This window comes from Vespa velutina, chromosome 16, assembly GCF_912470025.1.
Source record: "Vespa velutina chromosome 16, iVesVel2.1, whole genome shotgun sequence".
Taxonomy (NCBI): Eukaryota; Metazoa; Arthropoda; class Insecta; order Hymenoptera; family Vespidae; genus Vespa; species Vespa velutina.
In genome coordinates this window covers 5,295-77,383 of record NC_062203.1, presented here as the reverse complement: position 1 = coordinate 77,383, position 72,089 = coordinate 5,295, and the positions used below count along the sequence as shown (strand labels likewise).

The window sequence follows — 72,089 nt, the reverse complement described above, 5'->3', positions numbered from 1 at the left end:
TATATATATATATACGTGAGTCACGATTAATTTTCCCTTCGCATATAACATTATTATTAAAATTATTTCTGTCGTTAATATTTCCCTCCACCCTCTCCCTGCCTCCGCCCACGGAGCACGATTATAATTAAAAATTTTCATAATGAAGGTGGATAAAATATGTAGTATGTAGTAGTAAAATACGTAGATCCTGGGGATATAGATCTCGTTAAAGAAAGCTAATCGTAGAGACACGAGGACCGGGCGTGTCATCTTGGTCGATGGATGCAAAAGCGCGAAACGCAGAAGAAGAGCTCTCTCTCTCTCTCTCTCTCTTTCTCTCTCTCTCTCTCTCTCTCTCTCTCTCTCTGTCTCTTTCTCTGTCTCTTTCTCTCTCTCTCTTTCTCTCTCTCTCTCTCTCTCTCTCTCTCTCTCTCTCTCTCTCTCTCTCTCTAGCCGCTCCGGGTAGCTTGTAAATAATTTTCGCATCGTCGTCCGCGCGAAATTCAATCTGAAAATGGACGAGGTGCCACCCAAGAGGCCGTTTTACGATCTTGATGACTGATACCGTTGTACCTTCCTTGTAGGGAATTTCTTCGGGCTTGAACAGCCGACAGTAATCTGAGCGCAGTGCGGGCGATGAGAAATGTATACTGACGTCACGCCGACACCATCCTTGATCATTATCATTTTTTTTTCTCCTACTATTCGCGCGAACGCACGCCAGGTCGTGCACTTACTTATGTATATAAAGTAGATCCCTTTCAACCCTCCCACCCCTTCTTCTTCTTCTTCTCCTTCTTCTTTTTCTTCTTCTGCTTCATCTTCTTCGTTCTTACACGTTAAGATTTCAAATACGAGATCGCCCTTGAATCTGAGAAAAAAATTTCCAACGTACTATGACGATCGCGTGCATTAAGTTCACTGCAAAATGAGCCAACTTATGTTTCACGACGGTAATGCGAGACCTATTCGATCTATTTAATATAATAAAACTCGGCCGGTCGAATCGATGAGTGGCCAAGAAAATAAAGGATTCAAATTTACCGTCCGATTTTTCATTTTCTTTCTAAGGCCGATCCAAGGAAAAATTATATAGCATTTCAAGTGCCTTAAAATATGTTGTTCGACCGGTCGAGAGACCCTTTTCGAGATTCCATTCGCTAAGAATTCACTTTTCGTTGCTGATTATCATGAGAGATTATCGTCGATGATTCGATTATTGAAAAAATAATCGAATTAATATTAATACAAAAACGAAACAAAAAATGTTAGATATAATCGTTCGATTTCCTCTTTGGAAATAAATCTCGCTAACGGTTCCTAGATTCGTCCTAAAATTCGTTATATTTTATTGTTCGTGTTAACTTCGTTATTAAAAATTTCATTGTTAATATATTAACTATTTACTTTTGTTCGTGCATTAAAAAGATGCATCGAATTATAATATTGCAGGGTAGAAAGAGTTTCATATACGAATAATCTATATAATCTTATTATATCTAAGGAATGCAACAATAATAATTTTACTAACCTTTGCATCGCTATGACACCAAAATAATTATTGCATCATTTTCCCCATTAACATATATATATATATATATATATATATATATATATATATATATATATATTAATTTTTTTCCCATTAATTATATCTATATATTAGTGCATATATATAAATGCACAATTCTCTATTTCTCTCGTAGCTTATTTGTGATAAAAGAAAGAAAAAAAAGGGCAAAAAAAATGCAAGGAAAAAGAAAAACATACAAAAGATATCAACGTTAATCTATTACAACAGCATTATCATAAAAATGATCAATTACACAAAAACGAATTTCGAAAATGATAAAGTATAAAAAAAAAATAAACATAGCGATGCAAGCTTAGTTATAACATCTAATAACTTATTTAAAATGAAAGAACGAGAATCGTAGGTTAAATTAAATGATCGTGGAAAGATAAAACGTAGTATATCTTGTAAAATGAAACAAACAAAAAGACGACTTATTTATTTACAGGGTGGTTCGAAAGTTCCTATAGGTGATCTTAAAAATTAATTATTTTTTTTCGAAACTTATCAGGCTATATATATATTTTTGTTTGAATTGTAAAAAAATACTACAAGCTAAGCACGTTTTGAGAGTAATTGATTTTTAAAATCAGCCACCCTGTATCTCTCTCTCTCTCTCTCTCTCTCTCTCTCTCTCTCTCATTCTCTCTCACACACACACATTCACTCACTCTCCTTAACATACTTTTTCTATTTTCATTTATTCTACAACGCTCTATCTATTTCTTTACCTTTCGTTTACATCCCCTTCTTACCCATTCAACTTCCTATCCTTGAATATCACCGTTCGATCGACGTAGCTGAATTCGTTATAGAATTCATTCATTTCTTAATCCTCTTGTCGAGATATGATCGATTAATGATCTCCTTCGAAAGTCACAAATTATCGAAAGAAACAAAAAAAATAAATAAATAACGTTAAACTGCGTTTATTATGAAGTATTATTATGATGTGAAAAAATGTCTATATGCTCCTCTATGCTTTCACTCCCTTCAATTCTTTGTCCTGATTAAGATTCTCTATTACGACAATTTAATTCTAATGCAAAATCGTTATTACACGTGTATCAGCTCGATCGACGAACGACATTAACCTAATCGATGTTATGGGCAAAACTATATGGCCTATGGCATTGTGTACTGCATGACGAATAATAAATAAAACTATTAGAATATAAGAATAGCCAATATAGAGGAGCAATAATTGTAAATAAATATGTAAAATTTATCCGTTGAATATATCTCGTTGATGGACAATTAGAGAAAGAAAAAAACTATAATCTAGAATAATCTTTCTCGATATAACTACATATATATATATATATATATATATTAAATATAATCAATTGGGGCCAGTTAATCCTTCCTCTATTTCTCTTTCTCTCTCTTTCTCTCTCTTTCTCTCTCTCTCTCTCTCTCTCTCTCTCTCTCTCTCTCTCTCTCTCTCTCTTTCTTTCTCACTTTATCACTTTATCACTCTCTTTATCTCTTTTTCTCTATCTCTTATCTGCGCTCTTAGATCTCGCACGGACTTACACACAAATTATGAGCTGCGTCGAATAAAACTAATTCCAAATTTTCCTTCTATATTTTTGCCTTTTCGAAAATTTGACGTGATGAGTACTTTACTTTCTTATTACGATGCTTACTTTAACACGTCTAAACGTGTACTGTCACTCGAATTATGTAAGTACGTACGTACGTATGTATACCCGGGCGAACGACCTACCTTAAGGACAAACAAATAAACAACGTTAGTATATGTTCGTATCAATTCTGACTTTCACGAAAGAAATGTTATCTTGCGAAGATGTATTTATCTTTTAACACGTTTAAACACGTAAATACTACGACTTCAATCTACGTATTGACATCCGAACGAACGCAACCCATGACGTTAAGGAAACAAACAAATGTATACATTCGTATCAATGAATGAGAACACTCTGAGGCTGTAACAAAGTAAGAACTCATTGTTAAAATATTATGGAGAAGAGAAAATTTGGAAGATAAAAAAGAAAAAAAGATAAGATATCACGACTGCGAGCCACTAACTATTTTACTCTACGTATTGAATATGTTACATATGAACGTAGATACAGACAACAATAGTTAATAATAATAATAATAATAATAATAATAATAATAATAATAATAATAATAATAATAATAATAATAATAATAACAATAATAATAAAAATAATAATATTAATATTAATAAGAATATTAATATTAATAATAATAATAATAATAATAATAATAATAATAATAATAATAATAAGATTAAAAACAAGAAAAATAATAATAACAATAACAATAATAATAATAACAATAATAATAATAATAATAATATATTACGCGCGAGCTCTCACACTGTATAAAGGATTGCATTGAAATTAACTTTATACTTTCTACCGTTCTAACGCTACTCTCGTTCACCGACGTCTCTGTCGCGTCGTCAGGGAAGATTATCCCGTTAGTGCATTAAAATGAAAACGCTTGTATACATACATATGTATGTTATGTATTATGCATATGTATTTATACAACCAAAAAAATATATATATATATAAACGTATAAGTATAGACAAATATAGATTTATTGTAAATGTGGTTGTAATAATCTTATTACTGTTATATCGATATCGATGTCCTTGATTTGGATAATTTATTTATTGCAACGAAAGAAAGAGGATGAAAGAAAGATAGAAAGAAAGAAAGATACGAAATATTGTATAATTTACACACACACATACACACTCTCTCTCTCTCTCTCTCTCTCTCTCTCTCTCTCTCTTCTCTCTATCTATCTATCTATCTATCTCTATCTCTTAATCTTTCTCTCTCTCTCTCTCTCTCTCTCTCTCTCTCTCTATCCCTCTCTTAGCGAGAGAAAGGAGATCATAGCAAAAATACTAATGCATTACGCACGAAATTATATAAATATATACATACATACATCTATATATTTATATACATTATATCGTAACGCGTTTTCTGGAGGCGGTTCTTTTTTTACGAAAAAAAAGTCCTAAAGATATTTCGACGATGTAAGATTATCAAGCGCATATTCAATAATATAAAACATTATGCGTTTCCTAGTTAACGGAAATATAATTCATCCTGGCAAAAAGCGAATCCATTGGTAGGCATGATCTATATGGATCGTGTTGATCTAGATGGAACGCGCCGCTCGATAATTATTATTATTATCGAAATGATGGTTACATATTTTAGATAATGTTATTATCATTATCATTATTATGATTTTTATTATTAATTGCTACTATTACTATTATTATTGTATTTGGCAGGGTTACGACATTAAAAATTGAAAAAAAAAAGTCTACATGATTTGTCCTCCTTTATTTTCCTCATAACACTTTTATCCATGATAATAAATTGTAAACGTAACATATACTAATGATAATATGATAATCTAATTTTTACCTTCTACCTTTGTCTATCTATACAATATCTATCATACATATTACTATGATCGTTTGATAATGAAAAGAAAAAAGGAAAAAGAAAAGGAAAAAAGGAAAACAGTATAAATAGTAAAAATCATTTTTACTATAATTTGTACTATATGTAGCAAAGTTTATTGAGAAAAGAAAGTCGAAGATCGATAAGTCGAAGAATCGAAATTAATTTGTCCCTCGTGAATAGCTCATTAAAAAGTGAAGAAAGAGCAAGTGCCTACGTTACGGTGGCACGAGTTTGTCTCTCAAGTGGCGGCTGTCGTCGGTCAATCTGCCGTATAAATGCATCCGCGTGTCCTCGTTAACGTCGTCTCCTCCGCGTTTTACGAATCGAACGGCCGACCGGAGGCGTGTACGGTGTGCGTGTGTTGCAGGTAAATAAATGTGAAACAACAAACGGTGTTAGTACTTGCGAGAGACGGTTCGCGGCGATTCTGCACGGTCACAATACGATCATTAGGCTATTTTCCAGAGTATAGCACCGGCTAGTCGCGATATCTTTCTCCTTCTCTCTCTCTCTCCCTCTCTCTCTCTCTCTCTCTCTCTCTCTCTCTCTCTCTCTCTCTCTCTATCTCTATCTCCTCCTTCTTCTTCTATCTACCTTTGCTACCTCTTTTCCTCTCTTTGCTCGGCAACGTATTTGTCCCGTCTAGCAAAGGGGCTTTCTGCGCGCTGGTATTCACACAACTTGTAAGCTATTCTCCGTAGTCGGTAAGTACAAATCCTTTCTGTATAGCTGCATGAGAATTTGTAGTTACGAACAACGACTATAAGCTAGCTAGTCATCTAGTCGGGTAGTAACTTAAATGATACTATAATGAAATTCTCATCTCTCTCTCTCTCCCTCCCTCCCTCTCTCTCTCTCTCTCTCTCTCTCTCTCTCTCTCCCTCTTTCCTTCTTCAATCTATTTCCATTTCTTATTTCAATGTCAACCCCGATTTGACACAACGAATTTATACGAAAAATAGCCAGATATTTTTGTTCGAGTAATCCAATAAAAATCTTATATGGAATGTACGTTACACACAGTATCTCATGGGTAGTTCAAGTTATAAGTATGGAGTAAGCATACCCGTAAAGAGAGTCCTGTCGTATTCCAAAAGCAAAGTGCGATGTCTGACGGTGATCTTGTTACCGCAAAAGTGTGCGCAATAAACAGAAGAGACTCCGTCGTTCGCGGGTGCCATCCTGAGCTTCGTAAACTCATGCCAAGTTCTCGGACAATGTTAGCAAAAAGGGTACACAACAAAGCCGCATATGGTAGGTAGTATAAGAAACTCGTACTTACTACCATCCCATTCGTATCGCGTCCACGCGTCTTCCGCGTCACCGTACGATCGATGGTACCCATTTCTATCAGAAAATGGAGTACTTACTATAAATCCTCCGTACCGAAGGTAAGCAAAAAATTCTTCGCTTATAGAATCCCTCCTCTGTGACTCGACAGTGAAAACTATATTTACGTTAAGGTATGTGACGTTACGTCTGGGTGTATCTCGGACCAGCTGTTAAATCGTATTAAAGATCGTATTAACGATAACAAACGAGCCAACGCGAAGCACGTCGGATTCACTGTCATTTTTATCGGATTCCATGCAATCGAAAAACAAAACAAATAAAAAAAAAAAAAGAAGAAGAAAAGAAAAAGAATGAAAAGAGCAAGAAAAAAGGAAGAAAAAAGAAATCTATCTATGCATCTAAAGATATGAACGTTAAACGTAAGCAAGCTAAAAATAAGATAAACGTCAGACGAATGAATTAATACGATCTAAGATCACGTAGATCGATACGTCTATCAATATCCAATAATTACATATCTCTCATCCCGCTATATGCCCTATCATATTAAATAGCTATTTAATATCATCACTGGCAATGAATCCGTAGAACGAAGACGATCTTTGAAAAAGGAAAACGAAGGAGAAAGAGGGAGAACACGAAGAAGAAAAAAATTACAAGTCAACGATATTCCATAGATACATATATATATATATATATATATATATATATATATGTGTGTACGGCCGATTGAAAATAGTGAAAGGGAATTTTGCAGGAATACAATAATGACGCTCTGAAACGCTAACGCGGAATACATTAGCGGCATAGACGTGTTTCGAAAGAAGCGATATCTGCATACGTTCGACGAAGGTATCGAGAGCGCATAGAACGCGATGCAAGCAAGAGTAAAGGCGCGGACAAGGCTGCAGTGACTGAGAAGGGGAGGGGAGGGCGGTCTTAGCGAGCAAAGGAGGCGATCGTCGGAGGCTCCGGAGCCACGCCGCGTAGAGTAGGTACTACCTCCGGACGTTTTTACTGCTACCCAGCTCCTAATGGGATCGAGTCTCCATAATTGAATTTACGAACGAGCCGTATACCCGAGCGAGCGAGCGCGCGCGCACGCACGCACGCTCGTACATTTTCTATGGTCCGTCCTCAAGGCAGAACACGTGACATTCCCATCGCCTCCAATGTGAAGCCTCGAACTCTACTTGTGATTTTTCCTTCATCCTATTTCTTTCGATGATTTGAAACTGGCTCTGACCAGTCGGGTGGAGTTAGCACGATAAAATCCTTTTTCTTTGCTGAATCAAGAAAAGTAATTGACTAGTGACAAAAATAAGTAGAAATAGTGCGATTAGAGGGAAGTATCGAGTATCATTAGGAAGGGAGAATGAACGATAATACTTATACAAATTGGCAACTGGACGAGTTTCTGTGAAAAAAGCAGAGAGAGAGAGAGAGAGAGAGAAAAGACAGGATAGATAGAGTGAATCGTGCGAACAAATCTAAGAGGGACTACGAGAGAAGTCGAATAAGAAAAACGTCGATATTCTCAACTTTTTTATATTCTAGTATATATAGACCTTACTAACTAATTAGATTAATCAAACGCATATAGATGCTACCGAGTTTGGCCAATGATGAAAAGAAACGTTCGATCAAAGGTACACTTATTACGAGAATCGCCGATGATAAATATGAAAAGAATGACGGTAATAAGACGAATCACCATGGCCGTTTGTTCGCCGAAAACGTAGACCTCGCGGCAACATAAATTCCCTTGGCGCTCGGCTCTTACGATGAAATATTCGTTTGCGTACGGCGTTCCGCATATATTCGAGCGTAACGAATCGTTCGAAGCGTAAGCGAATATTATTAATCGCGGGTACTAGTTCGCACGGATATATATTTGTCATCATTAGCCGTTCGCAAGAGTGTACATACATACATACATATATGTTTATATATATATATATATATATATATATATATATCTTTATATATATATATATATATATATATATATATATATATACTGAGTGTTTGTACATGCTATAATCCGAAGCTTACAAAGCGATGGATGTTTTAAAGGCGTCGGCGGTCCAGCTGGAGGCAATGCTGCTGCTGCTGCTGCTTCTTCCAGATAAATCTTAAGGGTGGGTGGAGGAGGTGGAGGGGGAGGGGAAGGAAGAAGAGGGATTTGAGAGGAAGAGGAAGATAGATAAATAGAAACTTTCATTAACTTTCGAGCTCTCGATCGTTGTTGTCATCATACCTTCTCCTCCTTTATAAAGACGATGGTACTTACCATGTTTCGTTATTCCAATACCGCGAAATGATTCGAATACCCGAAAATGGCCGATGAGAAGAGTCGTTTATTTCTTTCTATCTCCTCCTCCTCCTTGTCATCGTCATCGTCGTTGTCGTCGTCTAACCCCTCATCTCACCCTAACTCGAGCTATATCTCAGCAGAGAAATTCAGCATTCGTTTGTGATGCATCAGATCGAAGATAGCGGGACACGACCTAACTACGATGAGATTGCCAAGAGCATTTCACCGGAAGCATTTATATTTACGATGATTTCTTCCACGTCGTAAAGAGCCACGTGTACCGAGGGAACTCTCTTTGATATTTTTCAACTCTAGCAGAATAATTATACGCTCGATTAACGTTTAGACTCATCTACTTTTATCTTGATTACATTTGATGCATTCCAAGAGAAAAGGAAGAAGAAGGATAAAAAGAAGGATAAAAAAGAGGATAAATACGAATACTTGAACTAATTCTCTCCTTTTTCTATATACCCATCTATCTTTCTTCTTTCTATTAAATCGGAAATTCGGATTTAATGATGCCGACCAGTTTATACGCGATCGTTGCTTCATTAACTTTTGATATCTATTAAGAAAAACACGGTTATCACACATTTAGTGCTATTTCTTTAGGAAAGTGCGTTCTTTTCTTTTCTTTTTTCTTTTTTCTTTTTTTTTTCTTCTTGTTTCTCTTTCTTCTTTTTTTCCCTCCCTATTTCTTCCAAGTTTTTTACATGTCACCATGTAAACGCATGAACCATGCCAAGAATCTTTTTTACGAGTTCGTAATTATCCATACGCGCGATTATTCAAAGATCGAAGTCTCGTTTTAGATCTGCAAGAAAATAATCGTATCGTATTGAGGGTAATAGAATAATATCGTATTTCATAGTTCAACGTACGAACTCGTAAGTTTTACATTATAACAACGTTTATAAATTATAACTCTCTCGTATATTATCGTAGGCATAGAGACTATCACATAGAGATACACAACCCTTTCTCATAACTCGGCAACGAATGCGAAGCGTCTTTTTGCATGACCAGAAAGACGTCGTAGTTAGTCATACTACGAATATGCTACGAGCCCATTTGAATTGCGAACGTTATAAGATATCCGTAGGACGGTAGAAGATATAGTTATGTATTACATGTATAATACATATACACGTGCGGCAAGAGAAGGTTAGTAAGTATCTATGTACGTACGAGAGAGTGACGATATAATTTTAGCTAGGCGTTAGAAAGTGAATTACGAAAACGTCCACGGCTCGTAAATGCGTGCCACCGTTGCCCATTAACTTTGCTTGCTTTTAATTTGCACGAGCTTTGGAAGAGAGCATTGAAATAATCAAAGGAACAATCGAAGGACACTTTTAACGATCGCATCATAAAACATTGACCGGTCGATATTATTTCTTTAAAAAAAAGAAAAAGAAAACAAAAAGAAAACGAAAAAAGAAGGAAAACAAAAAAATAAATAGAATTATGGCTAACGAAGTAAGAAAGTTTATCAATCCTTGCATTGCGTTGCATTGCATTGCGATACTAATCAAAGGCATGGACCCGAGCAATTACAAGAGTAATTACCTCGATATTATACAACGTTCGATCTCGGCGAATAGGCTTTCTAAAAGCGGCGAACGAAAGCACGTAGAGATAGGTACACCTATATAGTAGACAGACATTTTTCAAAGAAAGTACCGGAGAGCCAAGCTAATAATTCACGCGGCCGGTAATTACTCTTCGATATAATACAGCTCTAATCGGCTAATGAGCCGCGAAACTATCCTCGATGTGAGCTCGATCGAAAATCCGATCTTGGTTCGTCTCTCTCCCTTCTATCGAACTTGTTTTCTTGCTTTTACTCTTCTCTACGCGTTCACAAAGCGTTCGTTACGTATATATTGCATGATAAAGAAATAAATAAATAATCTTTCATTTTGCATCTTATCGAAGGCACATTGCCGTGAAGATACTTCCTGGATACACGGACGTATAACTAAACGAGGGAAAAGAGAGAGAGAGAGAGAGAGAGAGAGAGAGAGAGAGAGAGAGAGAGGAAGAGGGAGAGGGAGAGGGAGAGAGAGGAGACATTTATGCGACTTTCGTATCACGACGAAGAAGAAGATACGTAACGCATGTCATATCACAAGATCTTTACGACGCCGATGATCGTTCGAACGACGGCTGAGGGGCTAACAATGTCGAAATCTTTCCTTGAGCTCACGAGAATGGATCTAACGTCAAAAGCAAGAGTGCAAGATGACAACGACGAAGACGACGAGGACGACGACATGACGTCCTGGACGAGCGATTATCGGTCACGTCGAATCGCGTCGAGTCTCTCACAAACACTAACGATTTTACGATAGAAATCCTTCGATCATGATGATGATGATGATGATGATGATGATGATGATGATGATGATGACGATGACGACGACGACGACGACGACGACGACGACGACGACGACGACGACGATTATCTTATGGTTGTTGCAAATGTTCCTGATAAAAAATTACGATTAATATCTTGTAAATCATTCCTCTCCTAATATATAAATATCTTATCATTAAAATGATAAGATAAATATCCAAGGAAAAAAGAAACGTCGGAACAGATTTAAAGAAAATTAATGATTTATTGCATATTCACTTTCTGCAAATAATATTCTTTGCCTTTACTGTATATGGCTATCGAACGCAACTGACGATCTTCTTCTATTTACGACGTGTCTCGAAATTGTTTTCTTAAACGAGCTCCTGTCGTATTTCCCACGGCACGATGATATTCATTCGCATACATGTATATGCAAAAGAAGCATACATTTCTTTAAATAAAAATGTCTTGTATTCTTTTACTATACATTAATATCGGATAATCATTAATAAAGAAATATATTTCGTTTGGCAAATACCATAATAGATGTTCAAATCGAATAATCAACTTTATACGAAATATGATTTTGAAATTGTAAGCATTGCTCTTAGTAATTTCATCTAATTCAATCTATTATCGTTCAAAGGTATTATACGTGAGGTGTTATTAATTAGTATGTTTCTTTGCATATTAGTGTGGATAACGAAGGAGAAAGCATAGATCATATTTTACTGGCCGTTTACGACCACCGACGATGCTGCTTAACTCGACTAATTACAATCTAACTACTCGTCTAATTCAGTAATTAGCCTTATCCTCAAACAATACCTATACGATTTACCTACATACGTGATATTAATTATTAATTTAATGCCACATTAATCGCACTATTGAAATAATATAATGATATTTTGTTTGAAATATTCGAAATTAAAATGTTAAAAAGTTATAGACAAATAGAAACAAATTATTAATTTCTCATTGTAAATACTCGAAAGCTCGTTAAATAAATATGACGGTTTCCTAAATATAATGTTAAAAATTCAATAATTATTTACCAAAGATCCAAAAGTATATTATCACGATACATTGGTAGAGACGTACGATATATCGTAGCAGTTTATCGTCGCAGTAAACATAATAGCAGTAGTTATTTACCTATTTGATGATTCCATCGAGTGAAAGTTCCATCCGTTCTGCGATTCGTGGTGCAGTACTAAATCCTTCCCCTTCCTCTTTTCCACCGTCGCTCACAGTCGAAGAAGGTCTTGTTCAAACGAGGACGTTTAATATAATATAACTTCATAAAATAATTAACTCCTTAATACACGTTTCTCGTGTATTAAATAAAAAAAAATAAGAAAGTCCCTTTAATAGTTTTACTCTTCGTTCTGTCTAACAGATTAAAAGGGAAAAAAGGAAAAAGAAGAAAAAGAAAAAAGAAAGAAAGAGACAAAAAGGAAAAAGATCAAATGAAAAGAAAAGAAAAAAAATAAAATATAATAAAAAAAGAATAATAAGAATACAAATAAGAATTCGGATATATTCTATATAGTATCCGGTTATAGTATAACATACATATATGTATCTGGTATGATGCGATGTGAGGTTTTAAATGACGTGACGCGTTCTCGCTTACGAACGAGCTAACCCATTTTTAACGAGATATTTCCGCATAGTCGCGTTAGCACGGCCACGCACGCGAAGATATTTCGACGCCGCCCCTGTCGACCATGTCGGTGCTAAATGAACCATCAGGGCCACCATAAATCCTTGGATTATCAGATGTGCAGCCACGGAGTTGGCCGTCCCACGGATATAACGAGGGACCACCGCCCAGCGTAATGGAAGCACACTCGCTGTCGACTCTCGAAAGATACCTTCGAGATTGGACCAAGCCACAGAACATGGTCGTCGTCGTCGTCGTCGTCGTCGTCGTCGTCTTCGTCTCGACGATTCGAATCCAGACGCCACCTGACACACCGTTGTTCGTTCTCAGTAAATTCCCTTTCCTTTATCTCCCTCCCTCCCTCTCTCTCTCTCTCTTTCTCTCTCTCTCTCTCTCTCTCTCTCTCTCTTCCCCCCCTCTTTCTATCACCTTTCTTTTCTCCTTTTTTTTTCATTCAAACCTTAACGTTTCGTTTTATATCTGTTCAGAGATACGAAAAGAAATTTTCTAATTATTCGACTTAACAATATAAATTAATACACTTTGTGTGAAATATTTTAAAAGAGATGATAAATTAATAAAACTATTAATAAAACTATATAAATATATATACATTAATTGTATTCATCGAAACTCTACGCTTACGATAAGATAGAAACACGATCGGATATCGTCGAAGAAATGTTTGCTAATCCCAATATATGTTCAAAATAATTTTCACATTCGTTTATGAATAATAAGGGAAATATTCAATGGATCGATATGTTACATCTTCGTCGATATCTGTCGAGGATCTTGTTCAAACTGACCTGGATAAAGACGAGAAACATTGTTAATTACACGCTCTTGGTCGCTATCGATGTTGGCTACCATAGGGAGTAACTCGGCCTCAGGGTCCTCTGTGCTCGTTGTAAAGATGGCATCGTGCACACTAACGAGTAACAAGTGGCGTGACGTTTCAGTTAAGCTTTACTCTCCTCTTCTTCTTCTTCTTCTTCTTCTCCTTCTTCTCTTTCTTCTCTTTCCTTCCTTCTTTCCTTCAGTTTGCTCACGGCACTGCTAAAGAGATATCGGTATGCCACGACGAACTACCTATCGCCTCACCTCTGCTGGACTAATTAACGCTGAGATTCATTATCGACACCTTGGTTACTATTACATTGTGGTCTCTATCTTAATTTCAGGTTAAACATATTTAGTAACCCGCGAGATTGATTTTCTATCGTAATTCTTTTTTTTTATTTTCTTGCCAACAAATTGAAATTAATTAATAAAATTTGATCGCCATAATGTCTCATATTTTATTTTTTCAGTCTTGAGAACTATATCTTTATCATGTAAACCTATTTCTCTCTCTCTCTCTCTCTCTCTCTCTCTCTCTCTCTCACTCACTTCGTCTCTAAAAGCAAAGAAAATTATATTAGTAAAATATTCACGATGTGTTTCGTAATGAAAATAATCTTTCTTCGATGATAGGTTCACTATGTTAACTAGAAATTTGTTCGAGGCGCAAATAAGCAAATGGTTAATGGAAGATGCCATTTGTAAGCCGCAGATACACTTACTTTGCATATATATGCATTTGCACGCAGAATTAAGTTAGTTACGCTTAAATGCAAATTGATGTGTTAATCGATCTTTTTAAAGCCAGTGACCGTGTGTATAACGTACCTGTCTAATCCATTTCATTATCATCTTTGAATATCTAAAAGTATGATATTTCGTCAGTCGACCAATTCCCACGTATTTCGTACTAGGCTTGCGCAAATGTAGAAAAAGTTGCATACATTCAGGCGACCAGTTATATTATATGAATAACAAATAATAAAGATGTAATTGGATGTATGGCATGTTTTCCTAAAAAATAAAAATCACACCTATATTATCATTTATTATATAAAAAATTAACTGTTTGTTGAAACTAGATTTTTATCTTTTCCAGACTAAAAAGAAATCATTTCCCAAGAGCCTCCGTGGCGCAATCGGCTAGCGCGTTCGGCTGTTAACCGAAAGGTTGGTGGTTCGAGCCCACCCGGGGGCGAATTTTTTTTTTTTTCCTTTTATATTATATACAACTTGAAATTTATTGAAATTCATTCATGCTCTCACATTGTAAAAAAATATATATATATATATATATATATATATATATATATAATCAATCCCCTTTAATTTACTTAACAAAATATTATATATGATAAACGAATATGATTTATAGAAACAAATAAAATTTATCTAATGCATGTCACAGATCATGTCATGTGGAGAAACGATGACGTTTATTTTAATGTTTCATAGAATCCGAACGCATCACAATTGTAATACAAGACTCGATGTTTTGAATTTTTAATTTTCCATATTAAAATGCGAACAATAAGATCGAATTGCTTAGCAGTTAAAATTTACATTACCAATTTAGTTTATCGTCGGTAAAACATGTATTTATTATTACACGCTTACCGAAGTGCACTCTGTTACGTGATGTGAGTAAATATGATATTCTGTATTATCGACTGATGCACTGGAAACTGATTGCAGCGCTAACGAGTATATACGATGAAATTTAATTGTTTAGAATCATATAACTCTTTATCCTCTGATATTGAACGATGTTATCAATTAGTTTATTCATTTTTTATAATCTTAATACTCGATAAATTGTAATTCTTTACTATTAAGAAATCAGTCGTATTCGCCAAGTATTTATTTGGCCTTGAAATCAATTACTTTTTTCTCTGCTGCTTCTGGATTAACAATTTCTAAGCCCTGCGATAAATAATATAATATTATAAACAATTATGATAAATTAATGTTGGACATTATTAAATACAAAAATGTGTATATTATTCCGAATGGTTGAGAAATTTTAAAAATCGTTTTTCTTTGTTGTAATTCGGTTTTGCACATTACTACATTACTGCATTTACATTATATTATTTTGACGTCTACTTTTGGTATGCGAAAGGACTGCCCATCAGCTCGAAGTTTCTCATTCAGAACAACAGTTATAATCAAGAATAATATTTAAATTCTAATTTTTACATAATTTTGTAATAAGAAACAACAACTGTTATAATTCTTTAATTAATATTACAAGTGATTAAAGAGAATGTATTATTTTTCATTCAATAATAATAAAAGCTTGTCCCTCTCTCTTTTTTGCTTAATTACAAAGAAATATACGATAATATTATATTCTTTACAATTCTATAAAATATATATGATACTTAATAAGCTTTAATAAATAGTAATTATATTATTTTACAATTGAGCAAATCTCTTGTCATTAATAGTTCAGCTTGCCTACAGTTTCTGATGTCGGAATAATGAATGCAATTCGTTATACGTATAATCATATCGTTTCAAAATAATTAAATATCACTTTTAAATGCAGGAATAATGTTAATCATTAAATTGGTTTATATAGTAGAGTGGTCACATATTTTTTTCGATAGCGATGCGTGGCTGATAAAACCATAACACTATCTTTAATACTTAAAGCGTATAAGTGATTCAGCATCACATGATTTGGTTCTGGTAGAAGAGTTGGTTCACACTGAAAAAATACATTATTATCAATACATATTTTATTATAAACCAATACAAAATAATTCTTTCATAATTACTCACAGATAATGGCGTATCTTTATTAAGAATAACTTGTAATAAATGTGGTGGTAAGATTGGCGGTCCAACCACCTTATCCCATGGTTTATGAGGTAAAATTTCTTGTCCATATTCAGTTTGAACGCTATTAGAAACACCTTCGCTGTCTTTAGCAAGAGCTTGGAAAACTTCAAAGTCTGATTTTCTTACGGACACTAAATTATTCTTAGAACCTGTACCATTATCAACTATTTTCTAGATAGACAATTTAATCATTATTTTGATCATTGTTTTTAAGGTACTAATAAATTTAAATTAATTAATAGATCTATTTCTTACCAAACCAGGGTCATGCCTCCATTCTCCATCAACATAGAATTTATATTGATGTTCTCCTTCTGGTAGATCAATAATAGTAACAAAATCACCATGACTCTTTACCATAGGCAATGTTTTCCATCCTGTGAATGTTCCACTGATATATACTTGCTTTCCACCGCCTTCCCATTTGAAAACCGTAGGCAATACTTTGCTATCTGTAACTTTTGTTCCCTCAGACACTGTATTTGATCTTGGACGTGGCCCACTAAAATTGTCTCCATCCTGTTGACTTGTCTGCATAAAGAAGCACATATGTGTGTATATATATATATATATATATATGTGTGTGTGTGTGTGTGTGTGTGTATTGTCAAAAAAATTTCTTTTGATTGTTAAATACTTTTGTATAATAAGGTTCTCCTTCATCATGGGACGATTGGAAAACTAACTTCTGATTAGGCTTTTTGTCAAAGACAAATGCCTGGCCTTCTTTTCCCGGGGAAGGTGGTGCATGTTCTTTACTGTGACGATCTCTACTTGAAGTATGGCCATGACCGACTGCTTGATTACTACCAGCATTTCCCATTATTATGCATCAAAATCTCTAAATACAGTAATTTATTTTGAATACGTTATTTTGCTATATAAAAAAAAAAGATCATTTAAGAATTAAACTTTTCTTCCTTTTAAGTGAAATTAATTAATTAAATTAAATTATTAAGTTGCTTACTTAATAAACGAAGTAACGCCGATGGATTTCAATAATTTATTTTTCGTATGACTCTGTGATATACAACGTAAAATTACTGGAAAAGAATATAAGTGCGACTTATAATAGTATATAAGTGCGATTGCGTGCGATAAAACAGTGTTGTTAGTGCTAGTGAGTATATCTGACGTTTTTGATACAGAGAATAGGCGGGAAATATGAATTGAATTTATTCCTATTCTATCTAGTTTTGTATATAGCTTACTATTAAGTTAATATTAAATGACATTGTAAACATTTGATATCCTTAATATTTCATATTTTCTATGTATTGTGTCCATGATTTATATGTAAATATATATATATATATATATATATATATATATATATATAAAATATCTTGTCGATAATTAACGTTCCTGCTGTAAGATAAACATAATGAATATTCATGCATTTCATTTTTAAGTATTAATCAAAAACTTACAAATATTTGAATACCAACAAAATGATTAATATTTAACAATAATTATATGATATTAGCATAACAGAATATTGAGAGTATATACCGATCGGCAAAGTAGAAAACGGAATAAAATTACCAAGAATAATTTCTTTATCAATTGCGTAAATTAATAACAAGAGGAAATAAAAATTCCGAGAGATGTCATCACCGAAATGTAATCGATCGAACATACCTGAAGATTGCTGAGCTTTCCCGAAGATGGTCGAACCGAGCCAATCCGATTAGAAATTTATATTCATTTTCTTGATCTCTTTTATTAGATTATCGTTACTGTTACGAGGATCATCCTATATATTTATTAGGTTATAACATTAATAAGTTCATTTGCCAGTATAAAAAAAGCACATATTCAATTTTAAGAATAAAAATGGAATATAATTAGACTTATTAATATTATAGCGTAGTATATATACATGTACGTGATTATGATGTTTGATTAATTTAGTTATTCTTTCTTTTTTTTTTTCTTTTTTTTTTTTTTTTTTTTTTTTTTTCCTTATCTATTCTAACGAACTTATCATTATGCGATAAATTATAAAATTTTGTACATGATATTTTTAACATTTAAATATTAAGTAATGATATTCCTAAATTTAACAGCATATAAAAGACATTTACATTATGATTTTTTCACTTTTAAGAAACCAGCCGTATTTGAAAAATATTTGGCATTAGCTTCATTTACTTTTTTCTCTGCGGCTTGCGGATTAACTATTTCCAAGCCCTACAATAAATAATATAATATAATATATGATAATTATAAAGAATTAATATTAGAGGTAATATTTAGAAAATTTTACCTGCAACGGTGTAAATGCTACGCTTGAAGCCGTTCCAGAGACTTGTTTTTTAACAGTAGTACTTCCACCCCATTGTTGTTGTTTTTGTAAATTCTTCTGTAAAGTCTTTGAAATTCGTACTTTGGTTTTTTCATCGATTTGCGGTAATCTAATGCGTCCTGTTCCTGCCTTTCCAATTGTACCTCTCGAATATCCAAGATCTTCTTGGTAAGCGTCGTTCTCTATATCCGCAAAATTCATTCTATTTGCGTGTTTTCTGAATTCTGTTATCGCATAGCGTTCCTTCATTTTCCGAACACGCTTGCCACCACGCTTCTTTCTACTTGGATCAATTGGTTTTGGTAAAGGTTTTACAAATTTGACAGGAGGTGGTTCTTGTAATTTATCTAATTTCTTTTCAATTTCATCGCGGAATAATTGCCCAATATGGCCATCTGTACTTTCGTGAAAAGCATCCACACGAGCAGCCAATGTACCTTTTGCTGCAACAAGCCTGGCTGCTTTCCTACGTAAATCCTGAAATAGTTTTATCGTTTATATGTGTATATATATATATATATATATATACACATATATATATAGACTTATAATAATATTCTATAGACTCACAGGTGGTGCTTCTTGAACAATTTCAGAATAATATATAAATCCTGTATGAGGTAGACTTGCCATTTGTGAAAAGCCAGATAGTGTTGTTCTCTGAGATCCTAAAACTAATACATTGCAAGCCGGCATTTTGGACAACTTCGTCAAACCTCCAGCAACACCTAATAAGCCATGTAGATATGTTAAATTTTCAAAAGTTAATGTATCATTTAAAATTTTGAGATACACTTGTATAAATATACCCATAATTTTGGCAGCAGTAGATGCTCCAACTATTACAGAAAGATTTGGTGCTATAAAAGCCATTCTACTTTCTACATATTCCAATATTTTAGATTTACAATTATTTAACTCTACTGCCATATCACAGGCTTCGCATATAGCTTCCCTTTCTTCTTCGCTTAATAATTGCCTGTAATAAAATATAATAACAGAAATGTGTTTAGATGTATAAAAATTCAAACATAATGAACAATTGTTTACCTAAGATAGATAAATTATTTACCCTTGTGTCGTAGAAGCTGTGACAGATACAACCATAATAGTAGCTTGTGTAAGAAATTGTTGTAGAGTTTCATTATTTTTTGCTTTATCTAAATCATTTCCAAGTTCTTGTACAGTCATAACATATTCTAATGGTCCTACTACCAAAGACTCCAGTTCTGGAAATCTTTTCGAGTATTTATCTCTTGTAAATCGATGTATCGTAGCTATATAAAACATAAAAATAAAAGTATGAATGAAAAAATATGTGAAAAAAATTGATTAGAGATAAGATCATACGCCATTCATTTAAAGAAATTAATTACCTATTTCATTATCTATATCGACTGCCATATTATTTGCTTCAACAATCAATTGATATTCTGGATCAGATTCAACAGGGCCTATGATATCTGCCGACTTTCTAGGTACTTTACTGTATTTTTCTATTTCAAACATTATCTTCTTCAATTCCTCAGAATCACGAAGTTTTGCTAATTCTCTTACCGAAGCAACTTTTACTTCTATAATAAAAACAAATTAATTAAAAGTTATAGACATAATATAAAATAAAAACTAACCTTCTTCAATAGATTTAGAAATATTTGGTGGAATAAAATCTGGCTCTGGTTCTTCTACCATTCGAATGGAATCATCATTTTCTTCTAAATCTGCTAATAACTCATCGGCAAGAGACATTTTTATTATTTAATTCTTTATCTTTAAATTATTTACCTCGATACAAATGCACTGCCAGCACTAATAAACTAATACTAGATGTCGCCAAAGTCGAAAGTAATATGGAGACATCCTCCAATCAGAATTAAGCATCGTATAATGATATAACATTATATGATGTTAAAATGTATAAAAATTATTTAATTAACTCTCGTCTTATAATTTTATTAATTATCGATTTGTCTAAGTTTAATAAGCCTGATCCAAAATATCAATTGTTCGTTGAAGTCAACAATATGCCAGCCGATATAGATAATAAAATAAATAACTTGTATGCCATAAACGAATGGCATTTGCAAATTAATCGTATTAATCAGTTATCCGATATTATTCATTCTACTATTTTTATATTTTATTTACATACAGCTACGATACATAGGTTCACAAGAGGCAAATACTCGAAAAGATTTTCGTAACTCGAGTCACTGATTCATGTAACAACCATTCATATCGTGATCTCGGTAAATTGATTTTTTAGAATGAAGGGATCTTTCGATCGATTAAATAATACAACACATTGCTCCGAGTTTCATCCGATATAATCGATCGTCGTTTTTTCGTATTTACACTTTTACAAAAGTTTTTCTCTACGCTGTACACTGTGTTATCGGCGAACGATCAAAGCCACGTTTAAATTATATTCCTAGTACGCATGCGCGATTTTTCGAGATTTATTAAAGCGATTCTCGATCTCATTTTCGATATCTTTCAATTTTCGATCACCGCTAAATATATGCTTTCTATACTTTTATGATTAGATCGTATTGCATAGGGTGTCATAAAAATTATATATATATATATATATATATATATATATATATATATATATATATATATATATATATATATTAAATTATGTACATTTATATATACACGCACACACACACACATATATATATATATATATATACATATATACATATATATATGCATGCACTAGGGTTGAATTAATCCTTTTCCTCTGCTTCTCTTAGCTTCGTCAAAAATATAGAGTAAATATATAAAATATAAGAGAGAATATGCTATACATAAAATAAATTTAAATTATTATTATTACAAAAATATTTAAAGATACAAACCCTTAAAAATAATCCACAATCTAGTAATAATACTATTGGAATCTGTAATTATTGAAATCATTACCTTATGTACTTATAATATGTAATCAATATATAAAAATAGTCATTTTCAATAATACTTTCATATGTACATAATGCTTTGCAATAGTAATAACGTTAATTATTCATATAGTATTTAAAATATAATGTTTCCTCAAGATGCAGATACAATTTTACATCGTAAGAAGATGACACTTTAGAAAATTTTTGTTCGTTAAATTCAATTAAAATCTCGGTGTGTTACAGGATATATCGTTTGGAGCAATGTTTGTTTCTTTTGATAAACTTTCAGCATTTTCAAATTCCATTATTTTCTTTTCAAGCTCTTTTATTCGTCGACACCGAGAGCGACACAATTGTTTCATGAAAGATTTTTCCTTTTCTAATTTCTGTATTTGTATGTGTTCCTGTTTGAAGGATAATTAAACATATTTATTTATTTATTTCACTTAATGTTATAAAAGGTATTACAAAAAAAAAAGAAAAATAAGTACAGAATAGATAGAGATTCATTGTTATCATGAAAAATTAATACTTACATCAACGATTCCACTACTAGTTCCACAAAACTGTATCTTATTAGTTGGTATAGTTTGAACATATTGATTTTTTGTATTGATATATCGATTTTTACACATGTAACATTCTTTCATATTGATGTCACTCATAACATGTCTAAGTTTCTTTATTTCGCCTTCAAGATGAATATTCTGGAGGGGGGAGAAAAAGAAAAAGGAAATTGTATAAAAATTTTTAATCCATTTTATAGATTTGCCACATTTATCACTTATAAGAAGATATTCATATACCTTATTTTTAAAAGCCAAGACATTTTCTTCCAAGTCTTTACATTTTTTCTGATATGGAAAACTTTCTCTTTGTATTTGTAATTGTAACGATGCGATCCTTCCATTTTTGGATACCAATTCGTGTTCCAGCTCTTGTATTTGTTTCTTTAAATTCGGAAGTTTATCATTATTGATCTCTTCATTTATATTACTTTCAACATTACATTTTAATTGGCCTTTTTCTTGAACCATTCCATGTGTAATACATTCTTCTCCATTAACTTCACCATTGAAATTAGATATCTTTGATGTGTCAGTTATTTTAGTTTGCAATTTTATATGTGACTTTTTTACATCATCGAACTTCGTAAGTTCGTCTTGTAACCTTTTGTTTTCTTCCTTTAAAATACTTATTTCAACCTTCAACTTATCACCAGAATTATCATCATCAAAATATGAATATATCTTTTCTGTCAATTTCTCGTTCTCTCGTATCAATTCTTCTGCCTCCTCGTCTAATTCTTGATTCTTTCTTCTCAATTCTTCAAACTGATTTACATAATATTTCAAGTCTTTTTCCTTTTGACATAATAATATTTTATTTTCCTCCAATTCAAGTGTAATTTTACTTTTTTCATTTAAAAGGATATCATACTGTTCCTGTAATGTTGTATGTACATTAGAAACGTTTTGTTTCATTTTATTTGATAATAATTCTTTCATTTTTGTATTCTCTTCGAGTAAAGATTCATGTCGTTCATTTGCACTTAACAATTCCTCTAATAAATGATTTTTCTTATCCTTTAATTCTGTTATACAATTATAAGCACCATCCAAATTACTCTGTAATACTTTATTCTGTTCCAATAAATCTTGCATGCTAGTTTCCAGTTTGATTTTACTGTTACTGTTTCTAAGCTTTTGTTCCAATTTCACATTTTTCTCCTCTAACTGACTATAATGTTCTTTTAATGTATCTAATTCTGTAAGTAAAATAATATTTTCGTTATTTACATTTGCCAATTGTTTATTCAATTCTGCATATTTAACGTTTTCTAAATTTAACGTCTCCTTCATATTTGTCAGATGCATTTCATTGTCTACTTTCAAACTTTCCAATTCTGACGTATGCTTATGTATGATTAATATTTTTTCATTAAGCTGTTCTTGTAAAAGCTCATACTCTGGTGTAATGCTTTCCAGTTTTGTTTTATATTCAGATAATACGTCAGTTTTGTTTTCTAAAAGAGCACTAACTTCTGCAATGCGTGCATTTTTATTTTCAATTTCGTGTTTCAATCCATTACAAATCGTTTTGAGATGTTCTATTTCAATTTTCATTATTTCTACATTTTTATTGTTCTCTACCAATTCATCCATTTTCTTATTAAGCATAACATTTAGATTTTTTTCATTTATTTCAAATTCTTCTAATCTTTTTATTAATCCTACATTTTCTATTTTATTTGATTCTACCAATTTAACCAGATCTCTTATCTCGGCATTAAGTTTAGCAATAGATGCACTTCTATTTTCCATCTCACGATTTAATTCATTATTGGCATTTGTAAAGTATACAATATCAGATTTTATTTTCTCTAAACTTTCATTACATTTAGCTAATTCATCTGTTCTTACAGCGAGCATATTTTTTAAGTCTCTTTCATTCGTTTCAAGATTTTCTAATTGTTCCATGAGCTCTATATTTTTTATTTTATATGTTTCTAAAGTAATACATAAACCGTCTAGTTTTCCTTCATATTCTTCTCTAGTCCGTTTCATTTCTATTTCCAATTCAATCTCTTTATTTTTCATACCTTCTTCCATTAACACTTCTTCTTCTTCTTCTTTCTTATTTATAATATTTTCATCTTGTTGGGACTTTATTTCAGAATCTTTATTAAAATATTTCTCTGCATTATCATAATCCATTTCGAAAGACTGAACTTTTTCCCTAAGTATTTCTCTTTCATCATTACTTTCTCTTAATAACTGTTCCAGATATGAAATTTTATCTAGTAATTCACGATGTTCTTCTTCTCGTTTTCTTATATCAGTTTTTAATTTTTCCATTTCTATTTTTAGTTCTTCTGCACATAATCTAACATATCTCTCCGCATTTATACTTAGTTGTCTTTCGCTTTCAAGTTTTTCTCTTTCAGAAAAGAATTGTTCTTGTATAATATCTATTATTTCCTTTTCCTTTAAAGTAATCCTTTCTAAGAACATAAAGAAAAGACTGTTTATAGATTTATCGAGAAAGTCGTTGGTTTCATCATCTTCTGTCGGTTTAAGAGATTTCATTTCATTAATGATACAGGTCCTTGCAGAATTTAAATCATCTTTAAGTTTTTGATTCTCATCATTTAATATAGATCCACTTTTATGCTCATTTTCATAGATAGTTCTTGTCATGTCAATGCCTTCTTCTTCTTTTCCTATGTTTCCCAAGTAGAATATTTTTTCTTTTAAATCGTCATTTTCCTTCCTACACTCATTGATCATTTGTTGCAGATCATTTATAGTAACTTCCTTTTGTTCTATATTTGCTTTTATATTTCCCATTTCCTGTTTCAAATTATATTTTTCATTTTCCATTTGTTCTTGTACCATTTTGTAATTCTCAATTTCAGCATTTAAATTCATAACTTCATTCTCAAATCTCTTTATATCCTTGTCAGTAGTTTCCAACAATTGATTATTATGCGATACGATTTTGGATAATTCATCGTTGGCAGATTTTAACGTTTTGATTTCATTTAAAGCCTTCTTAAGATCGCAAATAACATTATCTTTCAGATCTTCTAAGTCGGCTTTCACATGATCAATACCTTCCTTTAATTTATTAACTTTAGATCTGTTCTTTTTTGTATCCTTTTTTAATGGAGATACGACATTTGTTTCATTCATATTAGCACTGTGAAGCCTTTCAATTTCGTTACATTTCTCTTTATATAAAAATGATAATTTAACATGATCATCCTGTAATATTTGTATTTCTTTATTTAAAAGAGAAACCTCTTCCTCTACAGAAGTTACATTTATCCCATCTAACGAAGAACCATCTAAAGACATTTCGGAGATGTGTAAAAATGATTCTTCATTAGCTTTGTTTTTGAGTACCTCTATGTCTGCGCACTTGCGATTGAATTTCTCTTGCAAATTCTCTAATTTATCGGTTAACAGTTTTGTCTTTAATTTTACATCTTTATTATTTTCATTTAATTCTTTCATTTGAACGCACTTAGTGCAAGAAATTATTTTCAGATCTGCCAACTTTTTGTTTAATTGTAAAAGATAATCTATTGTCCCTTTCGAATTTATACATTTTTGAAATAAAATATTCGACTTGTCATCTTCCGTTCCTTCATCACCTGCAGCATTAAATGTACCATTAAATAAAAATTAAAGCGGCGCAATCTTTATAATATTTGTGCATTATTATTATTATTATTATTATTATTATTATCATCATCATCATCATCATCATCATCATCATCATTATTATCATTATTATTATTATTATTATTATTATTATTATTATTATTATTATTATTATTATTATTATTATAATATATCTGATCCTGAATATTACCTTCTGAAATATCCAAAGATTTTTTAAGGAGCTTTGCATTTTCCTCCGTTAATAACGTTACTTTCTCTTTTAATGTAATAAGTTCAGATTTTAACACGCTACCATCCAATAGTAATTCTTCTATGTTATTTTCATCCCTTTCGGTGTTATTTTTTGAAGATGTTTTTAATTCAGTTTCTGGTAATGAACAATCTAAAAATAAAGCATTATCATCTTCCGTACTTCTTCCTTTATCTTTCATGGACTCATTGATATTTGTGAGTAAATCAATTTCTTCAATATTCTTGAAGTCTAGATTTATACGTTTCTCCATGTTCGCACATGACGATTCAATATTCGACGATATCGATCTATTTATTCCATCCTGATGACTAACACAAAATTGGCCCCCCTCCATGTCTATTTTCTCTGATTTTAAACATTTAATTTGTTTATCAAGAATTTGGATTTCATTTAACAATACCGTTTTTTCATTTTTCATCTCAGAGATTTCCTCATGTAATTCATTTGTTGTTTTCTAAAGAAACGTAGAAAATCGTTAATTGTACAATTTAATAAGCACATTAAACATAGTAATACAAGAAAGAAGTATAAAATTTTTTAATAATTTTTACATTTCCTTTAGACTATAATTAAAAAATAAATTTATTATTCTCTATCAATAAGAGAAAAATAAATTTATATCAAAATGTCTTACCAAACAATCAGCTTTACTTTCCCTTTCTGCAGTCAATTTAGCAGATAATTCTTCATTTTCTGCAGTCAACAAAAATATAGTTCTTTGTAACTTTTTCATATCTAACTTAAGCCCTACCACATCACCTTTGATATCATGTAATTCTTGAGTTTTTAAATCGAGATCCGCTGAAAGTTCCTCATTATCAATATTGTCATTAAAACTTTCGGTCAAAACGTACAACTGCTTTTGCAATTGTTCCTTCATTCTTTTATTTTTTCCTGTAATAGATTTAATAAATACGTCCAAATCTGATAGGAGACTTTTCAAATTAATACTTCCATCAATGAAATTTGTTATATGATCGTAATCTGTTTCTATTTTTTTTTTATTTAATTCACTTAAAACATATTGCAATTCTTGATTCTTTGACGTAAATATTTCATTCAATTGATGCAATTTCAATATTTCACATTGTTCAATATTATTCAAATGCTTATGTAATTTAGTCAGAACATCTTCAAAATCAAAATTATCAATTTTTTCATTAACAGAAAGGTCCTTGTATTCATTCATCTCGGCTATTATATTTTCTCTTTCTTCTAAGATTGATTTTTTTCGTTGTGCATGGACAGACAATTCTGCATCCTCTGCTTTTACGGAATTGCAATCAATTAAATTTTCTTTAATCACGAAAGGTAGTACTTCACATGTTTTATTATTTGTATACTTTAATTCTTCTAACGATCTTCGAGGTTTTATAGGTGAGAATTCTATTAACTGCTTTCCCTGTTCTAATATATTTTCTATCTCTTTTGATTTTACTGTACTCACATCAAATTCAAAGTTTTCTTTCATGTCGATTAGCAAGGAATTCCTTCTTTCTTGTATAGGCTCTGTAGTGTCAGTTATTAAACTTACCGCATTCATTAATTTTTCTTTCAATTCTATATTCTCAGATTTGAGATGTAACATCTGATTGCCTAATTCAGAGATTTTTTCTAAATTTTCCATTTCATGCTCTTTTATACTTTTCATAATTTTATTTTGCAATTTCGATAATATATATTTTACTTCAATTTCCTTAAAGGGCAAATCTAAAATTGTTTCATTAACAGTTTCTGACGTATCATTTAACAACACATCCATTTCTGCATTTATATCGCCAGTATTATTGGCATATTTTAATACTTTCAATATTACATTTTTCAATAAACTATTTTCTGATGTAACACTCATTATTGTTTGTTGTTGCAGGCCTAATTCCTGTTCCGTCTTCACTTCTTTTCCTTTCAATTTTTCTTGCGACTTATCTACTCCCATTATATTATATTGCTGTTTTTCATCCTAAAACGCATAGATAAATGCATCTACTTACTATAAGAACAAGGAAATAAATTTTTTGGAGACAATTATACTTACGGTAATGTAACATTGATGATTCTCAATGTACATTTGCTTTTCCAATGTAGTAAATTCACGAAGCTCATCGAATTCCTGTTTTAAATATTTAATTCTTTCTCGTAAAACTTTTTCCGGCGTATTAGACGAATATTGATTATCACTAAAATAATAGAATATTATTAATTCTTTATTGGTATAATATTTCAATTATTAATTATAATTTTTGTTATTACTTTGTCTGACATGGTGTACCTTTCTTCTCGGGTGTACTCTCATAAATATCATAATTAGATTTATAAATAAGTACATCATCCACGAATGTAACACGATTTTGATGTCTATTTTTTGTAATATACATATCTCTATCACTGTCTATAGAATCTTCATTTTCTCTATCTTTTTCGTCATTAATTAATTCTAATTCGAAATCTGTGAAAGCTGTTTGAAATGCTGCAATTTACATAAATAAAATTAATATTAATAAAAGTATAATAGAAATACACAAATATGTAAAATTAGAAAATTATTTACATTGATCCATTAAATCAACAGATTGAATAATACTTTTTCTACAAGACTTTTCTGGTGACATTTCTTTTATTGTGGGCAGACCATAGCTTGGTTGAAAAATTGATAAATTTTGTTTGAATGTAACAGCTCCTGCCCAAGTTCGTCTTCTTTTGGATCTATATCCAAATGAGTCTTCAATATTTGTATTATTTCCAGAAACAATCTTGGTCTTTAACAATTCTATTCTTTCTTCCAAAAGTTGATTAACGCGATCTTTTTCATGCAATCTGTTTTCCATTTCTTCAGCTGTTCGATTTTCCTGCTTCATTTTCTATCAACAAAAGAAGGTATATGTATATATACATGCAAATTTACTTCATATAATACTTTTATACTTGGAGCAATTTTTATTACTCCTACTATATTGACTGTATTACTATTAGTATTAATCTCTATTGTTCTAAAGCATTTTTAATCTTTTCAGTTGATACATACGTCTAGTTCCGTGTTGAGTTTAGCTATTTGTTTTGCGTAACGCTTCAAAAGAGCGGCATCAGACATAACTTCATTGATCTGTGGTTTATTTTTTACACTCTTAGCTCGTGATGCAAATCTATACATAACAAACAAAATTATTGATAATAATTGAGATTCAATTTGTTTGATTTCAATTGTTTTATTTTTTTTTTTTTTTCTTTCTTTTGGTAGTTTGAAATTATTCCTTATGATAAACAATAGAAAATGTTTTAAATGTATAATATACTAACGACAATGTACACTGAGATTCTTCTAATGCGGCTGGTGTTACAGTGCATATTATTGCTGTCATAGCATTTCCACCTAAAGAAGCTTGTAACAACCTCGTTAATTTGCTATCTCGGAAGTTTACATATTTTTGTATATCTTGTGATTCACTTAATTGCTTTATTACTAATCCCAATGTAGAAAGAGACATATTGATATGTCGTCCCTCTTTAAAACGTTCTCCAGTAGCACCCGTTTGACCTGCTCTTTCAGAACCAGCAAGATCAACTAAGTTTAATTGAGAAACTTGAATTGCCCCATCTGAACCAGCGTCAGTTTCACGACTTTCTATAGTCTACAACGAATACACACACACATATATATATATATATATATATATATATATATATAAAATAATGATTTAATACTTTAATGATTCTTTTTAAATGATAAAAGAATCCAATATTTGTGTACAAGGTACATAAGTTTCAAAAAGAATGTAAATAGATTGATAAAAGTTATGAACGTTTTTATATTCTTACAATGCGAAATATAGTATGGCTTCTGCTACTACGTTCATTCATATCAGTTTCTTCTATTCTCCTACTCTTGTTACCTTTTTTCATTATAGATAAAACATGTTCAGGACTATTTGTCACTTCTTCTTTACATTTCAAAACTATTTGGCCATTATCCTCATGCATTCTTAAGTCTGTTCCGCTTTTATTTAAGAGATCATTAACTTTTTCATTATATATTTCAAGATATGACACTCTATAAACAAAAAATATATACTTTTAAACATGCCTTGCTATCTTCAGATTTTTTCTTATCTTCATTATTTTATTAACTTTATAAATAATATATTTTATATTCAACAGAAACAACATAAACCTTAATAAAAATTCTCTTCTCAATGTATTAGCAATAGCATCAAACATGTGTTCAATAGCTAGTGTTATTATTCCAGCTTCATTTAAATCTCCCATCATAGTAAATGTCTTTCCAGAACTTGTTTGGCCATAAGCAAATACTGTTCCATTAAAACCATTTACTGCAGCATCGACAATAGGTTTTACCACAGTATCGAACACATCTTTATTTTTAGTTACCTCATCAAAAATGTGATCTAAAAGTGTAATATTACAATTGACATAAAAACAATCGTAAAACATATTGGTTATGTATTATTAAATTAGAAATGAATGTCAACAATCAATAAAGAAAAAAAAATTTATATATATATATATGTATATAGACGTGTTTATACCAAAATGAAATCCACCATCCCCGCGTTTTTTCATCTCTGCATCTGTAGACACTATGTAATTTCCATGTACTATCCACTGTTTCGGCAGATTTTCATCTTTCTCTCTTTTTATTAAAGGCCTAACCTTGATAGCAACTTTTATGCTATCTGACATTTTATCAATTTTTCTTTATATATTTCTTTAAACTTTGAATAATTTTTCACGTTCGTTTTTTTATTCTTTTGTATTTGTTTTTCGTTAATAATTCATATTTTACACTACATTTAAAATAAACTGATGAACACCTTCAGATTGACTCATCATTTATCCACGCTCTAAGAAACGGTTTGAAATTTATTCAAATTCAAATAGTTGTGGTTTGCGACCTCAAACGGTATATACGAGAACGTTTATAGCATAAATTTACACTGGGGATGGGGATTATGTCGATAAGACTATTTTTGCGAGCTTAAAACCAACATAATATTTTAATTCTTTTTATTCGTTATGTTTTATATTATAACTTTGCAAATTATATCACGTATAATAGCAAAATATTTCAGTCTAAATTTGACAAATACTATCTATTTTTATACATATTCTGTCGAATACACATGTACCAATCATCGAGTCTATCTACTTTTCCGCTAGATGTTGCACAAAATCGACAAAAAAAAAAAAAAAAAAAAAAAAAAAAAAAAAAAAAAAAAAAAATAAATGTCTAGCGGTAAAATTTAAAAGTGATATTAAAGCATTTTTACTTTAACAGAATGTAAATCGAAATATCCGAAGTAGTCCCACATTGGGACGTAAATAGATACAATTATCGATTGAAGAAATGCAAAATAAAGAAGAATACTATCTATAGTACCTATTCGTCATAAAAAATAGTTCAATGCTTTAAAAGTTTACGCTACTTTAGTACGATAAACGATAAAATATTTCCCTTTAGATAAGGAAACTTCAGTTTAACACGTTAACTGTCACATCACAGTTTTTATGTTTCCAATGTAAAACATTAAAAATTATTTATAATAGATAAAGTTATTATACTTAAATTGCATATAATAATAAAACTATACATATATGTAAAATTCAACAAATTCAATAATTTTCCTCTATATGATATAACTCGAAAAATTTAATAATGTACAAGATTATGTTGTAATATGGTCAGGCAAGAATTGCATTACAGCGTATCAAAATATGATACGAAGATACACCAATGGACTGATATTTTTTGTTTCTTTATTTCATTCAATGATTTTTTATCATCACTTTAAAGGATTCTTTCAGAAGAAAATGACGTTCGCAATGATGCAAACACGTTTCCTATTAGTCAGCTTAAGGATGTCGCTATAATCGCATATATGCTGCACACTGCAAAAGTCAATCTCACTTTTGTTTGAAACTTGTTTCAATATCGAACAATCTAATTTCTTATTTTTGTAAAATGTTATATCATAATTAAAGTTATTAACTGTTAGAGTACTTTTTATGTTACGATGTCATTTACTCATTTATGGTTTTCAATATTTTTCAACAACGAGATTATTTTAATCATTCTAAAAAATGTAGTAATGTTGGTCGATTGATCAAACTTATTTTTCAATCCGTAGTATTTTTTAGCTTAATATGTAATAATCTTGTCTGAATATTTTTAACTAAATAATAAATGTATATATATATATATATATATATATATATATATAGAGAGAGAGAGAGAGAGAGAGAGAGAGAGAGGAAAAATTAAATGTCGAATATAATAAGTTGCTCAGAGAATATAATATGATTATATTACTACTGGATACACCATTAATAAGAAATTCTTTTATTTCATGTGTTATTTCCTATTATAAGTTTTAAAAACGATACAAGCAAAAGATACCTAAAATTCAAGATTTATACTGAGCTAAGCGACTAACGTAGTTTTAATATTTCCGAAGCGTTTGTTTCCGGTTAGAAGTGCCGTCCTTTTTATCAAAATGGCTCCCAAACCGAAACCCACGGAGAAAACAGGTAAATTTAAAGATTAATTATGTACTGTAATTTTTTTTATAAAATACATTCAATAATGGTAAATAAAATTTTAATTAATATAAGAAAATAAAAACGGCTATATCGTCGAGTGAAAGAATTTTTAGTACAGTGTAAACATTCGTTATTGTAGGCAACATAACCATGTGGTTTGTCGAACACATGTTTTTTAATGTGGTTATATATATTAAATCTTTTTTATTTCATAAAATTTTAGTTTTCTCATTGAACATAATAAATCAGTTTTTAAAAGCAAGTTTTGAAAGCATTTTATTTTACATGATGTATTAGAAAGATTATTAATCTAACCTGTAAATGAGACAGCAGTAAACGAAATGTTCGTGCCTAACAAAAATATTTACTTTTTCTTATTATTGTATTTATCCTGCTTATTTTCTTTTAGCAAGTAAGAATGCGGAAAAAAAGCCAGAAAAGAAATCTGAGAAGAAGCCAGCAACTGTTGCTAGTACTTCAAAAGTAACAAAGCCAGCATCAAAACCAGCACCTACTACTGCAAAAAAAGCAGCTAGTACAAAAACAGCAAGTTCTACAAAACCAGCAGTGAAACCAGCAGCTAAGCCTGCACCAAAAGTGGCATCTAAGCCATTAATTTCAAAACCTAAGAAAAATGTGCAAGCATCGAAAAAAACACCCAAGGGAGGCAAGCCAGCAATAGCTATTCAAAAAGCATTAAAAGCTCAGAAAAAGGTATTTACATAATCTGAGTTTTTCATTTTCCTGGTTGTATCATATGGCATTGACATGATGAATTAAATAGAAGGGAATCTCATTGAATTATTGTGATAAAAATAATAAACATAAACTGAATATTTAAAGATATATATATATATATATAATAGGTAAATTATTATTTCATAAATGGATTAAAAGTATATTTATCTTTTTCCATAGATCTTGAAAGGTGTACATGGATCTAGAGTAAGAAAGATTAGGACTTCTGTACATTTCCATCGTCCAAAAACATTCAGACCTCCAAGAAATCCGAAATATGCACGAAAATCAGTGCCGAATAGAAGTCGGTGAGTACTTAAAAATTTTTCCTATCTGTATATATAATAACGTGTAATAACATAGTGATATATTTACTCTCTCTTTTTTAGTATGGATGCTTTCAATATCATCAAATTCCCTTTGACTACCGAAGCAGCCATGAAAAAGATTGAAGATAATAATACATTAGTTTTTATTGTCCATACACGAGCGAATAAATACCACATTAAAGCTTCTATTAAAAAGCTTTATGATGTTGATGTGGCCAAAGTAAATACACTTATAAGGCCAGATGGAAAGAAGAAGGCGTACGTGCGATTAACTCGTGATTATGACGCTCTTGATGTTGCTAACAAGATTGGCATTATATAAATACGTGTATCGAATTATTAAAATATATTAAAAATTGTCTGTATTGATAATAAAATCAGTACAGTTCATGACAATGTTCCAAGTTTTTTTTTCTACTTCTGATAATTTATAAAAAATCATTCACAAGTATTTTGTAAAATATATCTTTCTATATTTCTTTTTACAAAAGAAAAAGTAATCGTTAAAGTATTTACCATAAAAATGTATAATGCGTACTTGCATTGATGCAGAATTAATTTCTTCTTTGTACATTCTGAGCAGATCATATGAGATTTCTCAAAATTATTGTTACAATATTGTAAAAAAGTTCTCTTTCGGTTTTAATTAATTACATTTTCAATTTGCAAGAATGATATGTATCGTATATGAAATTTTGGAGCAAATTTAAAAAAAAGAAAATGCTATAAAAGAAATTTATATCGGATATATACAATAAGCAGAGTATATGTTTATGCAAATTCATATTTTTATGAAAGAAATATAATGATGTAAAGTATGAACTTATTGACATTGATAGTAGCGTTCCTTTTTTCAATCTGCCATTTATAGAAAAAATCGAAACTCTCTCGATGACATTAAAAGTAGAATAATTTCTGTCTTCTTAGATATTTTGCAGATTATTTTCAAATTCTGTCCTGTGCATCTTCTTGTGACATTAATTAAATTATTCGCTCATTATTCCAATTTAAATACATTTACAATAGAATCATTATGCTATCTTTGTTACTTTTTAATTTAGTTCTACTTTGAAGTTTTATATTTTACGATAAACGACGTCACGATTGATTCATATAGCACATATTTTATATAGTTTAATAATGAAAAGATGTATGCTATAGGAAGAATTAATATATACTTTTATTTATCTTAAAATCTTTAATCTATGTGAAATGTATATTTTTTGAATTTGGTACGAACGGAATTATCGTATAAAAATAACGGCCATATTTTTACTTCTGTCACGAGCTAAAGCGCTTCCAGACTCTCTCTCTCTCTCTCTCTCTCTCTCTCTCTATCTGTCTTTTTAGTCCAATTCAAATATCGGTAACGATATCAGCGCACCAATGAGCAATGGAAACGTAATTCAAACCTTTGTTTTCCAATATGAGCGAGAATTTGTTTCAGTCTGTAGAAAAATATATTAGAATATCAAAGATTCCGCTTTAAGTGACACGTGTCATCATCATTTGTGATAATTTCACGTATTTGCACGTGGAAGGAACATCATAATTTACTTTATGCTATAACGAATTTTTTAAGAAATATCATTTAAACGGGTATAATTGTGTATGATAAAGGCCTAAAAAAAAAGTCAATGTTGTTTACATTTTAATGTATGTATGTACATATTAAAATGCAGTGGCCGTCTTTAAGTCTTATACTTTCTAAAGTGTTTTTGGCATATATTATTTACTCGATATATACATTATCTTTATTATTTGTTGTTCCTTTATGCGAAAACGGAAAGCCATGTCTGACTTCTTATCTATACAAAAATCCACAATTACAGTTATATATATATAGTTCCGTAATGAAGCGACCACCAGAGAGAGAAGTTAATTCTTTATATATGCAGCAAAAGTTTGATTATACTCAAGCACAAAACATGTGAGCTTCATCATACATGTTTATTATATGGTATTTATTTGTAATTAGATTTTTTTTTTGTAATTTTAATCAAATTTAAAAGATTGCACTGGAAACGAGTTTCTATAATTTAAGTTTAAAAATTATATTACAGTAATATAACTATTATTTAACAGTTAAATTAACGTTCAGCTTAATAAATAATCCTTCTTTTTGCTAGTTCTCTTTCCATAGATCTTCCCCATAAAACGCAACAAAATGGAACACTATTTCTACATGTGATATTGGTGCCTACTTTCCAAAAACAATTTAAATCCTTTAAAGAATTGCAAAAGGTATAAAGGTGCAAAGATTTTATTATCAAATATTTTATACTCTGTATAAATATACTTTCTTTTTTATAGGATATATTTATGGCAAATACTGTTATAGAATTAACACAATATTCAGTACCTGAAGCTAAAGTTTTTAATTTATTAGGAGAACAAGATGTAAGTGCAAGAAAAAAAGAAAAATATGTTCATCCAATAACACATATTAAAAGCAAAGTAACATTTACAATAATGACAGAAGACATTAAATTTCCTAAAGATGGTATACCTGTGGAACTTATACATGATTTAAGGTACAATTTATTAATATATATATTATTAATATATATATATATATATATATATATATATATATATATATATATATATATATATATATATATGCATAATACAAATAGGTTTCATCACCTAAAGATATTGCAATACTTTAATTGTCTTAATCTATATAAATAGATCAGAGGTTAATAATAGTTAGTATTTTTGCGTTGGTAAATCTTATTATATAAAATACGTTCATATGATTTTATTTGTATTCTATGTCCATTATATCATTATACAGGATATTAAATGGTAATATATTTTTACCGATTATTAACTATGACTTTTTACAAACTCGACATCATGATCTCTTACAAATATCACCACAGAATAAAACTGTTAATATTTCTGTTATGTATACTCCAATAACTCTTGGAAAGTTAAGATTAATATTGCATGTTGAAGATGCTATGCAGAGTTTGAAAAATCTTGGATTTTCAGACAAAGATATAGATGAAATAAAAGGAATTTTTGCAGATACTAACATATACTTATTAGGAGGTACTTTCTTCATTGCAGCCATTCATGTAAGAGTACAAATAAAATATTACAAATATATGTATATGATACACATCAAACATTAATTAATATCATTTATTTATTTATAGATGCTATTTGACTTTCTTGCTTTCAAAAATGATGTAAATTTTTGGAGAAGGAAGAATAATCTTGCTGGACTGAGCAAATGGACAGTAGTATGGAGAGCTTTTAGTCAGATAATAATTTTCTTTTATTTACTAGAAGAGAATTCATCTTTACTTGTACTTATTCCAACTGGAATAGGCACCATTATAGAGGTACATAATAATTAGTATAAAATAGTGGTGCCCATAAAGTATATCGCGTAATGATTTAAGCCGATCGCTAATACTTACGATTTTTTTTTTTTTATCAATACATTTTATTATGTTAACACACCAAGTGATCGTGAAAAAAATATTGTAATATTTTTGTTATGTGTATTTAATGAAAATAGGACGCAGGTCTATATTTGAGAATTTGATCCTTTGATAAATATATCGAGCATCACTTAAATAACTTTAAAATAACGAAAAAGACATTTTAACTATATTAATAATATCTCTTAATAGTTATGGAAATTGAAAAAAATATTAAGAGTAAAAGTGATCAGTTATGGTGGTATTTTTCCAAGAATCCAGTTTAATGAAGATAATATCAATGTTGCTGAGATGAAAACAAGAGAATTTGATGGTGAAAGTATGCGCTATCTAAGCTATTTGTTATATCCACTTGTTATCGGTGCTGCACTTTATTCATTAATTTATCAACATCACAAAAGGTAAGAAAATGAATTATTGAAACTAATGTTTAAATTTTATTGTGAGTTATCTAAATTATATTAATATTAATTATATTAATAATATTTATCAATGTAAATCTGTTTGCCTTACGTATTATCAAATGTACTTTGTGTTATAGTTGGTATTCCTGGACGATAAATTCTCTAGTGAATGGTGTTTATGCATTTGGATTTTTATTCATGCTTCCACAACTTTTCATTAATTATAAATTAAAATCTGTAGCTCATTTGCCATGGAGAGCTTTCATGTATAAAGCATTTAATACTTTCATTGATGACATATTTGCTTTTATTATTACAATGCCAACAGCTCATAGAATAGCATGCTTCAGAGATGATGCTGTTTTTCTTATTTATCTTTATCAGAGATGGTAAGATAACTTTTTTATTATCTATTTCAATCTGCAATGTCTAAAAGAATAAATTTGATATTGTTTTGATGATCACATTAATTTATACAAATATTTTTCAGGTTGTATCCTGTTGATAAATCGCGTACAGATACTGATACTATAACAGAGGAACCTGTTGTAAATTTCAAAAATTCAACGAAAAAGATACATTAAAAAACAATCAGTATATTTTCTCTATCAATATTATTTAAAAATGCACAAAGTGAACAATTTCGAAAATATCAATATAATAAGATTTTAATCTCTCACGTTTGGGTTTACAGTAAATAAATGTTTTTTGACTTACGAGAGAAGAATTCGGAAATTTAAACCAATTATGAAATTTGTAGAATATGCAGGGAATTTCCTTCTGTAAAAATATCCTTCAAATTTCAGCCTTTTTCGTTTTTGGCTTCCAATAAAACCATTAGAGAATTATTGAACCATTCTACAATTAAACTAACAAATTTATACTTTTCTCAAAACAATTTCAAAACAATATAAACAAAAAAAGTTAAACAAATTTGGAATTTTTGTTTTTTTTTTTATAAATAGGAAATGTATTGTTCTTTAAAACGTTATTATGCTTTGTTATTATTTTTCTCTTACAGTTAAAAAAGAAAAAAAAAAAGCATTTTTGAAGATTACGATATTTTTTGTTTTTATTTTTTATTTACTAATGAAAATAGATATCAAGAGACTTTCAAGACTGTTCATTATTTCTGATTTTATAATGGTTTATTTTATAATAGATTTCGATGAATAAGGTCTCATTTTAAAGATAAAGGTTCAAGCGAGACCTTGTCTTTTTTCAACTTCTGAAAAAGCTTTGTATCTTTCTTTAAATCATATCAAAAATTCTTTTCTCGACAATAGTTTATGTATAAGAATAAAAGTATTTAAAAAATTTGAAAAAGGCGTGTGCTCGTCTGAACTCATTGTTAACGTAAATCCTGTTTACGACATTTTTCATGAAAAGAAAGTTCCGTATCGTGGCAATCTTTGAATTTTGCAAAAGAAAAAATTCTACCACTATTACTGATTTTCATATAAATGCTATAGTGATTGATATACGTTTTGTTTTTGTAAAAGCAGTGTTTCCTTCTTATGTGTATTAATGTACTCAGATTTTTTATTTTTTACTTTCTTTTTTCCAAACACATTTCTTCGTGCATTTCACAGAAAAGCCATGGTAACTTATGCATTTTAACGAGTTTTCGACTCATTGTATCCTAAAATAGTTCAGTACTAATGGGTCTTATGAATATATTTAATTTTGAAATAATTTTATAATTATTTAAACGATGTATAATGTACATGGAGTAGAATAAACTAATATTTAAACAATAGTGTTCGTTTAATAATTCGTTTAAACATTATACAGTCTCTAATAATTAAAATATAAAAAAATTTCAATTTAATATTTAAACGCTGTTGAATTTTTATCTATAAACATCAAAAAGGACTGAAAACCCATTGTCATTATATATATATACTACAATTTAGCAATGTAATTATTCTTACAAGGTACAAGTATAAACTATTATAGTATTTTTTCATTGATTGGTTTATTATAGTCATTTGAATATACGTAATCAAACTTACCGACATTGTACGGGCATATAAAATCTATGTTTTAAAATTAGAGGCCAGCGAACTGTGATTCTTAGAGCTAATCAGTCTCACATTCTGCTTTTATTTCACATGTGAAGCTCAATTAATTAATTTTACGTTTTACAATATGCTTGATAAAAATGAAATATTTCACGAAATGTAAAAATTATGTTCACTACAAAGTTCTGTGCCCCAAATAACACATTTTTGCTTTATAAATAATCTACATAATCTGTCTATTTAGTTTCCTAGCCTGCAATAGAGTAATCGCAAATTTTTTTTATCGGCAAAAAAAGAAAAATATTTTATTAAAATATTTATATTCAAAAGTACATATTTACTTAAACATCTTAACAAAATATGTAATTTGTTATAATAAAACGTGTATTTAGTACTAGGAATGTTATATTCTTGTTAAATTCTCAGGGTTGCGTCAGGGTTCCGTCAGATAATTTCAAAATTATTTTGACAATATAAATGTTTACGGAGTACTATAAAGTAATATTTGAAGAATAATACATTAATTTAAAAAGTAGATTCACTTTTCTAAAAGCTAAAGCTTATAAATTAATATTTTTGGTAATTTTATAATAATTTAAACAATTGTTATTGCACGTGGGATAGAATAGAGTAATATTTAAACAATAGTTGATTTATTTGAACATTAAAAAGTCGGAAACACGATCGGACTTAGAATAATTTAAATATAATATTCTATTACTTTAAAATTTTAATTTCGGGGTAGCTGCCTCGTGTAATATAAACATAATCGCACTTTTTCACGACTTTGACAGTTCGCGAGTCAGTTTCTTCTTGCACTTCGACCTTTGCACATCGCGATTCACTTTTCTAAACGCTAAAGCTTATAAATTAATATTTTTGGTAATTTTATAATAATTTAAACAATTTTTATTGCACGTGGGATAGAAAAGAGTAATATTTAAACAATAGTTGATTTATTTGAACATTAAAAAGTCGGAAACACGCTCGGGTCTTAAAATAATTTTTCAATAAACTTCTGGTACTTTGGAATTTTAATTTCGGAGTAGTTGCTCGTGTAATATAAACATAAACGCACTTTTTCACGACTTTGACAGTTCGCGAGTCAGTTTCTTCTTGCACTTCGACCTGTGCACATCGCGATTCACTTTTCTAAACGCTAAAGCTTATAAATTAATATTTTTGGTAATTTTATAATAATTTAAACAATTTTTATTGCACGTGGGATAGAAAAGAGTAATATTTAAACAATAGTTGATTTATTTGAACATTAAAAAGTCGGAAACACCCTCGGGTCTTAAAATAATTTTTCAATAAACTTCTGGTACTTTGGAATTTTAATTTCGGAGTAGTTGCCTCGTGTAATATAAACATAAACGCACTTTTTCACGACTTTGACAGTTCGCGAGTCAGTTTCTTCTTGCACTTCGACCTTTGCACATCGCGATTCACTTTTCTAAAAGCTAAAGCTTATAAATTAATATTTTTGGTAATTTTATAATAATTTAAACAATTTTTATTGCACGTGGGATAGAAAAGAGTAATATTTAAAGAATAGTTGATTTATTTAAACATTAAAAAGTCGGAAACACGATCGGACTTAGAATAATTTAAATATAATATTCTATTACTTTAAAATTTTAATTTCGGAGTAGCTGCCTCGTGTAATATAAACATAAACGCACTTTTTCACGACTTTGACAGTTCGCGAGTCAGTTTCTTCTTGCACTTCGACCTTTGCACATCGCGATTCATTTTTCTAAAAGCTAAAGCTTATAAATTAATATTTTTGGTAATTTTATAATAATTTAAACAATTTTTATTGCACGTGGGATAGAAAAGAGTAATATTTAAACAATAGTTGATTTATTTAAACATTAAAAAGTCGGAAACACGATCGGACTTAGAATAATTTAAATATAATATTCTATTACTTTAAAATTTTAATTTCGGAGTAGCTGCCCCGTGTAATATAAACATAAACGCACTTTTTCACGACTTTGACAGTTCGCGAGTCAGTTTCTTCTTGCACTTCGACCTTTGCACATCGCGATTCACTTTTCTAAAAGCTAAAGCTTATAAATTAATATTTTTGGTAATTTTATAATAATTTAAACAATTTTTATTGCACGTGGGATAGAATAGAGTAATATTTAAACAATAGTTGATTTATTTAAACATTAAAAAGTCGGAAACACGATCGGACTTAGAATAATTTAAATATAATATTCTATTACTTTAAAATTTTAATTTCGGAGTAGCTGCCTCGTGTAATATAAACATAAACGCACTTTTTCACGACTTTGACAGTTCGCGAGTCAGTTTCTTCTTGCACTTCGACCTTTGCACATCGCGATTCACTTTTCTAAAAGCTAAAGCTTATAAATTAATATTTTTGGTAATTTTATAATAATTTAAACAATTTTTATTGCACGTGGGATAGAAAAGAGTAATATTTAAAGAATAGTTGATTTATTTAAACATTAAAAAGTCGGAAACACGATCGGACTTAGAATAATTTAAATATAATATTCTATTACTTTAAAATTTTAATTTCGGAGTAACTGCCTCGTGTAATATAAACATAAACGCACTTTTTCACGACTTTGACAGTTCGCGAGTCAGTTTCTTCTTGCACTTCGACCTTTGCACATCGCGATTCACTTTTCTAAAAGCTAAAGCTTATAAATTAATATTTTTGGTAATTTTATAATAATTTAATCAATTTTTATTGCACGTGGGATAGAATAGAGTAATATTTAAAGAATAGTTGATTTATTTAAACATTAAAAAGTCGGAAACACGACCGGACTTAGAATAATTTAAATATAATATTCTATTACTTTAAAATTTTAATTTCGGAGTAGCTGCCCCGTGTAATATAAACATAAACGCACTTTTTCACGACTTTGACAGTTCGCGAGTCAGTTTCTTCTTGCACTTCGACCTTTGCACATCGCGATTCACTTTTCTAAAAGCTAAAGCTTATAAATTAATATTTTTGGTAATTTTATAATAATTTAATCAATTTTTATTGCACGTGGGATAGAATAGAGTAATATTTAAACAATAGTTGATTTATTTAAACATTAAAAAGTCGGAAACACGATCGGACTTAGAATAATTTAAATATAATATTCTATTACTTTAAAATTTTAATTTCGGAGTAGCTGCCCCGTGTAATATAAACATAAACGCACTTTTTCACGACTTTGACAGTTCGCGAGTCAGTTTCTTCTTGCACTTCGACCTTTGCACATCGCGATTCACTTTTCTAAAAGCTAAAGCTTATAAATTAATATTTTTTGTAATTTTATAATAATTTAAATAATATTTATTGCAAGTGGGATAGAATAGAGTAATATTTAAACAATAGTTGATTTATTTAAACATTAAAAAGTCGGAAACACGACCGGACTTAGAATAATTTAAATATAATATTCTATTACTTTAAAATTTTAATTTCGGGGTAGCTGCCTCGTGTAATATAAACATAAACGCACTTTTTCACGACTTTGACAGTTCGCGAGTCAGTTTCTTCTTGCACTTCGACGTTTGCACATCGCGATTCACTTTTCTAAAAGCTAAAGCTTATAAATTAATATTTTTTGTAATTTTATAATAATTTAAACAATTTTTATTGCACGTGGGATAGAAAAGAGTAATATTTAAAGAATAGTTGATTTATTTAAACATTAAAAAGTCGGAAACACGATCGGACTTAGAATAATTTAAATATAATATTCTATTACTTTAAAATTTTAATTTCGGAGTAGCTGCCCCGTGTAATATAAACATAAACGCACTTTTTCACGACTTTGACAGTTCGCGAGTCAGTTTCTTCTTGCACTTCGACCTTTGCACATCGCGATTCACTTTTCTAAAAGCTAAAGCTTATAAATTAATATTTTTGGTAATTTTATAATAATTTAAACAATTTTTATTGCACGTGGGATAGAAAAGAGTAATATTTAAACAATAGTTGATTTATTTAAACATTAAAAAGTCGGAAACACGATCGGACTTAGAATAATTTAAATATAATATTCTATTACTTTAAAATTTTAATTTCGGAGTAGCTGCCTCGTGTAATATAAACATAAACGCACTTTTTCACGACTTTGACAGTTCGCGAGTCAGTTTCTTCTTGCACTTCGACCTTTGCACATCGCGATTCACTTTTCTAAAAGCTAAAGCTTATAAATTAATATTTTTGGTAATTTTATAATAATTTAAACAATTTTTATTGCACGTGGGATAGAAAAGAGTAATATTTAAAGAATAGTTGATTTATTTAAACATTAAAAAGTCGGAAACACGATCGGACTTAGAATAATTTAAATATAATATTCTATTACTTTAAAATTTTAATTTCGGAGTAACTGCCTCGTGTAATATAAACATAAACGCACTTTTTCACGACTTTGACAGTTCGCGAGTCAGTTTCTTCTTGCACTTCGACCTTTGCACATCGCGATTCACTTTTCTAAAAGCTAAAGCTTATAAATTAATATTTTTGGTAATTTTATAATAATTTAATCAATTTTTATTGCACGTGGGATAGAATAGAGTAATATTTAAAGAATAGTTGATTTATTTAAACATTAAAAAGTCGGAAACACGACCGGACTTAGAATAATTTAAATATAATATTCTATTACTTTAAAATTTTAATTTCGGAGTAGCTGCCCCGTGTAATATAAACATAAACGCACTTTTTCACGACTTTGACAGTTCGCGAGTCAGTTTCTTCTTGCACTTCGACCTTTGCACATCGCGATTCACTTTTCTAAAAGCTAAAGCTTATAAATTAATATTTTTGGTAATTTTATAATAATTTAAACAATTTTTATTGCACGTGGGATAGAATAGAGTAATATTTAAAGAATAGTTGATTTATTTAAACATTAAAAAGTCGGAAACACGATCGGACTTAGAATAATTTAAATATAATATTCTATTACTTTAAAATTTTAATTTCGGAGTAGCTGCCTCGTGTAATATAAACATAAACGCACTTTTTCACGACTTTGACAGTTCGCGAGTCAGTTTCTTCTTGCACTTCGACCTTTGCACATCGCGATTCACTTTTCTAAAAGCTAAAGCTTATAAATTAATATTTTTTGTAATTTTATAATAATTTAAATAATATTTATTGCAAGTGGGATAGAATAGAGTAATATTTAAACAATAGTTGATTTATTTAAAAATTAAAAAGTCGGAAACACGATCGGACTTAGAATAATTTAAATATAATATTCTATTACTTTAAAATTTTAATTTCGGGGTAGCTGCCTCGTGTAATATAAACATAAACGCACTTTTTCACGACTTTGACAGTTCGCGAGTCAGTTTCTTCTTGCACTTCGACGTTTGCACATCGCGATTCACTTTTCTAAAAGCTAAAGCTTATAAATTAATATTTTTTGTAATTTTATAATAATTTAAACAATTTTTATTGCACGTGGGATAGAAAAGAGTAATATTTAAAGAATAGTTGATTTATTTAAACATTAAAAAGTCGGAAACACGATCGGACTTAGAATAATTTAAATATAATATTCTATTACTTTAAAATTTTAATTTCGGAGTAGCTGCCCCGTGTAATATAAACATAAACGCACTTTTTCACGACTTTGACAGTTCGCGAGTCAGTTTCTTCTTGCACTTCGACGTTTGCACATCGCGATTCACTTTTCTAAAAGCTAAAGCTTATAAATTAATATTTTTGGTAATTTTATAATAATTTAAACAATTTTTATTGCACGTGGGATAGAATAGAGTAATATTTAAACAATAGTTGATTTATTTAAACATTAAAAAGTCGGAAACACGATCGGACTTAGAATAATTTAAATATAATATTCTATTACTTTAAAATTTTAATTTCGGAGTAGCTGCCCCGTGTAATATAAACATAAACGCACTTTTTCACGACTTTGACAGTTCGCGAGTCAGTTTCTTCTTGCACTTCGACCTTTGCACATCGCGATTCACTTTTCTAAAAGCTAAAGCTTATAAATTAATATTTTTGGTAATTTTATAATAATTTAATCAATTTTTATTGCACGTGGGATAGAATAGAGTAATATTTAAAGAATAGTTGATTTATTTAAACATTAAAAAGTCGGAAACACGATCGGACTTAGAATAATTTAAATATAATATTCTATTACTTTAAAATTTTAATTTCGGAGTAACTGCCTCGTGTAATATAAACATAAACGCACTTTTTCACGACTTTGACAGTTCGCGAGTCAGTTTCTTCTTGCACTTCGACCTTTGCACATCGCGATTCACTTTTCTAAAAGCTAAAGCTTATAAATTAATATTTTTGGTAATTTTATAATAATTTAATCAATTTTTATTGCACGTGGGATAGAATAGAGTAATATTTAAAGAATAGTTGATTTATTTAAACATTAAAAAGTCGGAAACACGACCGGACTTAGAATAATTTAAATATAATATTCTATTACTTTAAAATTTTAATTTCGGAGTAGCTGCCCCGTGTAATATAAACATAAACGCACTTTTTCACGACTTTGACAGTTCGCGAGTCAGTTTCTTCTTGCACTTCGACCTTTGCACATCGCGATTCACTTTTCTAAAAGCTAAAGCTTATAAATTAATATTTTTGGTAATTTTATAATAATTTAATCAATTTTTATTGCACGTGGGATAGAATAGAGTAATATTTAAAGAATAGTTGATTTATTTAAACATTAAAAAGTCGGAAACACGATCGGACTTAGAATAATTTAAATATAATATTCTATTACTTTAAAATTTTAATTTCGGAGTAGCTGCCCCGTGTAATATAAACATAAACGCACTTTTTCACGACTTTGACAGTTCGCGAGTCAGTTTCTTCTTGCACTTCGACCTTTGCACATCGCGATTCACTTTTCTAAAAGCTAAAGCTTATAAATTAATATTTTTTGTAATTTTATAATAATTTAAATAATATTTATTGCAAGTGGGATAGAATAGAGTAATATTTAAACAATAGTTGATTTATTTAAAAATTAAAAAGTCGGAAACACGATCGGACTTAGAATAATTTAAATATAATATTCTATTACTTTAAAATTTTAATTTCGGGGTAGCTGCCTCGTGTAATATAAACATAAACGCACTTTTTCACGACTTTGACAGTTCGCGAGTCAGTTTCTTCTTGCACTTCGACGTTTGCACATCGCGATTCACTTTTCTAAAAGCTAAAGCTTATAAATTAATATTTTTTGTAATTTTATAATAATTTAAACAATTTTTATTGCACGTGGGATAGAAAAGAGTAATATTTAAAGAATAGTTGATTTATTTAAACATTAAAAAGTCGGAAACACGATCGGACTTAGAATAATTTAAATATAATATTCTATTACTTTAAAATTTTAATTTCGGAGTAGCTGCCCCGTGTAATATAAACATAAACGCACTTTTTCACGACTTTGACAGTTCGCGAGTCAGTTTCTTCTTGCACTTCGACCTTTGCACATCGCGATTCACTTTTCTAAAAGCTAAAGCTTATAAATTAATATTTTTGGTAATTTTATAATAATTTAAACAATTTTTATTGCACGTGGGATAGAATAGAGTAATATTTAAACAATAGTTGATTTATTTAAACATTAAAAAGTCGGAAACACGATCGGACTTAGAATAATTTAAATATAATATTCTATTACTTTAAAATTTTAATTTCGGGGTAGCTGCCTCGTGTAATATAAACATAAACGCACTTTTTCACGACTTTGACAGTTCGCGAGTCAGTTTCTTCTTGCACTTCGACCTTTGCACATCGCGATTCACTTTTCTAAAAGCTAAAGCTTATAAATTAATATTTTTGGTAATTTTATAATAATTTAAACAATTTTTATTGCACGTGGGATAGAAAAGAGTAATATTTAAAGAATAGTTGATTTATTTAAACATTAAAAAGTCGGAAACACGATCGGACTTAGAATAATTTAAATATAATATTCTATTACTTTAAAATTTTAATTTCGGAGTAGCTGCCTCGTGTAATATAAACATAAACGCACTTTTTCACGACTTTGACAGTTCGCGAGTCAGTTTCTTCTTGCACTTCGACCTTTGCACATCGCGATTCACTTTTCTAAAAGCTAAAGCTTATAAATTAATATTTTTGGTAATTTTATAATAATTTAAACAATTTTTATTGCACGTGGGATAGAATAGAGTAATATTTAAAGAATAGTTGATTTATTTAAACATTAAAAAGTCGGAAACACGACCGGACTTAGAATAATTTAAATATAATATTCTATTACTTTAAAATTTTAATTTCGGAGTAGCTGCCCCGTGTAATATAAACATAAACGCACTTTTTCACGACTTTGACAGTTCGCGAGTCAGTTTCTTCTTGCACTTCGACCTTTGCACATCGCGATTCACTTTTCTAAAAGCTAAAGCTTATAAATTAATATTTTTGGTAATTTTATAATAATTTAATCAATTTTTATTGCACGTGGGATAGAAAAGAGTAATATTTAAAGAATAGTTGATTTATTTAAACATTAAAAAGTCGGAAACACGATCGGACTTAGAATAATTTAAATATAATATTCTATTACTTTAAAATTTTAATTTCGGAGTAGCTGCCCCGTGTAATATAAACATAAACGCACTTTTTCACGACTTTGACAGTTCGCGAGTCAGTTTCTTCTTGCACTTCGACCTTTGCACATCGCGATTCACTTTTCTAAAAGCTAAAGCTTATAAATTAATATTTTTTGTAATTTTATAATAATTTAAATAATATTTATTGCAAGTGGGATAGAATAGAGTAATATTTAAACAATAGTTGATTTATTTAAAAATTAAAAAGTCGGAAACACGATCGGACTTAGAATAATTTAAATATAATATTCTATTACTTTAAAATTTTAATTTCGGGGTAGCTGCCTCGTGTAATATAAACATAAACGCACTTTTTCACGACTTTGACAGTTCGCGAGTCAGTTTCTTCTTGCACTTCGACGTTTGCACATCGCGATTCACTTTTCTAAAAGCTAAAGCTTATAAATTAATATTTTTTGTAATTTTATAATAATTTAAACAATTTTTATTGCACGTGGGATAGAAAAGAGTAATATTTAAAGAATAGTTGATTTATTTAAACATTAAAAAGTCGGAAACACGATCGGACTTAGAATAATTTAAATATAATATTCTATTACTTTAAAATTTTAATTTCGGAGTAGCTGCCCCGTGTAATATAAACATAAACGCACTTTTTCACGACTTTGACAGTTCGCGAGTCAGTTTCTTCTTGCACTTCGACCTTTGCACATCGCGATTCACTTTTCTAAAAGCTAAAGCTTATAAATTAATATTTTTGGTAATTTTATAATAATTTAAACAATTTTTATTGCACGTGGGATAGAATAGAGTAATATTTAAACAATAGTTGATTTATTTAAACATTAAAAAGTCGGAAACACGATCGGACTTAGAATAATTTAAATATAATATTCTATTACTTTAAAATTTTAATTTCGGAGTAGCTGCCCCGTGTAATATAAACATAAACGCACTTTTTCACGACTTTGACAGTTCGCGAGTCAGTTTCTTCTTGCACTTCGACCTTTGCACATCGCGATTCACTTTTCTAAAAGCTAAAGCTTATAAATTAATATTTTTGGTAATTTTATAATAATTTAATCAATTTTTATTGCACGTGGGATAGAATAGAGTAATATTTAAAGAATAGTTGATTTATTTAAACATTAAAAAGTCGGAAACACGATCGGACTTAGAATAATTTAAATATAATATTCTATTACTTTAAAATTTTAATTTCGGAGTAACTGCCTCGTGTAATATAAACATAAACGCACTTTTTCACGACTTTGACAGTTCGCGAGTCAGTTTCTTCTTGCACTTCGACCTTTGCACATCGCGATTCACTTTTCTAAAAGCTAAAGCTTATAAATTAATATTTTTGGTAATTTTATAATAATTTAATCAATTTTTATTGCACGTGGGATAGAATAGAGTAATATTTAAAGAATAGTTGATTTATTTAAACATTAAAAAGTCGGAAACACGACCGGACTTAGAATAATTTAAATATAATATTCTATTACTTTAAAATTTTAATTTCGGAGTAGCTGCCCCGTGTAATATAAACATAAACGCACTTTTTCACGACTTTGACAGTTCGCGAGTCAGTTTCTTCTTGCACTTCGACCTTTGCACATCGCGATTCACTTTTCTAAAAGCTAAAGCTTATAAATTAATATTTTTGGTAATTTTATAATAATTTAATCAATTTTTATTGCACGTGGGATAGAATAGAGTAATATTTAAAGAATAGTTGATTTATTTAAACATTAAAAAGTCGGAAACACGATCGGACTTAGAATAATTTAAATATAATATTCTATTACTTTAAAATTTTAATTTCGGAGTAGCTGCCCCGTGTAATATAAACATAAACGCACTTTTTCACGACTTTGACAGTTCGCGAGTCAGTTTCTTCTTGCACTTCGACCTTTGCACATCGCGATTCACTTTTCTAAAAGCTAAAGCTTATAAATTAATATTTTTTGTAATTTTATAATAATTTAAATAATATTTATTGCAAGTGGGATAGAATAGAGTAATATTTAAACAATAGTTGATTTATTTAAAAATTAAAAAGTCGGAAACACGATCGGACTTAGAATAATTTAAATATAATATTCTATTACTTTAAAATTTTAATTTCGGGGTAGCTGCCTCGTGTAATATAAACATAAACGCACTTTTTCACGACTTTGACAGTTCGCGAGTCAGTTTCTTCTTGCACTTCGACCTTTGCACATCGCGATTCACTTTTCTAAAAGCTAAAGCTTATAAATTAATATTTTTTGTAATTTTATAATAATTTAAACAATTTTTATTGCACGTGGGATAGAAAAGAGTAATATTTAAAGAATAGTTGATTTATTTAAACATTAAAAAGTCGGAAACACGACCGGACTTAGAATAATTTAAATATAATATTCTATTACTTTAAAATTTTAATTTCGGAGTAGCTGCCCCGTGTAATATAAACATAAACGCACTTTTTCACGACTTTGACAGTTCGCGAGTCAGTTTCTTCTTGCACTTCGACCTTTGCACATCGCGATTCACTTTTCTAAAAGCTAAAGCTTATAAATTAATATTTTTGGTAATTTTATAATAATTTAAACAATTTTTATTGCACGTGGGATAGAATAGAGTAATATTTAAACAATAGTTGATTTATTTAAACATTAAAAAGTCGGAAACACGATCGGACTTAGAATAATTTAAATATAATATTCTATTACTTTAAAATTTTAATTTCGGAGTAGCTGCCTCGTGTAATATAAACATAAACGCACTTTTTCACGACTTTGACAGTTCGCGAGTCAGTTTCTTCTTGCACTTCGACCTTTGCACATCGCGATTCACTTTTCTAAAAGCTAAAGCTTATAAATTAATATTTTTGGTAATTTTATAATAATTTAAACAATTTTTATTGCACGTGGGATAGAAAAGAGTAATATTTAAACAATAGTTGATTTATTTAAACATTAAAAAGTCGGAAACACGATCGGACTTAGAATAATTTAAATATAATATTCTATTACTTTAAAATTTTAATTTCGGAGTAACTGCCTCGTGTAATATAAACATAAACGCACTTTTTCACGACTTTGACAGTTCGCGAGTCAGTTTCTTCTTGCACTTCGACCTTTGCACATCGCGATTCACTTTTCTAAAAGCTAAAGCTTATAAATTAATATTTTTGGTAATTTTATAATAATTTAATCAATTTTTATTGCACGTGGGATAGAATAGAGTAATATTTAAAGAATAGTTGATTTATTTAAACATTAAAAAGTCGGAAACACGACCGGACTTAGAATAATTTAAATATAATATTCTATTACTTTAAAATTTTAATTTCGGAGTAGCTGCCCCGTGTAATATAAACATAAACGCACTTTTTCACGACTTTGACAGTTCGCGAGTCAGTTTCTTCTTGCACTTCGACCTTTGCACATCGCGATTCATTTTTCTAAAAGCTAAAGCTTATAAATTAATATTTTTGGTAATTTTATAATAATTTAAACAATTTTTATTGCACGTGGGATAGAAAAGAGTAATATTTAAACAATAGTTGATTTATTTGAACATTAAAAAGTCGGAAACACGATCGGACTTAGAATAATTTAAATATAATATTCTATTACTTTAAAATTTTAATTTCGGAGTAGCTGCCCCGTGTAATATAAACATAAACGCATTTTTTCACGACATTGACAGTTCGCGAGTCAGTTTCTTCTTGCACTTCGACCTTTGCACATCGCGATTCACTTTTCTAAAAGCTAAAGCTTATAAATTAATATTTTTGGTAATTTTATAATAATTTAAACAATTTTTATTGCACGTGGGATAGAATAGAGTAATATTTAAACAATAGTTGATTTATTTAAACATTAAAAAGTCGGAAACACGATCGGACTTAGAATAATTTAAATATAATATTCTATTACTTTAAAATTTTAATTTCGGAGTAGCTGCCTCGTGTAATATAAACATAAACGCACTTTTTCACGACTTTGACAGTTCGCGAGTCAGTTTCCTCTTGCACTTCGCCCTGTGCACATCGCGATTCACTTTTCTAACCGTAAAAGTTTATAAATTAACTTTATCGATAATTTTATAATTATTTAAGCGATTTTCATTGCATGCGTGATAGAATAGAGTAATATTTAAGCAATAGTACATTTATTTAAATATTAGAAATTCTAAATCGCGTTTACCGAATCATATCTCCATTGTATTTTGACAAGTGAACATTTAAAGTGTCTCAGGATGTCTTCGCTGCAAGTATCAACGAATATTAAGGTAAATATGTTTTTATATCTTACGTTTCTTCAATAATTTATACAGTTTCTTATTATAACGGTGATATTAATAATTTTGTTTTTATTTTGTTGTTTCAGAATGTCATTGCAGTTGCTCGGGAATCAATGATGTAATGGAATATTTGTATCGCTTAAATATGAATATCGCGAATTAGAAGCAGTGTTCGTTCGTTCGCGTTTCGCGATTTAAAAAGAAAAAGTTTTTGCAACGTCTGCGTGCAATGCAGTCGTTAGAGTCAGTGTTTGTTCGCTAACTTTATTAATTTTTTAACAGTCGCATAGGCTGTATTTATACAAATCAGTAGAGTTTCGCGAAGTAAATTCAGTGACCGTTCGTTAAAAAAAACTATCGCGATATAGAGTCAGTGCATCATTGAAGAGGTTCTTGATCAACTTCGATGTCGACCTACCTAATTTTCAACCACATGCGAATCGTTCACTCTCAATTTCGATTTGGACGAGTGTTTTGGAGCCATCGCAGAACTTCTTAAGTAGTGAGTGAATTTTGAAGTCCCTCCTATCACTCAATTATGTCGAGGACAAAAGGTCCGAATCGGCACGGGTGATTGGTTGTAATTAATTAGTAGAAGAGCATTGAGTGACCACGAGTAAATTTCTTCGGAGATTTACTCGTGAATGGTTTCTTATTTTTTCATTTATTTATTAGATCAGGATAGGGTCTTCTTGTTCAAATGCATTTATAATTACTTGAGATTTTGAATATTTTAATATATTTTTAAATATTTTACTCGCGCGGAAATAAGTAAAGAATCGATATTCATAAGTTCTAATAAAGAACGAGCAAGAAGACACTCGCGATGGATAGTCTCTGGATTACAAACGAAACTGTGGATGATTTTATTACAATAATTAAAATATTCGTTTGTAAGAAGGAACGTCCAAGGGTTTACTTTATATTTTTAAATAATTATTAATTAAATATTTAATCAATTTAAATTGATACAAGAAAAGTCTCGATAGAGTCATTGGTTTTGAAAGAGAAAAATCGAGTAGAATGATTGCTAAAAAACAAAAAGACGTAGTCCGTAAGCCTAGATGATAAATTAATTAATTTTTAGCACAGGATTTTCAGCAATTAATATACTATTATCTAATTTCTAATTTTTTTATAATTAATATCTAATTTCTCCCACGCTGCGGAAAAGTATCTTTCGAAAGGATAATAAGTTTTCAGATGCGTTAGGGTTGTATTAGGGTTTTCTTTCATATCTTAGAATTTGGAAAGAAATTTTGTCGTTACAGTTTTAGAGTGATAATCGTTTAGGTTGAGGCACGAAGCAAAGAAGAGGCTATATGCCGAAGACAACATGTGGCTCAAGAGGACAACTATTAGGCTATTGAGTTATTTTCGAAGGTTCACTAAGAACTTTCGAGAATGGCTCTTAGTTTTACTATGTTAGTATTTTAATTTTATCATATTGTCACTCAAAATGCTCTTATGGTGATGGGTGTAGGGGTGTAAATTTAAAAAACTGAGACGAAGTAACTTTCCGTAAAAAATATTCCCACATTGCCACGCGTACGCGAATAGGATTATTTCATATTTTATGCCTTTTTAATATTAAACTGTTTTTTAAAACTTAATTGAATTTATGATTCTAGTTCAATAAAATTAAATTTTACGTTAAAGTCGATTGATAAATTTTGCACATTTTTTCTTTTCTAAAGTTCAGTTCAATTCATAATTTTATTTTACTAAAATCGAGTTCTACATTAAAATGTATGAAATGTACAAGTAATACAATATTTCTTTAAGAGAAAATAATAGATTTAATTAAATTTAGATCTGTATTCAACATATTTCATTTTTTTTGTTAATTAATCTTTTATTTTTGTTAAGTTTAATTAAATTAAATCCAGAATTTTATCGTACGTATAATTAATTTATATATATGCATATTCTTTTCTTTTTCCTTATTTCTTTTCAGCTAGTTCCAGGTCGTGGGATTGCGAACACGGGAAAGAGTAATTAATAAAGAAGATTCTTTTAACATTTAAACAATATACAATACACGTAAATTATAATTAATTAATATTTAAATAGGATTTTCTTAGCAACGTTATAAAAATCATATACATGTAATATCATATATTATCGAGTAATAAATATAATAATATTTCTTTAGATCAGTGTTCTGCATATTCTATTTTTTTTTTTTATTAATTAATCTTTTATTTTTGTTATGTTTAATTAAATTAAATTCATAATTTTATCATTCGTATAATTAATATACATACGTACATATACTTTTTTCTTTCCTTATTTCTTTTCAGCTATTTCCAGTTCGTGGGATCGCCAACACGGGAAGGAATAATTAATAAAGAAGATTATCTTAACATTTAAATAATGTACGATATACGTAAATTATAATTAATTAATATTTAAACAACAGGATACTCTTAACAACGTTATAAAGATCATATACATGTACTACTATATACTATTGATTAATAGATATACTATCGATTTAAAATTGAAACGCAAAGAAAATTCTCTTTACTGTCATTACTATTTATTCTAATTTACTCTCATTAAATATACTTTATATATCTGGGTTGGGATCCATGGGATGGGCCCATGGGTGAGGGCCTCTGTGCGGGTTGCTGTCTCAGCATCATGTAGAGCTGCTCCCATTCTCATATATTTTTCTGCGGCTCTCATTTTTAAGTTATATTTTTCTTGTTTTTATTTTCTATGTCATTAATACACTCTTATTAATTATGATTTACAGTCTCGGGTGGGACCCATGGGAGGGGCTCATGGGTGAGGGCCTCTGTGCGGGTTGCTGTCTCAGCATCATGTAGAGCTGCTCCCATTCTCATATCTTTCTGCGGCTCTCATTTTTAAGTTATATTTTTCTTGTTTTTATTTTCTATGTTATTAATATACTCTTATGAATTATGATTTATAGTCTCGGGTGGGATCCATGGGATGGGCCATGGGGGTGTGCCTCTGTGCGGGTTGCTGTCTCAGTATCGTATAGAACTGCATCTCTTTTTTCCTCTCTTCTATTTCATATTTTTCTTCTTTAATTATGTTTTCAGCTACGTTATTAATATGTTATTTCTTTTTAATTATGTTTTTAATTATATGTTTAATTATGTGTTTAATTATGTGTTTAATAATGTGTTTATGTGTGTTTATTTATGTGTTTAATTATGTGTTTAATTATGAGTATAATCATGTTTTTAATTATGTTATTATAATATAATCTTATTAATTATGATTTATAAATTTTAGTTAGGACACGTGAGAAGCTGCGGGCTGCTATCTCAGCATCGTATAGAACTGCATTTCTTTTTTTCTAATTTCTATCTCATATTTTTCTTTTTTAATTATGTTTTCAGTTATGTTATTAATAAGTTATTTCTTTTCAGTTATGTTTTCTTAATATTTATTTAGGTTTTTTCCTTTCAATTATGTTTTCTTAATATTTATTTATGTTTTTTCTTTTAAATTATGTTTTTAATTATGTTTTCAGTTATGTTTTTAATATATTCTTATTAATTATGATTTACAGCTTTAGGTAGGACCCATGAGATGGTGCGGGCAGCTGTTTCAGCATCGTGCAGAGCTCTTTAAGCATTCTCCAGCACTCTTATCTATTTATTGGTATTTATTTTATATTTTATATATTTTTTCTCTATCTCTAATTCATCTTCTTTTTTTCTTTTTCAGGGATGATCGAGTAATCATGCAGCGATATTCAATATATCTTTTCTTTTCTTTTCTTTTTTTTATTTTTTCCTTATCTTCTTTTTTTTCAGGATAGATCATCAAGGGATAAGTTCACCTCTGATCGAATGCATCATCGCCTGGCTCGATTCATCATCGATTTTTACGCGCGAATACGGGAAGGATAGGTAGAACACTGGCGCGCGTGTCGGCGTGCACAAACGTGGGTGTTCTCGGGCGCGATTAAACTTCGTTTGATAGCTCGTATCGAAAACGCGAATTTAGAGTAGAGTCACCGTTTTTCTAACACTCACGTGAATGAACGCGGGCGCGACTTAAAAGTCCTACCGGGGACTTCGTTTCATTTGCTCGAATATTCGATTAGATTATCTCGCGAACGCGTTTTTTTATAGAGTAGAGTCACCGTTTTCCGAGCACTTGCGTGGGTGTCCGGGCGCGATTAAAAGTCCTACCATGGACTTCCGTTTAGTGTTGAAATTCGGGGTGCGCGAACGGCTTGCCTTGTAGTGCTGTACATGTAGTTAGCCGATGTAATGACGATCCTCTTATTTGTAAGCGGGGGAAAATCCCTCGACCAAATAACATCGAAAGTCAAAATACCGGTTAACTTATGTCACTTTGGATTTCAACTTAGAGTCAACGTTATTCTAACACTCACGTGAGTGTTCGCGTGCGCGATTAAAAGTCCTACCGGGGACTTCGTTTTGTTTGCTCGAATATTCGATTAGTTTATTTAGAGTAGAGTCACCGTTTTCCGAACAATTGCGTGGGTGTCCGGGCGCGATTAAAAGTCCTATCATGGACTTCCGTTTAGTGTTGAAATTCGGGGTGCGCGAACGGTGTCACCTAGTAGTGCAGTACATGTAGCTGATTGACATTATGACGATCATGTTATTTGTAAGCGGGGGAAAATCCCTCGATCAAATATCATCGAGAGTCATAATACCGGTTAACTCATGTCACTTCGGATTTCAACTTAGAGTAACCGTTATTCTAACACACACGTAAATGTTCGCGTGCGCGATTAAAAGTCCTACCGGGGACTTTGTTTTATTTATTCAACATTTCTGTTAGATTACTTCGCGAATTTGGATTTAATAGTAGAATTTACGTATTCATAACACACGTGAGTGTCGTGAACGCGATTAATGCGCTTTGATTGTTCGAAATTCGGAAGCACGAATTCAGATGTGCATAATAATCCGTTATGCCTGAGGCGAGTGTGTCGAACGGTAAAGCTCTCTGTAAGTGGGGTCCCTGTAGCTAAGGCTATATACCTCCTGTTAGCTAAGTCGCCCTAGATGTCCGAAGCGGAAGGCATAAGGGATCGGTATCGCGGAACGCGGATTTTAGAGTAAATTAGAATCACCGTTAGCCCGTGGGTCTCCACATGCAGCAACTTCCACGTAGTGAGACCTGGGTCGATAATACTTGCAAAGACTCATTGTAAATTTTTTAATTATAAAGTATTACCGAGCGAATGGCTGCATATTGTATTACTTCTCCAATATCTTTTCAAACTAATTCTAATTAACTAAACATTAACATATATCCATTTTATATCGTTAATAATTCTTCAAGAGAAGAAATATAACAGAAATATATTGTACAATAATTTTTTAGACAAACAACAAGGAAATTAATCTATCACAATATTACGTCCGTTGTCATTTCTATTTATTCTTACATTTACTCTCACTAATTATCCTTTTTCCTCATTTCGGGTGGGACCCATGGGAGGGGCCCATGGGTGAGGGCCTCTGTGCGGGTTGCTGTCTCAGCATCTTGTCAAGGTGCTTCTCTTTTCTTATCTTTCTGCGGCCTTCTTTTCTGTCATATTTTTCTTTTTTAATTATGTCATTAATATACTCTTATTAATTATGATTTATAGTCTCGGGTGGGACCCATTGGAGGGGCCAATGTGTGTGGGCTTCTGTGCGGGTCTCAGGATCATGTTGAGCTGCTTCTTTTTTTCTGTCTTTCTGGGGCTCTCTTTTCTTTTTCCGGCTCTCTTTTCTATCTCATATTTCTCTTCTTTAATTATGTTTTAATTATGTTTTATTTGTTTTTAATTATGTTTTATTCATGTTTTATTTATATTTTATTTATGCTTTTAATTATGTTTTTAATTATGTTTTTAATTATGTTTTTAATATATTCTTATTAATTATGATTTACAGCTTTAGGTAGGATCCATGCGATGATGCGAACTAGTGATTCAGTATGGTGTCGAGCTTCTTCTCTTTTCGTTTCTTCCTCTAACTCTCTTATCTATTTATATATATTTATTTTCTATTTTATTTATTTTCTATTTATAATCTATGTATATATTATGTTTTATTTTATATATTTTTTTGCTTTCTCTTAATTTCTCTTTAGCTTCTTTTTTTTCAGGATAGATCATCGAGGGATAGGTTCACCTGCGGCCGCATGATTCGTCGCGTGGCTGGATTCATCATCGATTTCTACGCGCGAATACGGGAAGGATAGGAAGAACACTGGCGCGCGTGTCGGCGGGCACAGGCGTGGGTGTTCTCGGTCGCGATTATATATTGTTTGATTGTTCGTATCGAAAACGCGAATTTAGAGTAGAGTCACCGTTTTCCTAACATTCGCGTGGGTGTTCGGGCGCGATTAAAGGTCCTACCGTGGACTTCGTTTGATTTTTTGCAAATTTCGATGAGGGTACTTCGCGAATTTCGGCTTAACAGTAGAATCTACGTAATTATAACACACACGTGAGTGTCGCGACGCGATTAGTATTTCTAAGGAGTGCGCTTTGTTTGTTCGAAATTCGGAAAGCACGAATTCGGATGTGCTTAATAATCCGTTATGTCTGAAGCGGACGGTGCAAAAGGTGGAGCTATCTGTAAGAGGTGTGCAGTAGCTAAGCTATGCATACCCTGTTAGTTAAGAAGCCAGTGCATTGAAGCGGAAAGGTATCCCGGATCGGTATCGCGGAACGCGGATTTTAGAGTAGAGTCACCGTTAGCCCGTGGGTCTCCACATGCAGCAACTTCCACGTAGTGAGACCTGGGTCGTTAATACTTGCTAAATCTAATTGTAATTCTTATAACGCAAGTATTATCGAGCGAATGGCTGCATACTGTATTACTTTTCCAATATTTTTTCAATCTAATTCCAACTAAACATTAACATATATCCATTTTATATCGCTAATAATACTTCGAAAGAAGAAATATAACAGAATTTATTGTACAATAATTTCTTAGACAACCGATAAGGAAATTTATCTATCATAATTTTATGTCCTTTGTCATTTCTATTTATTCTTATTTATTCTCTCTAATTATCATTTATCCTTATCTCGGGTGGGACCCATGGGAGGGGCCCATGGGTGAGGGCCTCTGTGCGGGTTGCTGTCTCAGCATCGTGTGGAGTTGTTTCTCTTTTCTTCTCTTTTTGGGGCTCTTTTTTCGTTCTCCGGCTCTCTTTATATTCTCCGGTACTCTTTATTTCTCCGGCTCACTTTTCTATCTTATATTTTTATTTTTCAATTATGTTTTCAATTATGTTATCAATATGTCATTTCCTTTTAATTGTATTTTCTTAATATTTATTTATGTTGTTTCTTTTTATTTATATTTTTAATTATGTGTTCAATTATGTTTTTAATTATGTTTTTTATTATGTTTTTAATTATGTTTCTAATTATGTATCTAATTATGTTTCTAATTATGTTTCTAATTATGCTTTAATTATGTTTTTAATATATTCTTATTAATTATGATTTACAGCTTTAGGTAGGATCCATGGGATGATGCGGACTGGTGATTCAATATGGTGTCGAGCTTCTTCTCTTTTCGTTTCTTCCTCTAACTCTCTTATCTATTTATATATATTTATTTTCTATTTTATTTATTTTCTATTTATAATCTATGTATATATTATGTTTTATTTTATATATTTTTTTGCTTTCTCTTAATTTCTCTTTAGCTTCTTTTTTTTCAGGATAGATCATCGAGGGATAGGTTCACCTGAGGCCGCATGATTCGTCGCGTGGCTGGATTCATCATCGATTTCTACGCGCGAATACGGGAAGGATAGGAAGAACACTGGCGCGCGTGTCGGCGGGCACAGGCGTGGGTGTTCTCGGGCGCGATTATATTTCGTTTGATTGTTCGTATCGAAAACGCGATTGTAGAGTAGAGTCACCGTTTTTCTAACACTCGCGTGGGTGTTCGGGCGCGATTAATGGTCCTACCGTGGACTTCGTTTGATTTTTTGCAAATTTCGATGGGGGTACTTCGCGAATTTCGGCTTAACAGTAGAATCTACGTAATTATAACACACACGTGAGTGTCGCGACGCGATTAGTATTTCTAAGGAGTGCGCTTTGTTTGTTCGAAATTCGGAAAGCACGAATTCGGATGTGCTTAATAATCCGTTATGTCTGAAGCGGACGGTGCAAAAGGTGGAGCTATCTGTAAGAGGTGTGCAGTAGCTAAGCTATGCATACCCTGTTAGTTAAGAAGCCAGTGCATTGAAGCGGAAAGGTATCCCGGATCGGTATCGCGGAACGCGGATTTTAGAGTAGAGTCACCGTTAGCCCGTGGGTCTCCACATGCAGCAACTTCCACGTAGTGAGACCTGGGTCGTTAATACTTGCTAAATCTAATTGTAATTCTTATAACGCAAGTATTATCGAGCGAATGGCTGCATATTGTATTACTTTTCCAATATTTTTTCAATCTAATTCCAACTAAACATTAACATATATCCATTTTATATCGCTAATAATACTTCGAAAGAAGAAATATAACAGAATTTATTGTACAATAATTTCTTAGACAACCGATAAGGAAATTTATCTATCACAATTTTATGTCCTTTGTCATTTCTATTTATTCTTATTTATTCTCTCTAATTATCATTTATCCTTATCTCGGGTGGGACTCATGGGAGGGGCCCATGGGTGAGGGCCTCTGTGCGGGTTGCTGTCTCAGCATCATATAGAACTGTTTCTCTTGTCTTATCTTTTTGGGGCTCTCTATTCTTCTCTTTCTGGGGCTCTCGTTTCTATCTCCGGCTCTCGTTTCTATCTCATATTTTTCATATTTAATTATATTTTCAATTATGTTATTAATATGTTATTTCCTTTTAATTATGTATTTTTAATATTTATTTATGTTGTCTCTTTCTAATTATATATTTAATTATGTGTTTAATTATGTTTTTGATTATGATTTATAATGCTGCATCTCTTCTTGTTTCTTTTTCTAGGTCTCATCTATTTATATATATTTATTTTCTATTTGTATTTTATATATGTACATATATATTATTCTGTTTTATATATTTTTTTGTTCTTTTATTTCCTCTTTATCTTTTTCTTTTACAGTATAGGTCATCGAGGGATAGGTTCAACAGCGGCCGGATGATACATCACATGGCAGGATTCATCATCGATTTTTACGCGCGAATACGGGAAGGATAGGAAGAACACTGGCGCGCGTGTCGGCGGGCACAGGCGTGGGTGTTCTCGGTCGCGATTATATATCGTTTGATTGTTCGTATCGAAAACGCGTATTTAGAGTAGAGTCACCGTTTTCCTAACATTCGCGTGGGTGTTCGGACGCGATTAATGGTCCTACCGTGGACTTCGTTTGATTTTTTGCAAATTTCGATGGGGGTACTTCGCGAATTTCGGCTTAACAGTAGAATCTACGTAATTATAACACACACGTGAGTGTCGCGACGCGATTAGTATTTCTAAGGAGTGCGCTTTGTTTGTTCGAAATTCGGAAAGCACGAATTCGGATGTGCTTAATAATCCGTTATGTCTGAAGCGGACGGTGCAAAAGGTGGAGCTATCTGTAAGAGGTGTGCTGTAGCTAAGCTACGCATACCCTGTTAGTTAAGAAGCCAGTGCATTGAAGCGGAAAGGTATCCCGGATCGGTATCGCGGAACGCGGATTTTAGAGTAGAGTCACCGTTAGCCCGTGGGTCTCCACATGCAGCAACTTCCACGTAGTGAGACCTGGGTCGTTAATACTTGCTAAATCTAATTGTAATTCTTATAACGCAAGTATTATCGAGCGAATGGCTGCATATTGTATTACTTTTCCAATATTTTTTCAATCTAATTCCAACTAAACATTAACATATATCCATTTTATATCGCTAATAATACTTCGAAAGAAGAAATATAACAGAATTTATTGTACAATAATTTCTTAGACAACCGATAAGGAAATTTATCTATCACAATTTTATGTCCTTTGTCATTTCTATTTATTCTTATTTATTCTCTCTAATTATCATTTATCCTTATCTCGGGTGGGACTCATGGGAGGGGCCCATGGGTGAGGGCCTCTGTGCGGGTTGCTGTCTTAGCATCGTGTAAAACTTCGCTTTCTTTTCTTTCTGGAGCACTCTTTTCTTTTTTTTCCGGCACTCTTTTCTATCTTATATTTTTCCTTTTTAATTATGTTTTTAATTTTGTCTTTAATATACTCTTATTAATTATGATTTATAGTCTCGGGTGGGACCCATGTGATGGGGCCATGGGTGTGGGCCTCTGTGCGGGTTGATGTTTCAGCATCGTCTAGAGCTGCTTGTATTTTCTTATCTTTCTGTAGCTTTCTTTTCTATCTCATATTTTATTTCTTTAATTATGTTTTTAATTATGTTATTAATATGTTATTTATTTTCATTATGTTTTTCAGAATTTAATTATATTATTTCTTTTTAATTATGTATTTATGTTTCTAATTATGTTTTTAATTATTTTATTAACATGTTATTTTTTTTTATTATGTCTTTTCAGAATTTAATTATGTTATTTCTTTTTATTATGTCTTTTCAGATTTTAATTATGTTATTTCTTTTTATTATGTCTTTTCAGATTTTAATTATGTTATTTTTTTTTAATTATGTATTTATATTTTTAATTATGTCATTAATATATTCTTATTAATTATAATTTATATACCTTAGGTAGGGTCCATGGGATGATGCGGGCTGCTTCTTCAGCATCGTGCAGAGCTGCTTCTTTCTTCGTTTCTTTATCTAGCTTTCTTATTTATTTATACATATTTATTTTCTATTATATTCTATTTATAATCTATATATATATATATATTATGTTCTATTTTATATATTTTCTTTCTTTATCTTATTTTCTCCTTAGCTTCTTCTTTTTCAGTATAGGTCATCGTGGAATGGATTCATCTGCGGTCGGAAACATCGTTGCATGCCTCGATTCATCATCGATTTTTACACGCGAATACGAGGAGAATAGGAAGAACGTCGGCGGGCACAGGCGTGGATGTTCACGATGCAGATAAAAATCTTATGGGAGACTTCCTTTTATATGTAAGTAAATTCGTTTTATCGCGCGAATGCGATTTTTGGAGTACAGTTTACCGTTATTCTAACACTCGCGATTAAAAATCAATGGGTATGGGCTTCTATGCTGACTGTTATAGCTTTTATTGATTGCTTTTCTTTCTCTAGATCTCTTTTATATCTCATATTTTCTCTCTTTCTGTTCTTATTTTTCAGGGATCATCGAGGGATCATCGAGCAATATTGTGATGTGCGCGAGGGTTTCGTCTATCTTTTCTTTTCTTTTCTTTCTCATATTTTCTCCGTTTCTTCGTTTCTCCGGTCTGGATCACCGATTCATCATCGATTTTTACGCGCGAATACGGGAAGGATAGGAAGAACACTGGCGTGCGTGTCGGCGTGCACAAGCGTGGGTGTTCTCGGGCGCGATTAAACTTCGTTTGATTGTTCGAATCGAAAACGCGAATTTAGAGTAGAGTCACCGTTTTTCTAACACTCACGTGAATGAACGCGGGCGCGACTTAAAAGTCCTACCGGGGACTTCGTTTCATTTGCTCGAATATTCGATTAGATTACCTCGCGAACGCGTTTTTTTTTAGAGTAGAGTCACCGTTTTCCGAGCACTTGCGTGGGTGTCCGGGCGCGATTAAAAGTCCTACCATGGACTTCCGTTTAGTGTTGAAATTCGGGGTGCGCGAACGGCTTGCCTTGTAGTGCTGTACATGTAGTTAGCCGATGTAATGACGATCCTCTTATTTGTAAGCGGGGGAAAATCCCTCGACCAAATAACATCGAAAGTCAAAATACCGGTTAACTTATGTCACTTTGGATTTCAACTTAGAGTCAACGTTATTCTAACACTCACGTGAGTGTTCGCGTGCGCGATTAAAAGTCCTACCGGGGACTTCGTTTTGTTTGCTCGAATATTCGATTAGTTTATTTAGAGTAGAGTCACCGTTTTCCGAACAATTGCGTGGGTGTCCGGGCGCGATTAAAAGTCCTATCATGGACTTCCGTTTAGTGTTGAAATTCGGGGTGCGCGAACGGTGTCACCTAGTAGTGCAGTACATGTAGCTGATTGACATTATGACGATCATGTTATTTGTAAGCGGGGGAAAATCCCTCGATCAAATATCATCGAGAGTCATAATACCGGTTAACTCATGTCACTTCGGATTTCAACTTAGAGTCACCGTTATTCTAACACACACGTAAATGTTCGCGTGCGCGATTAAAAGTCCTACCGGGGACTTTGTTTTATTTCTTCAACATTTCTATTTGATTACTTCGCGAATTTGGATTTAATAGTAGAATTTACGTATTCATAACACACGTGAGTGTCGTGAACGCGATTAATGCGCTTTGATTGTTCGAAATTCGGAAGCACGAATACAGATGTGCATAATAATCCGTTATGCCTGAGGCGAGTGTGTCGAACGGTAAAGCTCTCTGTAAGTGGGGTCCCTGTAGCTAAGGCTATATACCTCCTGTTAGCTAAGTCGCCCTAGATGTCCGAAGCGGAAGGCATAAGGGATCGGTATCGCGGAACGCGGATTTTAGAGTAAATTAGAATCACCGTTAGCCCGTGGGTCTCCACATGCAGCAACTTCCACGTAGTGAGACCTGGGTCGATAATACTTGCAAAGACTAATAGTAAATTTTTTAATACAAGTATTACCGAGCGAATGGCTGCATATTGTATTACTTCTTCAATTTCAAACTAATTCTAACTAACTAACTAAACATTAACATATATCCATTTTATATCGTTAATAATTCTTCAAAAGAGGAAATATAACAGAAATATATTGTACAATAATTTTTTAGACAAACAACAAGGAAATTAATCTATCACAATATTACGTCCGTTGTCATTTCTATTTATTCTTATATTTACTCTCACTAATTATACTTTATATATCTTGGTTGGGAGCTATGGGATGGGCCCATGGGGGTTGGCCTCTGTGCGGGTTACAGTCTCAGCATCTTGTCAAGCTGCTTATCTTTTCTTATCTTTCTGCGGCCTTCTTTTCCGTCATATTTTTCTTTTTTAATTATGTCATAAATATACTCTTTTTAATTATGATTTATAGACTCGGGTGGGACCCATGGGAGGGGCCCGTGGGTGAGGGCTTCTGTGCGGGCTCCTGTCTCAGGATCGTGTTGAGCTGCTTCTTTTTTCTTCTCTTTCTGGGGCTCTCTTTTCTTTTTCCGGCTCTCTTTTCTATCTCATATTTTTCTTTTTTAATTATGTTTTAATTATGTTTTAATTATGTTTTATTTATGGTTTATTTATGTTTTATTCATGTTTTATTTATATTTTATTTATGTTTTTAATTATGTTTTTAATTATATTTTTAATTATGTTTTTAATTATGTTCTTAATATATTCTTATTAATAATGATTTATAGATCTTAGGTAGGATCCATGGAATGGTGCTGTCTGCTGTTTTCGCATCGTCCAGAGCTGCTTCTTTCTTATTTTTTTTCTAGCTCTCTTATTTATTTATATATGTTTATTTTCTATTTATAATCTATGTATATATTATGTTTTATTTTATATATTTCTTTGCTTTCTATTATTTTCTCCATGGGTTCTTTTTTTCAGGATAGATCATCGAGGGATAGGTTCATCTGCGACCGGATGGTACATCGTTGGATTCATCATCGATTTCTACGCGCGAATACGGGAAGGATAGGAAGAACACTGGCGCGCGTGTCGGCGGGCACAGGCGTGGGTGTTCTCGGGCGCGATTATAATTCGTTTGATTGTTCGTATCGAAAACGCGAATTTAGAGTAGAGTCACCGTTTTCCTAACATTCGCGTGGGTGTTCGGGCGCGATTAAAGGTCCTACCGTGGACTTCGTTTGATTTTTTGCAAATTTCGATGGGGGTACATCGCGAATTTCGGCTTAACAGTAGAATCTACGTAATTATAACACACACGTGAGTGTCGCGACGCGATTAGTATTTCTAAGGAGTGCGCTTTGATTGTTCGAAATTCGGAAAGCACGAATTCGTATGTGCTTAATAATCCGTTATGTCTGAAGCGGACGGTGCAAAAGGTGGAGCTATCTGTAAGAGGTGTGCTGTAGCTAAGCTACGCATACCCTGTTAGTTAAGAAGCCAGTGCATTGAAGCGGAAAGGTATCCCGGATCGGTATCGCGGAACGCGGATTTTAGAGTAGAGTCACCGTTAGCCCGTGGGTCTCCACATGCAGCAACTTCCACGTAGTGAGACCTGGGTCGTTAATACTTGCTAAATCTAATTGTAATTCTTATAACGCAAGTATTATCGAGCGAATGGCTGCATACTGTATTACTTTTCCAATATTTTTTCAATCTAATTCCAACTAAACATTAATATATATCCATCTTATACAGCTAATAATACATCGAAAGAAGAAATATAACAGAATTTATTGTACAATAATTTCTTAGACAAACGATAAGGAAATTTATCTATCACAATTTTATGTCCTTTGTCATTTCTATTTATTCTTATTTATTCTCTCTAATTATTCTTTATCCTTATCTCGGGTGGGACCCATGGGAGGGGCCCATGGGTGAGGGCCTCTGTGCGGGTTGCTGTCTCAGCATCGTGTGGAGTTGTTTCTCTTTTCTTCTCTTTTTGGGGCTCTTTTTTCGTTCTCCGGCTCTCTTTATATTCTCCGGCACTCTTTTTGTTCTCCGGCTCTCTTTTCTATCTCATATTTTTATTTCTCAATTATGTTTTCAATTATGTTATCAATATGTCATTTCCTTTTAATTGTATTTTCTTAATATTTATTTATGTTTGTTACTTTTTATTTATATTTTTAATTATGTGTTCAATTATGTTTTTAATTATGTTTCTAATTATGTTTCTAATTATGTTTCTAATTATGTTTCTAATTATGCTTTAATTATGTTTTTAATATATTCTTATTAATCATGATTTACAGCTTTAGGTAGGATCCATGGGATGATGCGGACTGGTGATTCAATATGGTGTCGAGCTTCTTCTCTTTTCGTTTTTTCCTCTAACTCTCTTATCTATTTATATATATTTATTTTCTATTTTATTTATTTTCTATTTATAATCTGTGTATATATTGTGTTTTATTTTATATATTTTTTTGCTTTCTTTTATTTTCTCGTTAGCTTTTTCTTTTTCAGGATAGATCATCGAGGGATAGGTTCATCTGCGGCCGCATGATTCGTCGGGTGGCTGGATTCATCATCGATTTCTACGCGCGAATACGGGAAGGATAGGAAGAACACTGGCGCGCGTGTCGGCGGGCACAGGCGTGGGTGTTCTCGGTCGCGATTATATTTCGTTTGATTGTTCGTATCGAAAACGCGAATTTAGAGTAGATTCACCGTTTTCCTAACATTCGCGTGGGTGTTCGGGCGCGATTAAAGATCCTACCGTGGACTTCGTTTGATTTTTTGCAAATTTCGATGGGGGTACTTCGCGAATTTCGGCTTAACAGTAGAATCTACGTAATTATAACACACACGTGAGTGTCGCGACGCGATTAGTATTTCTAAGGAGTGCGCTTTGTTTGTTCGAAATTCGGAAAGCACGAATTCGGATGTGCTTAATAATCCGTTATGTCTGAAGCGGACGGTGCAAAAGGTGGAGCTATCTGTAAGAGGTGTGCTGTAGCTAAGCTACGCATACCCTGTTAGTTAAGAAGCCAGTGCATTGAAGCGGAAAGGTATCCCGGATCGGTATCGCGGAACGCGGATTTTAGAGTAGAGTCACCGTTAGCCCGTGGGTCTCCACATGCAGCAACTTCCACGTAGTGAGACCTGGGTCGGTATTACTTGCAAAGTCTAATTGTAATTCTTATAACGCAAGTATTATCGGGCGAATGGCTGCATGTCTTTATCCAATTTATAAAATCTTTTCTTTTCATATCTTGCTAGACGTTAATGTACTTTCATTTTACTTAGCTAATTATGTTAGAATACATAAAGATAAGATTAGACGTAAAAGAATTCTTAAATAATTTCTTAGAAAAATATATTGAAACGTTTTAATTGTCTTAATAATTAAATTAAACAATATTACATTTCCTAAAGCGTTTCTTACCTCTTAAAACGCGTTAGATAAAGTGGCTTTCTGTCGCTCTTTGTTGTTCGATACTTCTAAGAAGAAGGAACACTGGGAGTACGGTACGAGATACTACGTCAGCCTCTTTTCGTATTCCTCCATTCATATGTGTAAACGTCGAAATGAAATTTTTACGTACTACTACATTCTCCCGTCTTATAGATACGACTGTTTTATAATTATTTAAACAAAATATATTGCTCTCGGAGTACGATGAGACGATGAGTAATTAAATAATTATAAAATGACTGTGTCTGTACGACGAGTGAATGTAGCTGTACGGAAAGATTTCATTTCGACGTTTACACCTCGGAGTAAGAAAGAAGACTGACGTGGTATCTGGAATCGTCCTTCCAATGAACCTTTCTTGTTGGCATGATCGATCGACGAAGGTCGAACGAAAACTATTTATCTAACACATCTTACGAGTTATCCAACGCTAACGCAAGCCTATATTGATTTATTACTATTTCATCGTACACCGAGAGCATTGTACATTGTTTAAATAATTGTAAAATAATTGTATCTATAAGAGGATAGAATTTATCGGTACGGAAAAGTTTCATTTCGACATTTATACTTCGGGATACGAAAGGAGACTGACATAGTATTTCGTATTGCCCTTCAAGTGTTCTTCCTACTTGAAACTATCGATCGAAGATCGTTGAATGAAAAAAACTTTTTCTAACGCGTCTTTGGAGCTATACAATGCTTTACGAAAAGTAATATTAATTAAACAATGTACAATACACTCGGAGTACGATGAGAGAGTAAATAAATTATATTATATTTCGTAAAGCGTTGTATAGCTCTTAAGACGCGTTAGATAAAATAGCTTTCTGTCGCTCTTTCTTGTTCGATAATTCCAAGAAGAAGGAACACTGGAAGGGCGATTCGAGATACTACGTCAGCTTCCTTTCGTACTACGAGGTGTAAACGTAGAAATGAAATATTTCCTTACCGCTAAATTCTATCGTCTTATAGATACGATTACTTTATAATTATTTAAACAATGTACAATGCACTCGGAGTATAATGAGACAGTAATTAAACAATATAGGAATTCGTAAAGCGTTGTATAGCTAGTAAGACGTTTTATATAAAATAGTTCTCATTCACTTTTTGTCGATCGATAATGCCAACAAAGAAGGAGCATTGTAAGGACGATACGGGATACCACGTCAGCCTCCTTTCGTACACCGGAGAGTAAATGTCGAAATGAAATTTTTTCGTACCTCTATATTTAATCCTCTTATAGATATGTCTGTTTTTGTAATTTCAAAAACCCGTGGGTTTCCATGTGCAGCAACTTCCGCTTAGTGAGTACTGTGCCGATATTACTTGCGAAGTCTAATTCTAAATCATATAGCGGAAGTGTTACAGAACGAATGGCTGCATATTTTGAAATTTCTCTATTATCTTTTCTATCTAATTCCAAATAAACATTAACGTATACCCCTTCTACATTGCTAAAAACTTCAAATAAATAAAAGATTTAACGTGGAAAAGAAGAAGATTATAAAGAAAATAAAGGAATGTTGGAAGATGCGATGTAGCCGATGCAGCTGATAACGAAAGTTGGACATCTCGGAGATCCCTGCATTCTGTTAAAACCAGAGTGGAATAATGCAGTTAAATTTTTCCCTATCGAAAGAAAAAGATCCGCCGGTCTTTCGAGATTATTGTCTTTTTATAGTAGCGAACAACAATCGATTCATCAGCTTCGAATATAGTTGCGAAGTCGTTCGGAAACTGAAAAATAGAAAGAATATTATTAATATCATCATTGTAATACGAAAGCATTGAAAATATTTTTAATAATTGGTGTAAAAATATGTATATGTAATGTTCAGAGACACAGAATATTGTTTATTTAATAAAAGTAATATATAATCAGTTCCTGCGCATTACCTACCGTGAACGTTGCCGCAAAGTCGCCGGAGCACTCGATGTTTGCAATTTCTCGCCATCATCCAACGTGTTAAAATATTAAATTATGTCAACACTTTTATTTATACAAACTTTTACAGTACGTACATTCGATTGCCATTTTTTCTCAAGATAAATTTTATTTTTTACTTGCCGTAGTAACGTAACTACGTTGTTACATTGTAGTGCATATTTCTATTACTAGTATGAAAATAATTATTATCGTGTAAATATTATTACCAATATACCTATTGTTATTATTATTATGCGAATTATTATAATTACCGTTTACATTGTTTTTATTATTTACATTGTTTTCAATATAACGAACAAACTTATGAAAGCAACTATTATTATTGGATTTTATTTGGCACGCGTAGGAGTTACGTCTGCTTGTTTCACAACTAGTTGTTTCTTAGTTACGTTGTCTGTTCGTCTAATAGATTCTAGATAAAAAAAGATCTACCATAAAGGCTAATTAAAAAAAAAAGAAATAAAAAAAATGTTTGCGTACTAGTTGCGTCAGGGTTAGCTCCGAGTTGCGTCTGGTTACGTACTAGAAGCGTCAGGGTTGAGACTGACGTGGCGTTTGGTTGTGACCAAAAGTTGTGTTTGGTTTCGACTGAAGTTGTGTCTGGTAACGTCCGAGTAGGATCAGGATAGCGACTGACGTTACGTCTGGTGGTGTTTAAAAGTTGTGTCTGGTTGCGACTGCAGTTGCGTCTGGTTACGTCCGAGTAGCGTCAGGGTAGTGACTGACCTTGCGTCTGGTTGTGTTTAAAAGTTATGTCTGGTTGCGACTGCAGTTGCGTCTGGTTACGTCCGAGTAGCGTCAGGGTACCGACTGACGTTGCGTCTGGTTGTGTTTAAAAGTTGAGTCTGGTTGCGACTGTAGTTGCGTCTGGTTACGTCCGAGTAGCGTCAGGGTAGCGACTGACATTGCGTCTGGTTGTGTTTAAAAGTTGTGTCTGGTTGCGACTGCAGTTGCGTCTGGTTACGTCCGAGTAGCGTCAGAGTAGCGACTGACGTTACGTCTGGTGGTGTTTAAAAGTTGTGTCTGGTTGCGACTGCAGTTGCGTCTGGTTACGTCCGGGTAGCGTCAGGGTAGCGACTAACGTTGCGTCTGGTTGTGTTTAAAAGTTGTGTCTGGTTGCGACTGCAGTTGCGTCTGGTTACGTCCGAGTAGCGTCAGGGTAGCGACTGACGTTGCGTCTGGTTGTGTTTAAAAGTTGTGTCTGGTTGCGACTGCAGTTGCGTCTGGTTACGTCCGAGTAGCGTCAGAGTAGCGACTGACGTTACGTCTGGTGGTGTTTAAAAGTTGTGTCTGGTTGCGACTGCAGTTGCGTCTGGTTACGTCCGGGTAGCGTCAGGGTAGCGACTGACGTTGCGTCTGGTTGTGTTTAAAAGTTGTGTCTGGTTGCGACTGCAGTTGCGTCTGGTTACGTCCGAGTAGCGTCAGAGTAGCGACTGACGTTACGTCTGGTGGTGTTTAAAAGTTGTGTCTGGTTGCGACTGCAGTTGCGTCTGGTTACGTCCGGGTAGCGTCAGGGTTGCGTCAGGGTTGCGTCA

At 31.5% G+C, this 72,089-nt stretch overlaps 5 protein-coding genes, 1 long non-coding RNA gene and 1 other non-coding gene across 9 annotated transcripts; 3 read left to right on the top strand and 4 right to left on the bottom strand.

Annotated features, from left to right (window-relative positions):
* Positions 1-12,557: 12,557 nt before the first annotated feature.
* Positions 12,558-15,830, bottom strand: LOC124954776. The gene is made up of 4 exons (XR_007102653.1): positions 15,152-15,830; positions 14,363-14,548; positions 13,501-14,090; positions 12,558-12,996 (listed from the first exon to the last, which is right to left on the bottom strand). It is a non-coding gene; the product is annotated as an uncharacterized LOC124954776 (long non-coding RNA).
* Positions 14,659-14,732, top strand: Trnan-guu. Its single transcript has one exon. It is a non-coding gene; the product is annotated as a tRNA-Asn (tRNA).
* A 78-nt stretch (positions 15,831-15,908) lies between the features above and the next one.
* On the bottom strand, positions 15,909-17,645 carry LOC124954775 (5'-AMP-activated protein kinase subunit beta-2-like). 2 transcript variants are annotated; one of them, XM_047508201.1, is made up of 5 exons: positions 17,349-17,645; positions 17,019-17,258; positions 16,637-16,912; positions 16,322-16,552; positions 15,909-16,247 (listed from the first exon to the last, which is right to left on the bottom strand). In XM_047508201.1, exons 2-5 carry the CDS (start codon positions 17,202-17,204, stop codon positions 16,101-16,103), a joined length of 840 nt encoding a protein of 279 aa, XP_047364157.1. In that variant the 5' UTR covers positions 17,205-17,258; positions 17,349-17,645; the 3' UTR covers positions 15,909-16,100. The 2 variants fall into 2 exon arrangements, with proteins under 2 accessions (XP_047364157.1, XP_047364156.1); XM_047508200.1 differs by having other exon boundaries at positions 17,019-17,222; positions 17,349-17,644.
* A 650-nt stretch (positions 17,646-18,295) lies between these two features.
* On the bottom strand, positions 18,296-20,543 carry LOC124954774 (U4/U6 small nuclear ribonucleoprotein Prp31). The gene is made up of 7 exons (XM_047508199.1): positions 20,321-20,543; positions 20,066-20,263; positions 19,762-19,966; positions 19,499-19,668; positions 19,260-19,417; positions 18,651-19,166; positions 18,296-18,574 (listed from the first exon to the last, which is right to left on the bottom strand). The coding sequence occupies exons 1-7, from the start codon at positions 20,436-20,438 to the stop codon at positions 18,470-18,472; spliced, it is 1,470 nt and encodes a 489-aa protein (XP_047364155.1). The 5' UTR covers positions 20,439-20,543; the 3' UTR covers positions 18,296-18,469.
* A 954-nt stretch (positions 20,544-21,497) lies between these two features.
* On the bottom strand, positions 21,498-30,964 carry LOC124954763 (centromere-associated protein E-like). The gene is made up of 13 exons (XM_047508158.1): positions 30,583-30,964; positions 30,207-30,441; positions 29,855-30,086; positions 29,336-29,667; positions 29,064-29,181; positions 28,590-28,899; positions 28,292-28,508; positions 28,077-28,218; positions 26,676-28,001; positions 25,979-26,495; positions 22,405-25,757; positions 22,135-22,305; positions 21,498-22,002 (listed from the first exon to the last, which is right to left on the bottom strand). The coding sequence occupies exons 1-13, from the start codon at positions 30,734-30,736 to the stop codon at positions 21,820-21,822; spliced, it is 7,290 nt and encodes a 2,429-aa protein (XP_047364114.1). The 5' UTR covers positions 30,737-30,964; the 3' UTR covers positions 21,498-21,819.
* A 1,461-nt stretch (positions 30,965-32,425) lies between these two features.
* Positions 32,426-34,056, top strand: LOC124954778 (60S ribosomal protein L23a). Its single transcript, XM_047508205.1, has 4 exons — positions 32,426-32,581; positions 33,003-33,307; positions 33,512-33,639; positions 33,721-34,056. Exons 1-4 carry the CDS (start codon positions 32,548-32,550, stop codon positions 33,980-33,982), a joined length of 729 nt encoding a protein of 242 aa, XP_047364161.1. The 5' UTR covers positions 32,426-32,547; the 3' UTR covers positions 33,983-34,056.
* A 131-nt stretch (positions 34,057-34,187) lies between these two features.
* LOC124954777 (cleft lip and palate transmembrane protein 1-like protein) lies at positions 34,188-39,281 on the top strand. Of its 2 annotated transcripts, none has more exons than XM_047508203.1 (8): positions 34,188-35,590; positions 35,790-35,904; positions 35,974-36,194; positions 36,461-36,746; positions 36,828-37,016; positions 37,311-37,519; positions 37,660-37,911; positions 38,013-39,281. In XM_047508203.1, the coding sequence occupies exons 1-8, from the start codon at positions 35,319-35,321 to the stop codon at positions 38,104-38,106; spliced, it is 1,638 nt and encodes a 545-aa protein (XP_047364159.1). In that variant the 5' UTR covers positions 34,188-35,318; the 3' UTR covers positions 38,107-39,281. The 2 variants fall into 2 exon arrangements, with proteins under 2 accessions (XP_047364159.1, XP_047364160.1); XM_047508204.1 differs by having other exon boundaries at positions 34,188-35,620.
* The last annotated feature ends 32,808 nt before the right edge of the window (positions 39,282-72,089 follow it).

Bases quoted from the DNA above. Each gene is read 5' to 3' on its own strand.
- LOC124954763 (XM_047508158.1), bottom strand. From the start codon at position 30,736: ATGTCAGATAGCATAAAAGTTGCTATCAAGGTTAGGCCTTTAATAAAA. The intron at 25,758-25,978 runs GTAATATTCAGG...TTAATGCTGCAG, and splicing joins ATCTTTGGATATTTCAGAAG to GTGATGAAGGAACGGAAGAT. The intron at 22,003-22,134 runs GTAAGTATTAAT...TCCTTCAAACAG, and splicing joins CTAGTAGTGGAATCGTTGAT to GAACACATACAAATACAGAA.
- LOC124954777 (XM_047508203.1), top strand. From the start codon at position 35,319: ATGTATGTACATATTAAAATGCAGTGGCCGTCTTTAAGTCTTATACTT. The intron at 35,905-35,973 runs GTATAAAGGTGC...TCTTTTTTATAG, and splicing joins CCTTTAAAGAATTGCAAAAG to GATATATTTATGGCAAATAC. The intron at 36,747-36,827 runs GTAAGAGTACAA...ATTTATTTATAG, and splicing joins TCTTCATTGCAGCCATTCAT to ATGCTATTTGACTTTCTTGC.
- LOC124954774 (XM_047508199.1), bottom strand. From the start codon at position 20,438: ATGTCTCTTGCCGATGAGTTATTAGCAGATTTAGAAGAAAATGATGAT. The intron at 19,669-19,761 runs GTAAATAATTTA...ATTTTATTACAG, and splicing joins ACAGCTTCTACGACACAAGG to GCAATTATTAAGCGAAGAAG. The intron at 19,167-19,259 runs GTGAGTCTATAG...AAACTATTTCAG, and splicing joins TTGTTCAAGAAGCACCACCT to GATTTACGTAGGAAAGCAGC.
- LOC124954778 (XM_047508205.1), top strand. From the start codon at position 32,548: ATGGCTCCCAAACCGAAACCCACGGAGAAAACAG. The intron at 32,582-33,002 runs GTAAATTTAAAG...ATTTTCTTTTAG, and splicing joins GAAACCCACGGAGAAAACAG to CAAGTAAGAATGCGGAAAAA. The intron at 33,640-33,720 runs GTGAGTACTTAA...TCTCTTTTTTAG, and splicing joins TCAGTGCCGAATAGAAGTCG to TATGGATGCTTTCAATATCA.
- LOC124954775 (XM_047508201.1), bottom strand. From the start codon at position 17,204: ATGGGAAATGCTGGTAGTAATCAAGCAGTCGGTCATGGCCATACTTCA. The intron at 16,553-16,636 runs GTAAGAAATAGA...TTGTCTATCTAG, and splicing joins GGAGGCATGACCCTGGTTTG to AAAATAGTTGATAATGGTAC. The intron at 16,248-16,321 runs GTGAGTAATTAT...GTATTTTTTCAG, and splicing joins ATAAAGATACGCCATTATCT to TGTGAACCAACTCTTCTACC.